Below are 72,089 nucleotides of genomic sequence, written 5' to 3' on the forward strand. Positions count from 1 at the left end.
ATTAGCCCTGAAATTTTCAGATGAATCGAACAACCCATTGTTGGGTTGCTGCCACTAAATTGGTAATTTTAAGGAAATTTTGCAGTTTTTGGTTATAATCTTGAAAATTATTGAAGATAAAGATAAACTGTAAACAGCAAAAATGTTCAGCAAAGTAAGATCTACAAAACAGTTAATATGATCAAAATTGTCAATTGACCCCTAAGGAGTTCTTGTCCTTTAAAGACAATTTTACACAATTTGTTCATCATGTTTGCTAAATCTTCTCTTCTGAAACTACTAGGCCTAATACTTCTAAACTTTAACTCAATGTTCCTTAGGATAACTGGTTTATAACTTATATCCGAAGTTTTGATCCATCAACAAACATGGACGCCATGGCTAAAAATAGAACATAGGGGTCAAATGCCGTTTTTGGCTTTTATCTCATAAACTATAGCAGTTAGAGCAAAAGTTACTGAGTTAAAGTGACGAATAAGTCAAGATCTATCTGCTATGAAATTTTCAGACCAATTGGACTACCCATTGTAGGGTTACTGTCCGAAATATTTTATTTTCATGAAATTTTACTGTTTTTGGTTATTATCTTTAAAATTATATTAGATAGAGAGAAAGTGTAATGGCAAAAATGTTCAGCTAAGTAGGATCTACAAATAAGTCAAATGATTAAAATAGTCAATTGATTCCTTAAGGAGTTATTGCCCTTGAAACGTTTATTTTATTTTACATTTTTTCGTGCAAGTCTATTACTTTTTCAAAAATCTTCTTCTCTGAAAATACTGGGCCAAATACTTCTAAGCTTTAACTGAATGTTTCTTAGGGTATCTAGTTTATAGATATTGTATTCGGGGGTTTGATCCTTTCAAAAACATGGCGGCAGTTTCTAAAAATAGAACAAAGGGGTCAAATGAAGTTTTTTGGCTTTCATTTCAAAAACTAAAGCAGTAAGAGCAAAACTGACATAGGTGAAAGTGGTAAACAATTAAGGTTTAGATCTAATCTTCCGACCAATATTCAGAAATAGTTAATTTTTAGGAAATTTTACAGTTTTGGGTTATGTATTATCTTTAATATTATTACAGAAAGAGACAAAGTGTAAATGACAGAATTGTTCAGCAAAGTAAGATCTACAAATAAGTCAAATGCCTGAAACTAAAATAACAGGTGAGCGATATCAGGCTCTCATGAGACTCTTGTTTTGTGTTGTCTGTATTGTAAATGTTTTATGTGCTAATCATTCTACTGATTTTGTCCATAATGGGTTCTCTATTGGAAATAAAACAAAATCTTATCTTATCTTGTGTATTATAAAGGCAACAGTAGTATACCGCTGTTCAATTGTCATTGTTTATATTTCTTCTTTATTGTAGTCTGGGGACAAGATTTCTTTTAAATGAACTAAGAATCTGGTTCCAGAACAACCGTTGTCCGATTTCATCATCAGTCCACACAGCATAAGTTGTGGACGTCAGAATTAGTTTAAGTACATTGGTAAAGTACCGACTATTTACATCTTCTAAAAGAATTGTTACTATCGTTTCACTGTCATGATTTAAACATCTGTCATTCGCCAATAGAACCTCAAACTGACACCACTTACTTCTGGAGAAAGCATTTGACATTACCAGAATTATTTTCCTACTTTCCTCCATATTTTCTAAAATATTATCCACTATCAATTTACCAACATGGAAATCTCTGTAATGAATACATAATTTGTATCCATGTTCAACTTCGAGAAATGGGACTAACTTTTGATGTACCCATTCTCTATCAGTATCACAGTACACTACAAATCCATCATACATATACTCATTGGAATCCATCCTGCTATAACCTCTACGTTTCGCGCTCAGAAGATATATCCAATACCGAATATGCCATCGTATTTTGAATATAACTATCAGGGCTATTATAAATACCACACCAACAGTAACACACAAAACTACGATAAGTGTAATCTTTACTCTTTTATATGAACAATCTTGGCTAAATGTATTGAGTTGTTTCCCTTTCCAAACTCCGGGTGTAACACAATAATAATTAGATGGATACTCTCGCATTACTATTTTTGTATCGTTTAACCAATGAACAAACCACGTTAAATCACAATTGCAGGTGAACGGATTTCTTGCTAAATTTAAGGTCTTCAAGGTGTTAAAAATATTCTCTGGCAAAGACGACTTATTAAAAGTATTTAGTTTGTTTCCACCAACTCCAAGATGTAGTAAGCTGTTTACTCCCAGGAAAGGATTGTTAAAGGATAATGAAAATAAATCATTGCTCTCTAACTCGAGTACTTTCAAGCTTGTTAGCCGATGGAATAAGTTTTCCGGTATTACTTCCCATCCAACAGATTGTAGTGTTAATTGTCTCAATTGATGAAGAAGGCCAAACATCTTCATTGCCGTTGCTGTATTTGAAGGTATACAATTGTACGATAAAATCAATGCATACAGACGAGGGCAAAAACGAAATATGTTATCGGCATTGAAACTTTTGGACTTAAATTTAAAATGTGCATCGGCTAAATTTATTGAGTTAACATTTGACATGTTAAAGGCATAACTTTGTATACGTTTGAGACTATTTCCAATTGGCAGGATACGTAATCTACGTAATTTTCTTAAGGAAGAAAAGACGTTGTCCTGTATTTCTCGAAATGGATTTTTTAACATATTTAAATTATCTAGCCGCTTCACACAAAGGAAATCCTTAGATTTCAGGACTTTTATTCTATTATTGTTCATACTTAGCTTTCTTAAGTTTGGGACAAGAGACGACCCATTCGATGCACAGAAGCTTGGGACACTGTGCAAATTATTGTTACTAATGAAAAGTCGAGTAAGCTTACGTAAACCAAATAAGTTTTCATATACTATATCATTGTTCGAGACATCTAATGTATTCAAATACTTTAAATTTTTAAAAGATGATCCGTCAATTCGTAATATATTATTATTTTGTAGGACAATTTTGTTTATTTTTCCATGCTCTAAGGTTTTGAAAATATCTGTCCGAAAGCCTTTCCTGGTTATATTGCTTAAATAAAGCGACCCTTGTTGTACAAAGTTCACATTTACAAATGCTTCATACAGAGAATCGAGAATAATTGCTATATTTGAACTTAGATCTAAAACATAAAATGATTTGAAATCAACAAAAGCATCCCTAGAAATTGTTTTGATATGATTTTGTGATAGGTTTAGCTGAGTGATATATTCGGCTGATAAGTTTTCAAATGTAAGTCTTGTTATGTTCGGGAGGTAATTGTTGACGAACGTTAGAATTTTAACATCATTAGGAAGACGTGGAATGTAAGTCAGATTTGTTCCATGGTTCATACAACGTGCTGTATTTCTTGGTTTGCAATAGCAAATGAACAGGGGACAATTCAATCCAATGGTACATCTAGCTATCACCAAAAGAAGGAGACTGCTGCCTAATCGCTGAAATTAAACAAAAGGTCTGTAAATTTTGTTTTGTTTAAGAATTAAGATTTTTCTAAGCATTTACGTGTTATATGTACATCAATTATAGTCAACATAATAAGCCGTAATCGTGGCTACTTATTGTTTAAAAGTTCAAATAATTTACTGTCGAGTTTTGATGATTCCGGATTTGTTTTGAACCTTTCCTTGTTCTATTGAAACTGTTAAATAAGAGCGTATGACTGCATCATTTCATATCGGCTGTTTAGTGTTTTAAGGTTTCTTTCATTAACTCGACTGCAAGTATTCATCACTATACGGTATTATTATGCATCCCCGTTAGGAAAGCGAAAGTCTGCAGTGAGTGTTGCGTCCATTCGGCCTAATGTTCGTACGTTAGTGTGTTCTATCGTCGATCCGCCCGTCGGAGGGGGGATTAAAACATTGACTTGCTCCTACCTTGAAACATGATAAACATATGTAGGCAGTTTATATCGCAACTCCTCTAAACAACCAAATGTATTCTAATGATACATTAAAAGATACTTTATTATATAACACCATTGTGGACAGTATCCTCGACAGTGGATGTCCTAACTCATATTCAACGTTTTTGTCAAAAGGGGGAATCCCTTTCAAGTTTATTTACAACGAACTTTTCTACACTCGTGAGTAATAGTAATAGTTATAATTTACCAATATATAATGACATATTGTGTAGATACTTTACTTGTAGACTGACTCCAAAAGGTTTTCATTTTTGTGTGTCGCTGTATTGCTGTCTCATCTACGTATATCGCACATCAACTTTATTCATACAAGAGAGAAAGTCACACTTTTTGGTTCTTTGAATTCGAAAATTAAAAAAAAAATAGAAATAACCAATTGTTCAGGAAACAAAAAAATTCTGTACACCTCTAATATATATATCGATAAGCAAACGAGGACGGAAGTTGTTTCATTGGCAACCAAAACATGTCCACTCTTTTATTCACTAAAATAAAAACATGAAATGTGACGTGGTTAACCTAATTCTATTTTAAATATTAATCCTACTTTTTTCATCTTGATCAGTAGATTTCAAAAAACGTACAACAAGAAATATACAAGAAAAACTAAAGTACAGGAAAAGCACAAAACTTTAAAACACTGTAGGTAACAAAACACAAAATGAATAAAACATTATGCCGAATAGAGTATAATATACTTAATTCAAAATAATTGGACAAGCAAGGAAAGAAGGTGAAAATATAAAGTTGACTATTAGACAAATACAACAGAACAAAACTGAGGGAAAGAATTACTTAATAGAATATAAATGAGACACATAAAAAATGACTTTAAAAAAACTTCATTAATGTGTATTTCGGTGATTATAAATTCGTATAAAAATGTTCGAAGTTACTGAAAGCAGACTCGGAGTACTTAAACTCCTGATGATAAACCATGCCGTCCTATACTTAATTCTGGTGTTGTACTACATAGAAAAAGTAAAATAACAAAAATACCGAACTCCAAGGGAAATTCAAAACAGAGAGTCCCTTATCAAATAGCAATACCTAAAGCTCAAACTTATCAAACGAATGGAAAACAACTGTCATATTCTTGACTAGAAATTTCATACAGCAAACATTTATAAATTCATGCATCTGTTGGCATGAAACGCCGAAACAACGTCAATGGTGACACCATTCGTCTCAAAACATGTTATAACATGTCATGTGAATAGAAAACTAAAATAACAAAAATACCGAACTCCAAGGAAAATTCATACCGGAAAGTTCCTTATAAAATGACAAAATCAGAAGCTCAAAAACATCTAACGAATGGAACTCTTATATTTCTGACTTGGTAAAGACGTTTCCTTATGTAGAAAATGGTGGATTAAACCTGGTTTTATAGCTAGCTAAACCTCTCACTTGTATGAAAGTCGCATAAAAACCATCATATTGACGACAATGTGTAACAAATAAAGGCAATAGTAGTATACCCTGTTCAATAGTCATAAATCGATATAACTAAAACAAATCCGGGTCAATAAACCAAAAACTGAGGGAAACACATCATCTATTAGATGAAACAAAACGGAACAACAGAAACCCTGAACTGCTACAAAAACGAACGCCAACATACATAGAAACGGACTATGTGATAACAACTGCCATATTCCTGACTTTGTACAGGACATTTTAAGAAAAAAATGGTTGGTTGAACCTGGTTTTATGGCTAACCAAACTTCCCGCTTATATGGAAATGTTAAAAATACCGCTAAAATGACAACATTACGTGACAGGAATATCGCACAAACAAATGCAAGAACATTCAGGACAGAGAAATACATAAATAAATAATATAATAGTACATTTCAACATGTAAACCACAGAATAACAACAAACACCTAAAATTAATTTACGACAGAACACAAATACAGCACAATAGAATAATGAACTGTGCGTCACACGAATGTATCAACGCCACAAAAAGTGACGTCACAAGTAAATTACTAAAAATAGAATATAAAATTGGGATTAAGTTTGTAATGGTGTTATTTGATGTAGATGTATTTTCTAACCATTACAAGCATATTAATATAGAATTGTGTCAGTAATGGTGTAATTATTTTATAACCATGTCGGGTTTTCTTCTAAATTAAACTGTGTAAAAACAAATAAATCCTGTGCATATAGATGCTTTAAACTAAAAATCACATAAATGAACTAGGTGATTAGTATCTTTACTTTTACATACATATAGAAAATAAAAATAGAATTAAAACCACAAACGATAAGATATAAAACAACATCTAACCAGAATTACTAAATACATGAATGTTGGATGTACAAATACCGAGACACGTCTAATAGAAATGCGAATTTACACTCAGCAAAACAGTTATATTCGGGAATAGATCACGTTCGGTACTTAGAAGACCAGACAATGTAGATGGTAAACCACAATCTTAGACGTGGTGAAAATGTCGTTAGTTAGTTTAGACACAGACACATTGTATAGATAAATTCGTGATGGTGTCCATAAAATTTACGGAGTGTCATTTTTAATCTTTCCTCCTAATCTCTGTTGGAGCAGTTTCTGTGTAAGGAGCACACTCCTGTATATGAAGTCCGTATAGTGTGAACATGCACGAGCATAACGTATCAACTGGGATATGTAAACACCATACGATTGGGCAGAGGGTATGTTACAGCTGACAAATGGGAAATTGATAATTGGGAAGTTGAAATCGTCCCGTTTGTCATAGATTTTAGTGTGAAGTCGTCCATCTGTGTCAATATTGAGGAAAAGATCAAGGTATGTAGGTGTCCTTCTAGTATCAGTAGTATCCTTAATTTCAATTTCACTGGGATATATGAGATGTAAGTACTGTCTGAAATATGGGTTATTCAGTGATAGGACATCATCAATACATCTGAAAGTAAAATTAAAGAATTTCCCAAGGTGGATTTTCTTTTTGTATTTTAGAAGGTTTTGAATGAATTCTGCTTCATACGAGTACAAAAACAATCGACCAGTAGAGGTGCACAATCGGTACCCATATTGGAATACCGACTGTCTGTTGAAATATCAATCCTCCAAACTCAACAAATATATTGTTGATCAAAAATTCCAGTATTTTGATAATATCATCTTCAGTATATTTTCTGGTAGAATCTGTGTGGTTCTTCACAAAATAAGAATTATTATAACCCAAAACAAGAAATTTATATCTACGATTCCCATTTTTATAGAAAAAGCTCTGTTTAATGAGATGGTGAAGTCGATCTTTTAACTGAGCATGGGGAATAGTAGTGTAAAGCGTAGAAAAATCAAAAGTTTTAATGTATCGTTCTTTATAAGGAGTTTTGTGAAGTTTTGGTATCCAGTATAATGACGGTAGATTTTCTTCTTGCCGCGCGAACATTTATTTTCACTGTTTTATACATTTGAATCCTGCATTTTGTGTTGCAGAATATTCGTTTACACCCTGTCTTGTGCATTTTTTTTAATTTTCAGTTCTTACCAGGTCAAATTATCTATTTTCAACCCCTCTCCCCTCGCGAAAATCAAATGGACTTTCCCTAAGACGTGACTTTGAAGCTTCGCCACGGTGAAACAGAAACATTGGTTAAATAACACTGGGGGAACGAAAGTTATCGCATTTTCAGAATTAAAACTGTTGCCCAAATTTCAGACAAAACATATCAAATGAACAATTAAAATTCTGAATCTTTAAAACTGTTATAAATGTAAAATTTTCATCAATTTGTAGCTGCATTTACTAAAGATATTTCTCATCATTCTATAAGCTTACTTACTCTCGTCATATTTATCCTAATATCAATGAATTATAGTTTTGTTTAAAGTCAGTTCCAATATCTGTTTTACACTATCACCATGTACAATAAACGTCTATTGTTTATTATTGATCGTGTTTCCAATATCTGATTAACAACATGTGCACATAACAACATGTACAATGAACGTATGGTGTTTCTTTCAGATAGCTGTTCAAATATCTGATTGATAACATGTACAGTGAACGTATAGTGTTTCTTTGATATGGCTGTTCAAATATCTGATTAATAACACGTACAGTGAACGTATAGTGTTTTTTTGAGATGGCTGTTCCACAACTGTTGAACAACATGAACATTGATGTCTATTGCATTTTACATTATCCTAGTAATTTCTGAATTTTCTTTCCTCTCAAGGCGTACATTTTTATTCAACAATCCAGTTAATTACTGAATTTTCTTTCTTTACAAGGCCTTAATTTTATTGAACGAAACTAGTATATCTGCTTAAATGTCATTTTTTTCACCACGTTCTGTGACTCTTTGAGATATGTTTTATTAACAGTTCGAATTATATCTAATAGTGTTCAATTGTTGATTATTGTATTTAATAACTTAATATAGATCACGGAGATGTCGTTACTAAGTTGAAAAACTTGTGTATAATCCGTTTGTGCTTTTTGAACAATAAAATATGTTTAAACTAATAGATGATCAATAAATCACTTCCGACTTTTTAATAAAAAATTTCCGTATTTTAATAGTTTCTCGCTTAAAATTTTAAGGACCAATAACATATTGCATGTATTGTCTAATCATACAATGATAATTATTTCCGGAGTTGAAACCGGAATGTATATAACGTAATAAGACAATAGACATTTATTTTTAACCTACGTTTATAGTCAATACGAAAGCCGTGGAGAGTCGTAAAACAGACAAAACAAAAGCATGCATATCAAAACATACACACGGTGTTAATATTTCACAACTCGTTCGCAATGCCCGTGTCTGCTGTGACGTTTTGGATTTCAATGAACGTAATCTATTTGTTAATTGTGAACTATTAAGTCAGGGATTTCGTTAAATTACTTAAAACCTTTACTTACACATTCCTCCATAGATACAAAGATTTGGTTTGGAAGGTTGGCTGTACCATTTGAAAACTTATTTCAAACGGGATAGCACATTCTAATTTTCACGGAGATGTTGTTTACCGAGCCCTGAAATTTAGATACGATCCGGGTAAACTTATCAATCTATTAAATAAACTTATTATAAAAGGTAAAATAATATTATTTTTATATACATATGTACATTCATGGCACTACAATCTGTCGATACCTGTATCTTGGCATTGTACAAATTTAATGTTAATGACATCTTTACACTAAATACATTGGATGTTGGATGTGTACTGTTTGATATTTTAGCATTAGAAGCATGATTTTTTATTAGTTGTTATTGGCTTTGAACTAGCTGTCAATAACTGCGAGTACACTCAGATCTGTGCTTTTCTGTTGTGGGGATGTATATATATATATATATATATACCCTGTCACGTCCGGTTTGTATTTTTTGTAAGATTGTTTTCTGTTTTGTATCGATGAGTTAAGCCCTTTTCAACTGATTTTTATTGTTTGTTCTTATGTTTATCTGGTTTTCCTTTCCATGAAAAAATGAAAAATAGGTTCTGAATCTCCTTCAGAACTCCTTCTGGGGGGTTAGGAAGAAGAGTCAGAACTTGAACCAATATTGGAAGTGCTGAAGTTTAACTATAACCCTCCCAATATATGTTGGTTCTCTGTAAGCCAAAGAATTTAACAATGACTGTACTGACCGGACCAGTAGGCATAACCAAGTGACTGAATCGCAATCTCGGCGAATATATAAATCAAACAGCTTGTTTTGAAAAATTGTAATTATGATATTCCACCAGAATGGTTACAGTAGTCAGTGTGTTGGTAAAATGAAATAAAAAAAAAGCAATACTTACAATGTGTTTGAATGGAACATATTGAAGTTTAAATGCAAATATCATATAAATCAATCAACCAAAAACGAAAGTAGAATTTACAGTTCAAATCTCAGATATAAATAACTTACAGTTCGTATGCATTTAATAAATCACTCACAGGTAGTTACCTCGTCATATCGAGAAGCGTTTAGTACAGTGATTTTGTCATAGTTTGGTTAAGATGAACATGGTTGTGTTAAGTTACTTCCCCGAACGATTGCCTCAGTTCTATTCAAACGAGCAAATAAAAAGTAAATAAGATGTTTTAATTTGCATTGTTAGTCAAACGATCTACATTGCAATTGTTGTTTTGAAGAAACTAACGCAGAATAAGCAAACTATCGAAATTGCTATGGTTTGGTTAAGTTATGACATGGTTAGGTTAAGTGTCTAGAAATTCGTCATGGTTTTGATAAAGTTTGTCATGGTTTAGATCCAAATTAATAAATATGTGTTTCGGCTCAATATTGATTTTTTGTTTAAAAACGCTTGTAATTAAACGAAGTTACACAATTTTACAACTGACTAAGAAGAAAAAAAGCCTTTTAAACCAAAATTAGATGCTGTAATTGGCAAAGCGTACATTAAACAATTTAACTGTTCGTGACTTGTCTTTGTATGCAAATCGTACTACTACGAGTGTCTTGTAAAAGAATTAGCAATAAATGAGCACTCATGTAACTTATGATCCCACATACAAAAAATTCATTTGACAAGGATGAGATTTTGGTGATTCATAAGTCCTTAATAGCTTCAATGAACATTACTTTGAGCAGCAAATCGGAGGACTTACCTTGTTTGATTTGGATATTCTATACAAACAGCCATACATTGCCAGCTCATCTGCATGTTCGACGACAGAATTGTCCATTAGATTGACAAAGATTCGTTCCGCAATGAAAGAGGGTTTTCAGAAATACCGTGAAACTGTTTACTCGTGTAGTGGTTAAAACTCTTAAAGAACTTCTGAATAAATGTAAATCTCGATGTTTCTCTGAAATTAGTTCTATCAAAACGTTTAATTTTTCAACCCTGTGTACCGCCATTCCCTATGGGTAATTGAAAAATCGTCTAAAACAAATAATTTAAATCTACAATGCTTTTCAACATAAAAATGGTAGCGCACGCTATACATTTATTACTTTTGGATACCATACGGCATATTTTGTTAATAGTGAACAAAAAAAAAACATGCTACACAGAGGAACAAGTGACCAGTATGCTGGAGTTTCTTATTGACAAAATATTTGTTGAATTTGGAGGTAGACTTTGTCACCAAATTGTCGGTATTTCTATGGGAGCGACCTGTGCGGCAGCGACCTCTTTTTATCTACATATTAGTCGGAGTTCCTTCAGAAATTTGTAAAAAACAAGAAGATCAAAGAAGCCAGATCATTTAATTTCACATTCATATATATTGTTCTTTCTTTCCATTAACAATCAAGACTTTTCTGATTGAATTCCATTAATATATCCCCAGAACTAGAAATTAAAGGAACAACAGACACGGCTTCCTCTGCCTCATTTTTAGACTTATAATACCTCGAATTTGACATGGCGGTCATCTTAGTAGCAGAATATATGACAAACGAGACGATTTTAATTTTAAAATTATCAGTTTCTCCAACCTTAGTAGCAATATACCAACTTCTCCTGCATATGGGATATACATTTCCCAACTCATTCGATATTCAAGAGCTTGCAGATGCTACTCAGACTTTGTAAACCGTCACCAGTGTCTGAGCAGAAAATTGATGAACTAGTAGTATGTCAAAGAACGTCTCGTGCTTTTTCCAAAAAAGTTCATCGGAAGACCTTGTTGGTAAATATTCCTTTTCAACTTCACAAATAATAAACGATGGTCTTTAAGTAAAGATTCTAAGTACTGACGTTGTTTGTCACCTTAATGACGTGTTATGGTACTCTTTTATTTGTCTTTGTAAATTATTACTTTAACTGTTTAGTCTATTTTTGTCCCAATCCATTTGACGTGGCTCAGTACTAATACATCCCGTCATTGTGTTATTGTGCTATGGTAAATTTTTGTATTCTTGTCTTTCGTTTTTGCTTATGTGCTTTGTCTATATGCCTTTTTGTTTTTCTTTGTTTAAATATTTGTTTTTATTTTATATTGACTAAGATTATAACACAATGTTGCCTGCTGTTATTGTATAATATGTTCAGATTTTAAATTTTTTTCCCTAGTATGTGCCTTCTTGTAATCTTCAACATATTGAAGTTAAGAAGTATTATGTAGATGTAGATGTAGGGGTGTACCCTTATTTTTTGACATTTTTACCTTTTATGTCTGTTTGTTTTGTTCACACATCGTCGTCATTATAATGGAATTTTATGCGACTGTCATACATGTGAGAGGTTAAGCTGGCTATAAAACCAGGTTTAATCCACCATTTTCTACGAAAACGAATCACAACTTTTAAATTTTGACATACGCAAGCATTATTTTGTGTCAAACTAATAACTATATGATACAAATTTTGATGTACTAACATATTAGCTATAAACGAAGATACTTACCAGCTTGAATTTGTTGTTATTAGTTCCTTTAACAAACTATTCGAATGTTTATATTTTGACACTGTTTGTCATCAAAAACACTTAACACAACCATGTTAATCTTAAACAAATATGACAAAATCACTGTACTAAACGCTTCTCGATATGACGAGGTTACTACCAGTGTCACTTATCCAAATTAACGGATTTAATTATCACAGTTTATAAATGAATCAAATTTACTTGACAGTGATATGTCTCGATTTCCTCAGAAGATTAAATGTCGTCCATGTAACATGTATTGAAATACTGGAGCATATACGGAAGTTAAAGACAGTCAAGAAGTAAAATAAATATGATGATATAAGAAATCGGCCCAGTGCCATTTGTTCTGGAAAGTTTATGAATACATATAATACACATTAAATGTGAAAAGAATACTCCCCGTCTGATGTCTAAAAGATATCACTATTTACACAAAATTCAGTCGTTCTCAATGAGAAGAATCATGTCCCCGATTTGTCGTGTGTAGGTGGTGGCTTCCCTATTTACGATTATTCGAACTTCTGCTTTCCGGACATGTTCGTCGGAACTTTGAAATGAGTTCACTATAATTCCTATTGGCCATTGAATACGGCAAAGGTTTTGGTCATTTTAAAAGAATGACGTCTCATTCGATGAAATAACGGCGATCTTCGGTCCATTTTCGTCGTTGTTGTAGTAACGGCAGGTACTCTTTTCTCCAACGTTACTAGAAAACACTGGTCAGAGCCTGTACACGTCTCCATTTGGCTTAACATGGATCGCGATTGTCGAATTCTCCAAGCTGATCTGAAGTGAAGATGTACTAATAATCGGTCTTCTGTGTCAATAACATAGCTGGACTTAAGATTAACGAATTCTCTGGATCTGTCGATACCGGTACCAGAGGCCAAGAGTTCACTATTGCTGAAACGTCTGCCATTAACTTGTTGAGCACGTCATGCGTTAGGCTCCTTCCGGCGACATTTAAAAGCATTGAACCAAGTATTCTCCTGACGATACCAATCATTCTCTCCCAGGCTCAACCAATGTGGGACGAATGTGACAGATTAAAGATCCATGTTGTACCATAATTGTACAGATTAAAGATCCATGTTGTACCATAATTGTACAAAACTTTCTTGAAGGGTGTGTCCTCAACGTTGATTGAGTTGATTCTTAAGTCATCGATTGCGCCAATAAAGTTCGTTCTATGGTCGGATTTGAAGATCTTAACTTGGCCTCTAACAGCTGTGTAAAGGCTGATAAGCACATTTCCTCGATGAGTTCGATGTTAACAGCTCTTGTCACTAAGCATGTAAATAGAATTGCCCAACCTTTGGGGTTGGCGTATCCACCACGGGTTTACGTGAAACAATTGTCCAGGGTACAAAGGTGTCGATTTCAACTTTAGTCTGATGGTTCAAGACGGTCCTCTGGCAAATCAGACATAATTTGACACTCGGTTTTTCCTCTTAGGTTGCGACATGTTACACATTTATGAATAATAGACGAGATCAAGCCTTTCGCTCCAACGATCCGGAATCCTGCGGATCTAATTGCTCCATCTGTGAAGTGGCGACCTTGATGTTTATCCTTGTCATGGTAGTGTTAGACTAATAGTGTTGTTATGTGATGGCGTCCGGGGCCGATCAATGGTTTCATTTCACGGAGGTTCAAGTCAGATTTGACGATACGGCCTCCTATTCGTAATAGTACTTCTTCGTCTAAAAACGGTTAGAGGTTAGCTATCAGGCTTTGCTTTGGAATTTGTTCCTTACGTCGAATCTTTCTAGAGAAGTCACTAATTCGTCCTTTTTTGACCGGTTTAAACGGGAGAAACATTTCAAAATGGCTATCGCTCGCACAAGTGATGGCCAGTTGGAGAATCGATTGAATCTATCAGTTCCAATACCTTTAGGCTCAGGTTTGGTATGTGTCTTTGCAGCATTCACAGTGGCACGGATTTCTCGATCTTCATCTGGATCAACTAGTTGATATTCGTCCTTAGAATTTCTTACTGTTTTGAGGAAAGAAGTTGTCTAGGTCCTAGTAACCACTCACTACTATGAATTTCGTCGGCTGGTACGGATCTTCTTAATGAATCTGCAGGATTACGATTCGTTGGTACATAGTTCCATTGACTTGAACGCTAAACTTCCTTATTCTTTCCACTCTATTTGCAACATAGATAAAAAAAATCTTCTTGTCTCCTTACTAATGTAACATATGACCACTTTACTGTCAGTGTAGACATTCACAGTTTCTATATGTAAATCTACATTATCTATGATGCATTGTGCGATCTCAACTGCTAATACGGCAGCAGATAGTTCTAGTCGTGGAATGGTATGACCTCTTCAGACTTGTTGGAGCAACTTTTGCTTTACCCAGAATGAACTCAAGATTTGGTTCACCACTACTGTCTGTCGTGCGGAGATATGCGACAGCTGCTATGGCTTTTTCGGACGCATAAGAGAAGACATGTAGCTCCTTGGTAACAGTCTTGCTGAGATACGGCACGTATTCACAGTATAAGTCCAGATCCTTAATCACTGGCGTGAAATACAGACATAACTTCCGCACAGTTAAAGGCGAACTTGTGAAGCCTTAAGTTTCCATATTTTGCTAATGCTTGTTGCGTGTCCTTGATGACGTAAGACCATCGTCGACATAGAAGTTTCTTGTTACAAAGTTTGTCACGTGACTGCCGAACTCCTGTTCTGATGCCTGAGCTGGTTTTCTGAGTCCAAGCGTAGCAACGGCAGGTGACTAACTTTTCCAAAAGCAGGAACCCTCATGCGGTATTCGAAAGGGTTTTCGTTTAGGTCATGGTTTTTATGCCATAGAAATCTTAGGTAATTTCGGTGGTCTTTTCTGACTACAAAACAGTGAAACATGTGTTGAACGTCAGCATTTACTGCAACCATCTCTTTCCTGAAACGCAAAAGTAATCATTGCTCAAGTATGGGCCTGTCAGCAGGACACCGTTAAGTGGGACTCCGTTACATTTGGCGGCAAAATCAAACACACCTCTTATCTGATCGGGTTTCTTGGGGTGAAAAACACCAAATAATTGTGAATACCAGCACTCTTCATGGTCGTCCAATGGTGGGGCAAGCTCTGCGTGATTGTTGTCAAGAATCTTACTCATAAATGTGAGAAAGTATTCTCGTTTTACCGTGTTACTACTAAGACTGGCGTCTAACAGAATTACACGATGAAAAGCTTGTTGTCTGTTGCTTGGCAATGGCTGTCTTGGCACTCGGAACGGTAACGGTGCTACCCAACTTCTGTTTGAGTTTCTCACAAATTCGTTGCTTGAACATGGTTGAAACGTCGATGGTTATCCGGTAAGCAAAATGTTGGTTATTTTCACATTTAACTCGAGAGGAACTGTTTGTTAATGCAAGTATCTCCTATCACTACCCAACACAGTTTCAACTGTTGTGCATATGACGCCCTGGGTGTTCAATGACGTGGTGTGCCTCGATTAGGTCTCTTCCAATTAAAAGTAGAATTTTGCAACGTTTCTCGGTAGAATGCTTCCTCTCAGTTCTTTGAAGTGCGGATAATGCATTGTGACTTCAGGAGAAGGCATTTCGTCCCTATTGTTGGAAATGTTGTCACATTCTATTAATAGAAGCAACTCAAATCTAATATAACCTTGTAATGATTCCATGACGAAACCTCTCCCTCTTTTCCAGGAAGTGACTACTCTGCCGGAGCATGTTGATAAGACATAGTTTTCCGGTTTTTCTTGTTTGTCAAAAACACTGAAGATTTCGGGCGAGGCAAAAGTCCGGTTGCTTTGGTAGTCTATGATTGCATTCATCCGGATAGCTTTGTTCAGGTTGTCCTTTTGATACACATTGACAGGTTGTATTTTAGCACAAGATTTCCCGCTATATTGATCCTTGCAGATTTCTGTACAGGTAGAATTAACTGAGGTTGGCTTGGTTTCAACTGATTCTGTCGGCTCCCCGCCGTCGACTTTTCTGGGCGAGTAAAACTGAGAACCTGCGGGTGGTTCCATCCTATTGATATGAAGTGCGGTGATGTGTTGTTTACTCCTACATTCTTTTCAACTAATGCGTGCATTGTATTCTAGACTTCTTTGCGTGGTGGACTGTTTTGCCTTTGGCACAGCACCTTTTGTAGCTGGTGTGACTTTCGGCTCAAAGCCGAAACATTACTCTGTGTTCATTTATTTACAAAAAAGGTTCCCATCGAGCACGGTTCACGATATCAAATCCGAGATAATCGTATAAACAACATCATTTATTTAGAACGGATCATATGACATGTATGACGTTTACCTTTTCTGAATCTTGCAGGGAAAGCTAGTTGTGCCTTGGTAAATTGACACTTTAAATGGTATGTTGGTGTGAAATTACACGGTGAAGTATCACTTTTAAGTGGTATGTTAGTGTATAATTACACGTGTTATGGTGTAAAGCTATGAAACAATCAATTTTTCTGGAATATTTGTTTGAATATGTGTAAACGTTGATGTAACGTTTCAACCGTTTCTGATTGTATACATTCCATACGGAGGTTACACTAATTCGAATAGTAAGTTGCACATAATCCATACTTTTAAGGGTGAAGTCCCACATCGGTGATACCTAACAAGATTTATGGTGTAAAACAATCAAACACGCCGATTATTGGAATAGATATCAAGTTTGGTGTGACATTACATCTTGGTTTAAAGGTGTACATCTTACACGGAGGTAACACTAGTTAGAGTAGAGTTTCGCACGAAACCAACACTATTAAGTGTTAAGTTAGTGTTAAATCACATCTAAGTGATACATAACACGTTGTTTTGGTGTTAAGGATACTTAAACACACTGATTTTTAGGAATAGTTGTCCTTAATATGGATATGGTGTAGATTTTGGTATAACATTTCATCCTTTTTAACAGTGTGCTGTAGCTATCTTATATAGATATAAGATGTGGTATGAGTGCCAATGAGACAACTCTCCATCCAAGTCACATTTTGTAAAAGTAAACCATTATAGGGAAAAGTACGGCCTTCAACACGGATTCTTGGCTCACATCGACATTGACAACGGCACGTGCGCCCTTGGTTTCTAGCGATATTTTTTCATATCACTCTACTGTGCTGTGAAATATAGAATAACCATACATTGTCTCGAAATAAAAAAAAAATGTTTACAAGGCTTAGAAACAGGTAGAAAGCGAGGCTTCGCCGAGCATTTCTATCTTGTTTTGAGCCGAGTACAAATAAAATTTATATTTAGAGACAATGTTTGGTTATTCTTTATATACTGCAACTCCTATAACTGTTCCAAATGAAATATTTAGGTTAAAAACCATCATTTTTAGCTCACCGGGTGGGCTTATGCCATCACCTGGCGTTCGTCGACGTCCGTAGTCGTCTGTCGTCGTCGTCGTCGTAAACTATTTCAAGAATAATCTCCTCTGAAACTACTGGGCCAAATAACTTCAAACTATAACTGAATGTTTCTTAGTGTATCTAGTTTATATATTGTATCCGAAATTTTGATTCATTAACAAACATGGCCGCCATAGCTAAAAATAGAACATAAGTGACAAATGCAGTTTTTGACTTATATCTCAAAACTATAAACTAAAGCACTGAGAGCAAATCTGACGGGATATAAATGTTCAATAGGTCAAGATCTAACAGCCCTGAAATTTTCAGACGAATCGAACAACCCATTGTTGGGTTACTGACACTAAATTGGTAATTTTAAGGAAATTTTGCAGTTTTTGGTTATTATCTTGAATATTATTGAAGATAAAGATAAACTGTAAACAGCAAAAATGTTCAGCAAAGTAAGATCTACATAAAAGTTTAATAACTGAAATTGTCAATTGACCCCTTGAGGAGTTATTGCCCTTCATAGGACAATTTTGCACAATTTGTTCATCATGTTTGCTAACATTTAAAAATCTTCTCCTCTGAAACTACTGGGCCTAATACTTCTAAACTTTAAATGAATGTTCCTTATGGTATCTAGTTTATAGATTGTATTCGGGGATTTGATCCATCAAAAAACATGGCGGCAGTTTCTAAAAATAGAACATAGGTGTCAAATGAAGTTTTTGGCTTTCATCTCAAAAACTAAAGCAGTAAGAGCAAAACTGACATAGGGGAAAGTGTTTAAACAGGTTTAGATCTACCTATCAAGTAATCTTCAGACCAATAGGATAACTTATTGTTGGGTTACTGTCCAGAAATAGTTAATTTTTAGAAAATTTTACAGTTTTGGGTTAGTGTAAACATATTTTATTATTGGCATTTACATATTAATACAAGTGAATAATTAATAGGATCCAGAAACAAGCTGTTAGCTTATATTCATCCGTTTCCTAATCAGTTTTGGGTTATGTATTATATTTAATATTATTATAGAAAGAGAGAAAGTGTAAATGACAAAATTGTTCAGCAGAGTAAGATCTACAAATCAGTCAAATGCCTGATACTGAAATTACAGCCAGTTGAGTGCTATGTTTTATTTGGAGCGGACGACGTAAAATCCGCGAACCACGTATGTTTTATTGACGTCATAAATAAAACTCTACGGAAACGTATTGTCAACGTCCTACAGTAGGACAACCGGATGTGCCTTTTTGGCCAAAATGTGATTCGGCGGCGCTCAGTAGTCCTACGCCGAAAATTGGACTATTTTGCGTCGGCCGACGTCAACTGAAAAATGGCGCGCTTTTGTTTTTTTTTTTCATTCGCTTACGGCAAAGTACCGACGGTAAATACTGTTGATTGTAAGTATATCTTTAAGAGAAAAATATATGAGTTTACATATTATTTTCATTTTAGAACATTAAAATAAAAGGAAATCTTATTTTTTTATATCTGAACATAGAATTTCGGATTTTGATTTTATGCACTGTAGAATTAAATAGCGATATTAAAAATGGGTACAAAAAAATACATATCCTTCGATTTTCTAAAAATTTTAACATCCTATTCTCGCTAGTTTTTGGCATCGAAATTCGTAAAGAACAGGGGTGTTCAAGCCAGGGCAAAAATTTGTACCCATTTTAAAGTAGGGGTCTCAATTTTTTATAGGTTTTTCCTTGCAAGGTCGATAGATTTAATAATTGGAACAATTTCTGTTTTTAAAGTAAATATTCATTCAACTGTCATGAAAAGGTGAATCCTTAGATATTTAACTCCTTTAAAAATAATAATATGTGTCCATAAATTGTAAAATTATAGATTTTTTTCGAAATTGAAGAAGGCGCCATTTTCGTCTATTTTTCTATTACGTCTATTGGTCTGCTATAATTATTAGATGTTTCTATAAAAATCTCCGCCTCGATTTTTTTTATACTTTCATATAATAATCTTTGGTACATAATGTATATGTTATGAAAAAATTAGGCATTTCTATCGAGTAGAAATGGAGAACGGTCATCTTTATTTTGTATGTCCCCACTATGGGTGCGCGGTCCTCCCTTAACCTTGTTTCTGAAGTACACGATAGCTATTCTTCTCTCAAAAATATTTATCCACTAAAATTTATTGAAACATAACAAATATATTTTAAGACATCAATAAATTCTAACTGCTAAAGATTTTTTGAAGCAGAATTGCCGGAATCGACCTCAACCGATGTTGTGTCAGTATATAGACCAACGTTTTCAATTTCCCGCGCCGTAAATGTCAACGTAAATGTCATTAAAAGTTGGATTCTTTACTTCTTTGTAGCAATTTTGTTTATCTGAATGCAAAGGAAGTCATGCGATATGTTGAATTCATATCAACGTTATACCAAAACAGGCCGAGCTTGGTAAACTAACAGTTTTAGGCCTACATCATCATGGGATTGATTTTTTGATATCGTACGTCGTCTTCGTTGATCCATATTTATTTCGTGATTATTGTTAGTATGTTACCGGCCGATGAGTTTTTAATGAACATCTAACCTGAATAGGCCATAGAAAAGCTATCGTTTTTTTTCATAAGTTTCCTTTCGTTAATACAGTTATCGTTATGTGTTTTGTTTTGTTTCTTTTTTGAAAAAAGGGGGGGTTCATTTTGTCAAAGGCATGTGTCATTTTATTAATTCTTAATATCTGGTTTGCAGTGTTGGTTTAAACTCTTCATGACTTTATTTTTTAAAAATTCAATGTGCAGTTTCTTAGGGCATTGGTATAACATGTATAATGACTATTAGACTAGTATTACTATATCTATGCATATGGGGAGGACCATTTGCTATTCTAGGTAGGTGGTGGGAAGGGAATCCTGGTCTGTTCGCACTAGTACTTGTTCGATCTTGGTCCTTTTGCCCTGTTACCAATTCGCCCTGTTCTTCTCTTTTATTTTGTCTTGTTTAATCACGAACATATATATATTGACAGATATACTGTTCCCAGGTTTAATGTAAATTAGTTGAATGAAGTATGTAAAAGTTGTTGACAATTTAGTGAATAAACTGCATAAGCCATAATGTGCGATGTAGTAGGATTTTTTTCTGGATTGACTTTTTATTTGCATCCATTGCTACACATGCTTTTCTTTCTAAATATATTTTCACTTTTGCATACTCACTGATGCAGAATATTCATTTTCAGCCTCTATTGTGTCATGTTATTTAGGGACCTTTTACTGTATATATGTAGCTTACTATGGGTTATTGGTTCTGTTCATTGATGAAGGCTGTCAGAGACCTATACATATATTTATTAACCTTTTCGTCATAAGGTATCTGGTGGAGAGTTGTCTCATTGGCAATCATACCCCAACTTCTTATTTTTATATTGGAACTGTAATCAAGTCTTAAGCAGGCAAACTGAAAGGGAACTGTAGTACCTTTAATAAATAACTACTGACAAAAAATCAATGAAATATTCAAAGGATACAATGAAGCTAGCCATATGAAATATTTTTTTGTATGTTGTGCACCTCTTTTCTCATTTCAGTGGCAGGGGCTATGTTATATGGTTGGCTGTATCATAACTTGTGATAGGATATAGTTATGCAGTGTTGAATGTCGGTCCCGATGGGACACAGATCCTCACCCCAAATTGATAGGGATAAAATAATTAAATTATTTCACTCAATCTCAACAACAGGGCAAAAGTGAAGGAAATCAATCTAAGCATACTAGATTATTTAAGTATGTGATATGTGATAAATATTCAAAAGTGAGATTATTTGATCAAATCTAGCCTTGTGATACAATTTCTTGAAAAAGTATTAAAGCAAAATTGAGTTCTTCTACAACATATGGGTAAATGTCTAATTTTCCATGAATAAAGTCCAATAATTCTGGAAAGGCAAAACGTGAATTCGCCTTAAGCAAAGTGAGCTTTCTGTAAATTACACTCATACAAAATAAAAGGGAAACACTTGAGGCCAGAGAGAAGATATATTCGGTTGTCAAAAGTATAAAATAGAACATATGGAATCTTATTAATTATATAACAGTGATATTGTTTTGATAAAAAATTTCATGAAAACAACTGAGTCAATAATCTGAATTTTTTACTAAATATTGTAACATTTCACTTATGCACATTTTAATGTTGATGAGTCTCACATATTTAAAAATCCTCTTTATTATACTACACTTTGGAGCCCATAGTCTGCTAAAGCTTCATTTATTTAATCCTGCATTAGTTCAACAAAAATGTCTGCTAATAATCACTTGAACCACCTGGGTTATTTGGTGGGGTTACCATTCTGTACATGAATATATCTCTCTTAATAAATTTCATATACATTTTGTAAATTGCTGATTCCAGGTATTAAATTTTTTATCCTCCAGTAAAATTATTCTTCGGACACCATGTGTTGTGTACTGAAAAAAAGAAAATATTTTGTTATTAAATTAAAGTTTGTTAATTCAATCAAGACGTAATGAAGAATGATAATTATAATATATTGTATTTCATTGTTATGGCCATCTATGACCCCAATACAGTCTGCTTAAGTCATTCTCTTATCTGAAATAAAATGCTCCGCTGGGCGCAGCTTGATACAACCGCAGAGGTCTAACCCTGAAAAGTTGGGGCAAGTATGGACACAACATTCAAGCTTGATACAGCTCTGAATTTGGATTGTGATTAAATATTTGACACAGCAAAGGTTTCTGACACAGAACTTAAAATTTTTTAATTTACCTATTATGGTCCAATATCCAAAATCTAAATACATGGTTAGATTCAGCATATCAAAGAATCCAAAGAATTCAATTTTTGATGAAATCAAACAAAGTTTAATTTTGGACCCTTTTGACCTCAATGTGGACCAATTTGATAACAGGGCCCAAAAATCAAAATACATGGTTAGATTCAGCATATCAAAGAACACCATATATTAAATTTTTGTTGAAATCAAACAAAGTTTTATTTTGGACCCCAACTTGGACCAACTTGAAAACTGGGCCCATAATCAAAAATCTAAACACCCATGTTAAGATTCAGCATATCAAAGAACCCCAAGAATTAAATTTTTTTAAAAATCAAACTAAGTTTAATTTTGGACCCTTTGGACCTTAATGTAGACCAATTTAAAAAACGGGACCCAAAATTAAAAATCGAAATACACGGTTAGATTTGCCATATCAAAGAACCCCAATAATTCAATTTTTGATGAAATCAAACAAAGTTTAATTTTGGACCCTTTTGATCTCTATATGAACCAATTTGATAGCTGGGCCCACAAACAAAAAATCTAAATACATGGTTAGATTCAGCATATCAAAGAACCCCATATATTCAATTTTTGTTGAAATCAAACTACGTTTAATTTGGACCCCAATTTGGACCAACTTGAAAACTGGGCCCAAAATCAAAAATCTAAATACATGTTTAGATTCAGCATATCAAAGAACCCCATATATTCAATTTTTGTTAAAATCAAACTAAGTATAATTTTGGACCCTTTGGACCTTAATGTAGACCAATTTGAAAACTGGACCCAAAATTAAAAATCTGAAACATGATCAGATTCGGCATAACAAATAAATAAATGTGGTCAAAGATTTTACAAATCTAATGCACCATACTGTGCAATTAAAGATTACTTCTTGAAATTTTTCAATATTTGAAATTTGAAAAAAAAATAATATTTGAAGAATAATTCTTTTTAATTTCTGAAATCTGAAATGAGAAAAAATTGACCCCCCCCTTTTCCCCCCAAAAAATTCTTTCCCTCAAGATATGGTCATAATCTCAATTCAAATTTTCAATGGAATTTGCAACCATAATTACCCATTTAAATTTACCATAGTGCTAACTTAATCTATTTTATAATAGAATTTAAAATATGGTGTCAAATCTTTCATATGGATTTTTTGGTAAAAAAAAAAGATGCAACATTTGCAGATATTTTTACTGGTCTTCCTTTAAAAATATGCATTTCTTTAAACATAATTTAAAAGCAGTGTAAGGGAAGTAATCAAAATGTTGTATTTGGATTACCTCCCTTACACTGTTTTAAATTGTCTTCATTGTTCATTAACCATTACTTTATACATAATTTAAAAGCAGTGTAAGGGAGGTAATTCAAATGATGTATTTGATTTATCTCCTTTACACTGCTTTAAATTATGTTTTGTACTAAAGTATTTGTCCATTAACCAGGACAACCTTGTTTTTCCCCCTTTTTTGCCCTTAATTCCTAAACGGTTTGAGCCATAACCCCCCAAGAAAAATCCTAACCATCCCTTTGTGGTAAGGAAACATGTGGTATAATTTCAGATAGATCCATACACCGTTCCACAAGTTATTGTCTGGAAACTAGAAAATGCTTATTTTTGGCCCCTTATTGGCCCCTAATTCCTTAACTGTTGGTACCATCACCCCCAAAATCAATCCCAACCTTCCTTTTATGGTATTTAACCTTATGGTAAAATTTCATAGAGATCCATTCCCTTAAACTAAAGTTATAGTGCGAAAACCAATGTGTCTTCGGACTATGACGTAGACGCCAACATCATACATGTACCAATATACGACTGCAAAAGTATAAAAATGGACAAATTCATTAAAACACTTCATTAGGATACAATGCACATCTTGTAAGAGTTACTTCCCATATATTGTTTTTAATCATTTAGATTAATTTTAAACAAGAAATGATTGTAACAGGATGCTGTTACGAAGTCTCCCAAACGAAGCTCCCATAATTCGTAATTCCCAGTGTCGCCTGACATTGGACAAAGTCCAGTAATAATTGGTTTGGTCCAGTAAAGTTATATGCATTAGTGATGCCTGGGGACTAACCCTGTATATCATTCAAATCATCTTTGCATGACAAACCAGAATATATATGGTTTAGGGGTGGGGATCTCGACCATTTACAAGATACTAGAACATTGGGGGTGGGGGGAACCCCTGGGGACTGACCCTATACATCATTCAAATGTTCGAGACACGACGAACAGGAATATATATGGTTTAGGGGTGGGGATCTGGACCATTTACAAGATATTAGAACATTGGGGGTGGGGGGAACCCCTAAAGACTGACCATATACGTCATTCAAATGTTCGAGACATGATGAACAGGAATATATATGGTTTAGGGGTGGGGATCTCGACCATTTACAAGATATTAGAACTTTCTCAAATGGCAGGGGGTCGGGATGACCCCTTGGGACTAACCCTGTATATCATTCAAACCATCTTGGTATGACAAACCACAATATATATGGTTTATGGGTGGGGATCTTGACCACTTACAGATATTAGAACTTTCTTAAATAGCAGGGGGTGGGGGGTGACCCCTGGGGACTAACCCTGTATATCATTTAAACCATCTTCACATGACAAACCAGAATATATATGGTTTAGGGGTGAGGATCTTGACCACTTACAAGATATTAGAACTTTCTTTAATGGCAGGGGGTGGGGGTGACCCCTGGGGACTAACCCTGTATTTCATTTGATGTGCTTTATCATGACAAACCAGAATATATATGGTTTAGGGGTTGGGATCTCGACCACTTACAAGATATTAGAACTTTCTCAAATGGCAGGGGGTCGGGATGACCCCTGGGGAATAACCCTGTATATCATCCAAACCATCTTAGCATGACAAAACAGAATATATATGGTTTAGGGGTGGGGATCTCGACCACTTACAAGATATTAGAACTTTCTCAAATGGCAGGGGGTCAGGATGAGCCCTGGAGACTAACCCTGTATATCATTCAAACCATCTTAGCATGACAAACCAGAATATATATGGTTTAGGGGTAAGGATCTCGACCACTTACAAGATATTAGAACTTTTTTAAATGGCAGGGGGTGGGGGGTGACCCCTGGGGACTAACCCTGTATTTCATTTAATGTGCTTTATCATTTAGAACATTTTCAATTAAAAAGATTGTGTCTATCACAAACGGTTTTCAATTTATAATCATTTGAAAATTTAAAAAAATAAAATCCCATAGGGTTCTATAGTAAAACCCTCCTTTCTTTTTGCCCCTCAAAGTACCCCTTTATAAACCCCAATGCACAAACAAAACCCTGATTGCACCACTAGACATGTTAGTCTAGCATATTGTGAAACCCTAAGTTAATCTGACAAGCGGTTTTGGAGAACGGGTGCGGACAAGTTCAAATTTAAAAGCGGCGGAAGAGGAAGAAGAAGAATAATAATAACTAGATTTGCCATTGCAAGCAATAGCGGATGTCACCCTTCCCCCATTGCCACTAAGCGGCAGCCATTTCAAATATTTAAAACAGAGAATGCATATATTTGCATGGCTATACATCTTTCAGTAAATTTTCAAAACATTTAGAGCTTTTTTGATCATTTAAAATATTTTGACATTTTTGCAGTTTCCATGGCAACGGTGGCCATTTTGGAAATTCCAAAGTAAAAAGTCTCATCTTACCTTGCCAGGTAACAATCATAATAAGTTTCATTAAGTTTGGAGCATTTTGAAATTTTTGAAATTTTTACCATTTTTGCTGGTTTCTACGGTAACAGAGACCATTCCCAAAATTTAATGACAGATGCCACATTGGTACATTAGAGGGAACATACCATTAAAATTTCAATGGATTTGACATACTATTTTAAGAAAGTAAATGCTTCTTTAAGGTTTTTGGAGCATTTTGACCATTTTCCCATTGTTTCCATGGTAACGGCAGCCATTTTAGAAATTCAAATGCCAAATTCCACATCTACAAATGTTGCTCATCGTTACTGTGAAGTTTCATTAAATTTGGAGCATTTTGATATTTTGGAAATTTTTGGAGTAGTTTCCATGGCAACATAGTAGTTCCAATGATTGTCAAAATCAGCCAAAACCTGTATATAGTGGACAACTACATTGACTTAAAATTTAATGATTTTAAGTTTAAGCATTCTCAAATTATTAACCAAACTCAAATAAATAATTTTTTCACCTTTTTCAGTTTCCATGGTGATGGCAGCCATTTTTTAGTTCCAAAGTTGCACTGCAACTCGAAAGTCAGGGTTCCTTTTTATAGTGAACCATCATTTAGATTGGTTCCTTTGGCTCTGAGAAAACTGGCGGACAAAATTAGGTGGAAGAAAAATAATAGTAATAATAATAATAATAATAAAAGGGAAAAAGAAACAGAGGAAAAGCAATATGTCACCCGACATTGTCGATCAGGTGACATAATAACTGAGCAAAACCAATACGTCTTCCCAAACTTCGTTTGGGAGACTTTTAAATTACTGTACCCTTCATTCTTGAAATTAGGTTTTAAATCCAAATGAAACAATATTGACATTTATACAGCATAGATATTAGAATAAAATCTTTAAACTATTAAAAGTATACCATTTGGCCTTAAAGTCCGAACGATTCCTTGGCCTATATCCTATAAATTTTAAGTTCCAGTCCCAATTTATTCCATTGGCAACTTTCATGTCTGACTGTTAAATGCAGAATATTTTTAGTCTGTTTCCTTATGAAAACAGTTTAATTACCATGTGTATTATGTTTTTGTTTCATATTTGGGGGATTGAAATTATAGCACATTGTCAATAACCCACTTTTGTAACCCTAAACAGACAATTTTGGATTACTTACCCTTAATATATTGCAGTCCTATTGTTTTCTGTTAACAAAAATAATTTTGCTTTCAACAATACTGGACATTCCATTTGATTACTGTTTTCTTGTTGTATGTACAGAATATCATACATATACAAGTATTTTTGTTTTAATAAAAAGGTCCTCTGTTTTGAATTATTGATCCATAGTGAACATCTTTCTCCATCCTGTAAATACATGAAATATAAAGCAAATTTACATACAATTACTATTAATGTATATATACATGTACTAAATTATTCAAAGCAAAATTAAACTTTGCATTGTTATTATCAACACATGAATACAAATTTGCCAAATAAATTAGCAAGAAAATACATGTACATGTATTTATTAAGTATTATAGATAATTATGCCCCAGCATTTTTGCCCAATACAGTACATAAAGGTTTCAGACAAAGAAAACATTTCAAAAGTGTTGAAAAATAATTTTTAGGTTTAACAAGGAGCAAATTTATGTTATACCAACATGACCAAACCTTTTTATAACATTTTTATATTTAATAGTTTGCTTAAACATCATAAGATCATAACATGTCCATTGTACAATGCAAGCTGAAATTTTATACATTTTGGGGGCACTCACAACCCAGTTTTATTTTAATTTAAATCCTGGAACCTCCACTGTCATGACTGTATTGTCACTAAATTGACACCTTGAATTTGACAGTATAAATGAAGTTTGAGAAAGTAATATTTATTACATTAATGGATTATCATTTCTAATTAGATTGTGTATATAATCATTGGAAGAATATAACATGTATTAAGAAATTGTAATTAGTTCCTGGGGATGCATGTATTATGCAAAGCAGCATGTGTACAAGCTTTTCAAATGGGTGGGTGATTGGTTAATTTCAATTTGTAAATTTCTTTTATAATTTCAGAGATATGATTTAGAGGATGGCTATCTTAATTATTTTTTTATGGGAAAGATCTGGTACATGTCCATGTAATCATGGTAATAACTGAACATAAAATAAACATTGCTCAAGAGTGCTGACACAGGATGAACATGAATATTCTGTCCAATAAAAAGGAAAGAACAATTGTGTACAGATTGAAAAAAAAATTAATAAGCCATAATAGATCATAATAGCAAAATAAGAAAATGAATATAATGTCCCCTTAAATTCCTCCTACCCACCCACCCACATAAAAATAAAAATTTTCGTACGAGAATGGATAGTGAACCCCCCATTGTCAGAAACAAGTGCTTGTGATTGATTTCCCTTTGTATTATATGTTAATGTAAAAATGAAAGTTTTTTTAAATATTAAATTTTGGTGTATATGAAATGGGACGAATCTATTAATATTAGACCAGCTATAAAATAGCCAACAGTTGAAGTGAATATGTCTTACATTCTAATGATTTGCAGTGGCGGTTCTAGAAATTTTAATAAGAGGGGCCCACTAACTGCCTAAGAGGGGCCTACTAACTGCCTAAGAGGGGGCCCCACTCCAGTCATGCGTCAGTGATTCCCTATATAATCAACCAAATTTTTCCCACAAAAGGGGAGGCCCGGGCCCCCTGGCCCCCATTAAATCCGCCTCCGATTTGATAATGGAATTTTGAGTTGAATTTGAGACGGTCAGCAAAATTCATGTGTATTTGGGGGAGAAATTACCCCCCTTTTTAGAGAACTTACAGTCGGCATTACACGTGATCATCCGTGCTTTCAAATTTGATTAATTTTGGTCCGTATTTGCTGTTAGAGGTTTACAATTTTCTATTATCTGAGCACGAAGTGATAGCGTGAATATTTTCCAGTGAGATTGTGAAGAACACTTTGAACAGTTTGAAAACGGATGTTGACAACTTGTGTGGGTATAATATTCCCGGAGACAAGGACGGATACCTAAGACCGAAATCCGAATATAATTCACCAGTGGTTGGTGTAAATAGTGTATTCAATATATGAAAAGGAAATGATGAACATTGGGTTTTCAATTTTCATGTTTAATATAATTTTACACTTTATTTTTGCCGTTAAATCATTTTTTGGGATCCCACTTATTTGAAAATAATTAAGTCGGTATATCTGAAATAATCCTTTACCTTTTATGTTGTGTTGCATTAAGTTTTAACATCCAAGAATGTCATAAATGCATCTTTACAGCGTGGAATGTCAAATCCAACGTCAAACAATGGCCGCCATTACGTGTTGACAACGTTGTCTAGTGAACCGTATCACTGAGCACCGAAATCAATACTCAGGCGCTTCCGGTTGTCCTACTGCTAAACAAGGCGATATACGGCCAGTGACTATATATCAAACATTAATATACGGTCAATGCAATTTGACTGCGCAAAAAGCACAGTTGCAGGTATGTAGAAAATTATCAGTCAGTAAGATCAAAGGAAAATTTCGTAAAATAGCGATAACATAACTTTGTCAGCACTAAAATAACACATTAATAATACACCTTATCGCTATTCCCGCTTGACCCGAGAATCTGTCCCGCTCGAACTTTTGACGTCATACAACAATCACTTTTCTATTGTGGCGTCAGACATTTTCTATTATGACGTCAAAATTTTACGGGAACTTGTGTGATGTCCAGTTATGGCGGACAAATAGCGATAAGGTGTATAAATGGTTACTGGTCGACGACCAGTTACCGTCAGTTCCCAGTTACCGTCAATTGTATTTTTTTCGAGAAACGTCGTGGTCTATCGTATGACGTCATCGTGAGTTTTTAACGGACAAGCATCAAGAAGTTGTTGACTAAATTTAGTTCAGTAAGTATCAGGTCTTGGTAATGTATTTGTTAAAAATCACTTGTTTTACAATCCTCGCATCTCATATTCAGGCGGGGGAATCCTATGTAGCAAAAATAAATAAAAACTGGCCTAAAAAACGTTTGTTTACATATTCTCTAAAACCCTGTCCATCGTTTGAAATCATTTTAGCCAGTCATTTCACGATATGGAATACAAATATATTTATAAGAACTGATGTCATGTTCTAATCCCATTGGGCGCCATTTTGGCTAATAATGACCTGCAATGCAAAAATGGTTGCGGATTAACGTTGTATATTGCTTTTTGTGGCCGTATTTACGGGTTGTCTCTACTTAATAATGATCTCGGGAGTATCATGTTGTATGTTTGTACCCATAATATCATAACATTCGGATTGATGACATTTAAGGAATGACTGTAATATTTTTTCTGTCTATGAAAAAAAACATCAAAAATGGGGTGCACACTGGATAACCCGCGTAGCAGGTTATTTAAAAGTGTGCACCACATTTTTTAGGTTATTTCGAATAGACAGAAAAAAATATTACAGTCATTCCTTATAATTTAATTCTAAATTCAATTTTTAAGGAGTAAATTTTGAAAAAAAACGTTGGTGACGTCACGGTCACATTACAAAATTATGTCTATGAGCTGATAGACAAAACACTTTCAGCCAATCAGAAGACGTGTTACATCCAAAATTAAATTATTAAAATATACCCTTCTAAAACCAACTACATCCTAGATTCTACACATTTCATTTTATTGTACAACATTTTAAGACACCAATAAGCTTTTTCCTTCCAGATTTGAGGTTTTATTAATAAAATATTTTGACTTACATTTTGGTATTGAAAAGTTTCAATCTTATATCCATAAGCCAGACTGCCTTTCAGGTCGTACAATATATGCACATTTGAGAATTGCAACGTACGCATTGTTTACAAACTGCAACGCTAAAAGTCAAGGCCAATTTCATAATTACGCCATAAATATGTATTGACAAGCACTTGTCGTTACTTTAAGGGGTATTTAAGGGATATTTATTACCAATACACTCCTACAAGTCTGGTATTAAATTTCGTTCACCTGTACATGGAAGGACTTACTTGACGAACGAACGAAGTTCCTGGCCTGTATGGCATTGCTTTTTATTCATTAAGAGTTTTGAGTCATGATACCCTATTCATAAGTCCGAGATTACTCTGACGCCCAACGGCTGTTTTGCCAGACAAGCTGGCCTTGGGGCCGTGGGACGTCAGAGCTCGTCCCATATCAAAAAGTTGGTATTTGCCTGTCCAAAATGGATGCGCCGCTTCGTTGCTTCTGGAACCGACTGACGGCCTTAGATCCATATAAATCGGGCCTCAGTTTGTTCATTTTTCATTCATCTCTTCATTTATGCAAGTTTCACCTACCTGCCACCCTTTATTTTCTCATATTTGGACAGTTTTCACAGTGACTCATCGATTCCTGTATTTTAACTTTCATTTTGAAAAATTGTCACGTGACAACGAGAACAAGTTAGCCTCAATGCATTATGGGAGCTGATTTATGCAATTGACCCTGGGTCAATATGAATACATAATCTAACACCTCGTTCATTTGCGATGCAAATAAACTGAATGGACGAGGGTATTCCGATTGTTATCATGGGTGCTACTAAAAGTTTATTGCCGAAATTAGCATAAAAATTTGCATACTTCAGTCTCGAGGCAGCGAAGTCTCTCGTAACTTGACGTCCACTTGAAAATAAAAGTAAAAATGCAGGAATTTATGGGTCAATGTGAAAACTGTCCAAATATAAGAAAATAAAGGGTGGCATGTAGGTGAAACTTGCATAAATGAAGAGATAATTGAAAAATGAACAAACTGAGGCCCGATTTATATGGATCCAAGGCCGTCAGTTGGCTACAGAAGCAACGAAGCGGCGCATCTATTTTGGACGGGCAAATATCCACTTTTTGATATGGAACGAGCTCTGACGTCCCACGGCCCCAGCTTGTCTGGCAAAACAGCTGTTGGACGTCAGAGTAATCTCGGACTACCTATTCATAGGTGATTATAGGTATAAATTCTAACTTAAATTTCCATGTTTTCGACTACAAACATTGGATTCGTCATAAAAAATAAATCGAAAAGATCTTGAATCACTCAACTTTAAAATTTTATTATATGAAACATACAAAACTTGGACAATACAGCATGTCACAACAGCCCAACACACACCCTACATAAAAAAAATTGGACGTACAAAGAAAAGCAATATCACCGAACAAATGGTTCAGATACAAAGACTTAAATTAATCAAGGGGAAAACCATTAGCGATTAATAGGCCGCGCGGGGTGATGGCATGATTTGTTAAATAAATGACACAACACTGCAAACTGGCAGAAAAATCTGTTCAAATGTCAATTGGCAATTAATAATATGAGCTCACTTGCTTAACGTCCAGTGGCAATCATCTCGTGCTAATTTAGAACGAGAGGAAACGAAAAATTACCACAAAAGAAAGATTATGCAAGGTAAAAATTATCATGATGAAGGGCAAATTCCGGTATGCTGAACGAGGGCAGAAATGATGTCTTGCAACAGACCACCACCGGAAAACTCGGAGTTATTGCAATAAACGGGCATTAACTACGATTAAGACAAACAAATAAAATACAATTATTTTTGTTTCATGTATATAATTAAAGAAGACTTCTGACAAAATTCAAGAGTGCACACATTAGAATGTATCGCCTGCATTGCTGGTGGAAGGTTTATTGAAGGTCTAAAAGATAAAGGCTTTCAATTTCAAGTATCATATAAACTGAAAACAGTATCAACGACTAAAGTAACGGTCTAGGTTAGATGAACGCTAATAGATGAACTTGTACACCACCATAAAGTTCACATACTGCTTATAGCATCCGAGAAACAGACCAATCCACAAAACCATACCAGATAAACACATACACCAAATAAAACTAACATCGATCAATAACTCCTGAATAAACTATCAACACCGAGACAGGTATCGGCTGTCGGCATAAAAAAGACATTCAGCAAAAGAAACATTTATAATTAATTCAAAGTCGCTGGACCATGAACTGGAGGGCAGGGCCTCGAAATGGTTAACAAACTGAGATGTATATACAGTAATGTAACTTTATAGGAAACATCGGGTTATCAAACCAACTTAAGCCGAAAACTTGCATTGAAAATTGGTAAATAATTGAGTCACTGGACCATAACCTACGGGGGCAGTGCCTCGAAATAGTCGTCAAACTGATAGAAATTTTCATTTGATCTATCACGTCGTTCCTATCAAAATAGCTTAAGCGGAAACCTTAACAATCTTTGACGTGGATGTCGCCGGAAACGCAACATCCGTCTGTCTCGCCTTCCGTCGCAGGCGAGACAAAAATAAGTCGATGTCAAATGTTTGTCAGGAAGACACCAACTCCTTCCAATACCCAATAATATAGACCCAACTATTAACACATTAACTTAGAAATTGAGGTAAACACATCCATGGATCTTTGAGTCAGACAAAACGGGTAAAAATCGTCACCGATGGGCATCTAAAAGGTGTTAGTTGACAATTTTCGAACATGTTTATGAAAATAAGATGTGGTATGATTGCCAATGAGACATCTCTCCACAAGTGACCAAATGATATAGAAATTAACAATTATAGGTCATCGTACGGCCTCATTTGTAGATATTATTGGGTTTCAAATCTTTGCTATTTACAATTTCTTTCCATCTTTAATGGTTTCTGCAGAACACACATACGTCTCGCCTGTATGTAATTTTAATAGTAAAATACCAAAAAATTAAATAGGACAAATTTCACATGTAAACTAATCAGTCACTAAACCACGACTTTAGATACAGAGCCAAATAATTTCCGCGTAAACAAGCTCTGCCAATGCGAATATAGCTACAATAGACCGTGAATTGGGACAGAGCCATCTCTTCTCTATGGAAAATGAGACGAGTCCATGCATAAACAATATTACTGACCTGCCATCACAGGTTCCAGTTGAACTTAAAATATAAATTATGCAAAGTTTTTCAATAGACCATGACCGAGGGGCCAGGCGGACTAATCTCCATGGAAATGAGATGTGCAATTTTTTATTCAACTGCACACCAAATATCATTTATTTACCACTAGTGGCTTCCTATAAACTGACCCAAAAAATGCTTGTTTTGGGTCCATTTTTGGCCTCTAATTCCTAAACGGTTAGGACCATCACCCCCAAAACAATCTCAACCTTCCATTTGTGGTATTGCACCTTTAGCTTAAATGTAATAGAGATCCATACAATTAAACTAAAGTCATTGTTCGGAAACCAAATGTATGGCAACAAAATACAGACAAACTACAATAACATATGTACAATGAAGTAGTGACGATGGATAAGTATGAGAAAAATATTAAAAAATATCAAGTATGAAGTTCTCAATTTGATATCACACAACTGGCACTTTAACAAGCACTCACACGCAGTTATGCAAATTCAAAGCAAAATGTGTGAAGGCCTCGATCAAGGATCATCATATTTGTTTACCGAAACTTGAATAGTTCACCATTGTCTTTAAATAATTGTTTCTTAGTACATTCAACTAAACATTTATCATAGCAGAGGAAAAGTCTACATTTTCACTTTGACCAGTTTGTCATGAATCTAGGTCACACATATGTTTTGTTTCCGTATAAATTTATCAACATGAGGACACAATTAACCATTTGATTCTGATAAAGATAGTTTGATTTTTTTATTTTCAATTTTTGAGTTAATCTACTTTTATTTATCATGGGGAATAAGTTGCAACACTATTAAAGTGACATTTCAGAATTTTAGATCTACAACAAATCATCTTTGTCCTCCCGCATATTGAATACGCATGACACTCGTTCCTGTTACAAAACTTTGAATTTTTCGAAAAACTAAGGATTTTCTTATCCTAGGAATAGAATACCTTAGCCGTATTTGGCACAACTTTTTGGAATTTTGGGTCCTCAATGCTCTTCAACTTTGTACTTGTTTAGCTTTATAACTTTTTTGATCTGAGCGTCACTGATGAGTCTTATGTAGACGAAACGCGCGTCTGGCGTATTAAATTATAATCCTGGTACCTTTAATAACTATTTACACCACTGGGTCGATGCCACTGCTGGTGGGCGTTTCGTCCCCGAGGGTATCAACAGCCCAGTAGTCAGCACTTCGGTGTTGACATGAATATCAATTATATGGTCATTTTTATAAATTTCCTGTTACAAAACTTTGAATTTTTCGAAAAACTAAGGATTTTCTTATCCCAGGAATAGATTACCTTAGCCGTATTTGGCACAACTTTTTGGAATTTTGGGTCCTCAATGCTCTTCAACTTTGTACTTGTTTGGCTTTGTAACTTTTTTTATCTGAGCGTCACTGATGAGTCTCATGTAGACGAAACGCGCGTCTGGCGTATTAAATTATAATCCTGGTACCTTTGATAACTAATTAGGCATATTCCACAGACAGAAAATGTTCTGAACAGGACAATTGGACAGTTCCCGTGTATATATATATACTGAATAAAAGCTAGGAAGTTTTATAAAAAAAATTGTCGACAAAATCGATCAAACAATTGTTCATCCAAGTTATTAAGGCAAATTCAAAGGGACCGTATTCAGACATGTACATTTAACAGTATAAATCGTGAAATTGTGGCCTATACAAGCAGACTTGCCCCCAAAATGAACTATTATGTATAATGGTTTACTTTAATAAATTGTAACTTGGATGGAGAGTTATCTCATTGGCACTCATACCACATCTTCCTATATCTATTAAACTTGAACGTTGTTGTCAATTTCATTCAAGTTGAATTTTAATTATCAGCCATAATGGTATGCAATATTGTCTTATAGACACTGATCATTTATCTTTCGAAATTTCAGCTTCCCAATTGTGAACTTTCCATTTCTATGTAGCAACATTCCAGCAGCGCCTTCATACGGTATCTCCCAGTTGATACGATATTCCAGGGCCTGTATGTCCCATCATGATTTCCTTAATAGAGGGTTGCTGCTCACAAGGAAGCTATTAACCTTTTCTCTGCCATACGGCCTATCCGGCCTATTCAAAAATTCTACCTTTGAATGTCGGTGAGGCCAAAAGGCAAACGGAATTGTGATGTTACCTAATAATGAACAAAACGTCATAATCCTACAGTGCGGTATTTAGGAGATGACCGGCGTCAACTCTATTCAAACTCCGTAATTTGGGGTTTTGCCACCAGAAGATGAAGAAGAACCACGATTCAATATCATCCAGAGGGACCAATAAGAATGTTAGATATAAACTCGTCGCCAATAGTTTATTTTTATTCACTGTTCTCTTTAGAGTTGACGAAAGTATGTATTCGAACGACACACAAACATGTTGGGAGAATTTCTTTGATTTTTAAGTTAACTTTTGGCAAGCATGAGCACCTGTAAGCTTGGTACATGTCTATGACAACTTGAATTCGATAAATTTCTGTTTTCACTGCAACTTTACTGATTGCATATGAAGTTACACTCTCATCAGCTAAACAAAAGAAACTTACTTACAGACAAAGTAGCACAAAGATAAATTGAAGCGAAATCATGCTCCGATAACGTTTACAGTTTTATGCAATGAATATTCGTCACCTACAATTTTTGTCATATATTTCCAATGAAACTACGTATTTTCAAACAAAATAAGGGAGGCAAATTCTGGCTGAAATTTAATCAACTTCGTACCAATTTGCTTATTTGGTTATATTTTTAGAAGCGTTTTTCCTCTTCTGATAATATAAACACAAATATTATTTTTGTCAGGAAATTTGCTATATAGTTCAAACAAATTGAATTGTAAAAAAACTATATAATTTTACAGGATAAAATCAGGATAAAACAAAACAAAACAAAAACAAAGGAAGACAAAGTTATGACCAAACAGCAAATACACTTCAAACACAATTCTTTTTTTTCAACTTATAGGTTGCTAGGTTGTTAAAATATAAGCATACATTGTACCAGCGTTTAAAATATTTTTCTTTTAATGTGTTATCATTTGAAAGATTTCGCAAAAGATTGCAGATGACGAATACTTATTGCAAAACACTGAAAAAAACAACGTGTGACAACCGTGAGGGAAACACAAATATAATGACGACTGTGACTGCAATGGATTTCGCTCAAACCTGAAAAAAGTATTATCATAACATTGAAACGGCCAATCTAATTCTTATCTTGGCATGAAACGTTTCAAAAAAAAAAAGAAAGAAAAAAAGACGAACAAAAACCGGCAAAATTTAATATTAAATGAAAGTGATTAAAAGTCTATTCAAAGTACACACGTTTGTGAAATTGAGGGTTAACTACTGGATTATTGGCTACTAAATGTCGAGCGGCAATTATTTTATTCATCAAGATAACATGAAGCCCCGTAAATTCTATATCAATATAACAGAAGTTTTAGTGACAATAACATATAATTTAAAAAAGTTCACGTTTTTTTACAAAAGTCAATTTAAAAACAAATTATTCAATAGTGTTTGCCGTATTTACGTGCATTATAATATAAATATTCGTACTTTTTTTTCGACGAATATTCAGATTCCGTTTTCTCTGAAAGTTTAAAATTTACTTGCATACTTTTTGAATGATAATTTGCGGTTCTATTAGGTGAGGATCTGGATGGGGGTTTACAGAATAGAGACTAATGGGCTAAAAAATATAAAGAATAGACCCTCTTAGATCAATTTGCCTGCAAAATTTCATAAAAACCGTTAGATTGTCCCATTTACGTACCTATTACCTAAAGAAATCTAACTGTCGCGAAACAGAAGTGTTTCCAGACGGAAACAATTGCATGACGTTGTGCATTGTTACGCTTCTTTTATTACGTTTTCCGTCCAGATTTCAAATCTAGGGCCTATCCCATGGCACTCAACGGTATTTTAACAAAAAAGCCATGGAACTCTAAGGGTTAAACCAAGAGTTCCAAGTGGTGAAGTTGAAATCATCCCTTCGTAAATTTTACGGACGCCATCACGAGTTGGTTGACCGTTATGTACAGCAGCCGTTTTACTATTTATGCTAACTTCAAGATATCTAATAAACTTTGTAAGATAACTCATAAATATCTAGTCTATATAAGATATCTTATATAGTTTTTAAGATATCTTATAAACTATATAAGATATCTCATATAATTTATAAGTCTTAGATATCCCATATAATTTTCTTTATAAGATAACTTATAAATCATATGAAATATCTTATAAAATATATGAGATATCTTATAAAGTATATAAGATATCTTATATAAAAATATTCATAAGATATCTTATTCACTTTATAAGATATTTCATAAAGAATACAAGGCTATTCTGAATGAATTAAAATACAAAGAGAAAACATTTTCTACTTTCATCAGCTATGTGACGGCTAGCTTTTTACAAAAGCTGTTACTTGTATGTCAAAACGGAGAGTCCCTTAACAATTGGCTAAAAAAGCTCAAACACATCAAATGAAAGGAAAACAACTGTCATATTCCTGACTTGGAACAGGCATTTCCTTATGTAGAAAATGGTCGATAAAACCTGTTTTTAAAGCTAGCTAAACCTCTCACTTCTGTGACAGTCGCATAAAATTCCATTTTATTGACAACAATGTGTGAACAAAACAACCAGACATAATAGGTTAAAATGTCAAAAATACAGCAGTCAACATTGTGTTATAATTTAATTTTGGATGTAACGCGTCTTCTGATTGGCTGACGTTGTTTTGTCTATCAGCTCATAGACATAACATAATTTTGTCATGTGACCGTGACGTCATCAACGTTTTTTCATGGTTTACTCCGGTTTAAAATTGAATTTAGAATTAAATTATAAGAAATGACTGTAATATTTTTTCTGTCTATTCGAAATAACATAAAAAATGTGGTGCACACTTTAAAATAAACCGCTGTCGAGCAGCGAGCCAGGATCCCAGGCTACTATCGGCACCGCTTCGTCAGAAATATCGACACATCGAAGTGGCACATTTGCCGGCGTATTACAGCGTATTAAGTGGCACAAATTTGACACGGGCCAGTTTTTAAAAAGCCTCATCACATATTTTAAATTCAGCATAGGTTCCCCAGAAGTTAAGAAAGAAATTTCAACTGATGTGTGGAAAAAACTTGACGCGACGAGTGACGACCTTTGGTTTGAAGGCTTTGTTTTTTTAATTCAGTACGTTTAATCAAAACAATTTTTATGTGAGAACTTCTAAAAGGTATACACAATTGGCATTTGTAACGTACAGCATGCTTTGATTTTATTTGATATGACTTTTTGGAGGAAACAGCTCTAGTCGTTTCAGTTGAGGAAAAAATGACCCAAAAAAATGCCCAAATATGGTAGTCACATGACTTCCATTGTTGCATTAAGAAATGGGGTCAAACCGGGGTCAGCTTTCCGACTGTTGGTATCTTCCGATGAACTTTTTTAGAAAAAGGTCGAGACGTCCTTTGACATAACCCTGGTTCATCAACTTTCTGATCAGACACTGGTGACGTTTTACAAAGTCTGAGTAGCGGTTGCAAGCTCTTGAATACCGAATGAGTTGGGCAATGTATATCCCATATGCAGGTGAAGTTGGTATATTGCTACTAAGGTGGGGGAAATTGATAATTTCAAAATTAAAGTCGTCTCGTTTGTCATAGATGCTGGTACTGAGATGATCGCTTATGTCAAATTCGAGGTATAAGTCTAAAAATGATGCGGAGGAAGCCGTGTCTGTTGTTTCTTTAATTTCTAGTTCTGGAGGATATATTAATGGTACCCAATCAGTAAAGGAAGACTGACAATCCTAATCAATTAAGATTCTATTAGAGTCAAAAATTGTAATTATAAGCTTTAAAAAATTGTTAATGTCATTGTCTATGCCCAAAACAACATATATATTTGTACCTTAATTTAGCTTTGGCGACTTTTTTGCAGCAAGGCAAAACAAAATGGAAAAGGGTTACTCACCGGCAATTACAGCTGTGAGTGTTAATGTGTAATGGTAACTGCCAAATAATAAGTCCATTTATAAGTAAAAGGGGGTAACGTTTGCTTACAAATCCATTTTTTGTTAAATTATTGATCCTTATAATTATGTGCAGTTTCATTTAAGGCCAATAAATTTTGTGACCATTGATTTCTCATATATTTAACACTTTCAGACTTGTCCATTTCACCCAAACGTGTCCTTAAAAACACAAATCTCCCAAACATGTCCAATTTCACATCCCAAAATGGTCCAGTTATTTACTTCGACAAAATGCGTCCGAACTTTTACTCTGCAAAACATGTCCTACAATTATTATTCGCCGAAAACTTGTGCACTTTATAAAAAATTTTGGCTCTAATATGTCCTCAGTATTAATGCAAAAATGTTTACGGCATTCAATGATAGGAGGGGGGACACGACTGAAGAAGTCATGTTTTGGTGATTTCTAAAAAAGATTATTAAAGCCGCTATCCAAGGACATCTAGAGAAAAAGTGTAGTGAGCCATATAGTCCAAGATGTGGTACATTGTGCATAGTGAAAGATGAAATCACTGACTTAAATTAATTTTCTGCTCATAAATTAATAGACACCAGATAAGAAAAAGAATATCACAATAAAATTTATCTTCAACTGCGAACTTTTATTAATTTTTTATCAATATGATATTATTGTTATAATCTTAGATAAAGGTATTTCACACTTAAAAAATCTTATACATTTTATCCTGCAAGTTTTCACTAGACTAGTTTTCTCAGTGCTTCAACTATTGATTAAGTGATCATTTAGTAGCATTAGTTTGTTCAAAGTCTAATCTCATTAAAATCAGCTGTTAGTTTAGAGGGAGTGTAGCATATCACAACATCGGATTTTAATCTGATTGTTCAATGTCGGTTGTTTTCATTTAGCATAATTGCAAATTCAATCTGCAACACATACATATACATTAACTCCTTGGTGTCCAGTGGCGAATATTTCATGCATATTTAGAGCCAACATAAAGATTGCAATCAGTTAGTTTTGTACAGTTTAATCCATTGTTTACAAAGTAAATTCTTTTATACTAATATACTGGAGTGATGCCTAAATATCTTAATGCATCAGGGTATTGCACGGACAGCTTCTTGCAGGAGTTGTTTCTGGGCTTTAAGATAGTTAGCTGTTCCATTTTTACAACAAAACAAAAGGAAGGTTCCTGTAATAATATGATTGAGCGTTCATAAAAGGGAGACGTTTTGGCTTCATATGGGCTATTTGTCAGTCTGTTGAATGATACTATATACATGTATGTGATGTTTTTATGTCAGATAATGTATTATGATAATTTGGTTCTTACATGTACTACCAAAGATGGTATCAGTACGTGCTCTGTATAAAAAATACTATCCAAAAATGTACCCAAAAATGTCAGGAGTGTAACGCTTTTAGTGTGACATTCACAAGAAAGCATGTGCTTTCATTGATGATATAAAATAAATAAGTGCAGATACAATACCAAACAATATCTCTCATCAAACTATTATATCTTGACTATGATTTCTTGTTCAATTCTTCCATCTATTTACATTTCTATGAACAGCATAAGGTAAGTCAAATAAATTTGTGTAGATAATAAAATGTCAGTAAAAGTCAATCTATTGCCAGAAAATGTCTTTGTAGGTGAAATAACATGTTTATCCACAGCTTGCATGTTTTATATTTTTTGTTAAGTATCATAGCTTGGCACAGGTGCTCCAGATGACCCTGAAGTTCTACTACTGGAATACTATGGTTACAATAAGAGGACTACCCAAGTTTGTCAGGAGTGTAACAATTGAGCTTAGATGTTATTTGTTTAAGAAACTATGTTGTTATTGTTGTTTTTTTTCTTGAATTTCAGTGAACACCACCTGTTGCAGATCATCAGTTACAAGCATGCTATGATCATACAAGACACTGACCAAGGTTTAAAGGAAAGTCATCTTTTTTTAGATAGTCCATTAGCCAAATTTGTAAATATGTAAGAAATCTTAAACCAGTTCTTAATGTGCACCAAAACTATGTGTTTAATATAAAGGCTCTACATGATTTCAGGTCAGTCTTAGGTTGAAATATGGAAGCAATAAATTATGGTTAGGAGTGTAAAAACATTTGTTACACTCCTGACCAGTTTCTGATGTAGCTTATCTAAAACAAAATTCAACACGACTCCTTTATTACAATAATTGTAACATCTTACAATGTAATAAGAAAGTCAGAGAATAGTCAATCTGTCTTGCAAAGTGACTGTTCTTGACATTTTTTTACCTAAGATTCTTACAAAATAAGAGTAATTCACATTAAACATGTTAAAAGTTAGCTTTTCATTCAGAAAGTTAAAAAAAAGTATAATCAAGTGTCTAATACAAAATGTAGGTTTATCTTTTTGTCAAATTGTAAATCTAAAATAGATATCACTACTGATTTTCTATACATTCCATTAAAAACAGTCTTACATTCTCAATTTTATTATAAGTTATTTAAAAAATATGTCAGGAGTGTAACAAAAGGATCAAAAACATATGTATTTTTTAACTGAAGAAAGCTTAAAATTGACTGAAGCAATTGATGTGAAATTTTCAGAGGATGTAATGAGATCATATATGTTTGATTTCTTATCAGCTTTAAATAAAGTTTAACCTTTTGCAATGAGATAAAAAAAAATTGTTATTAGAAATTAAAGAATAACTTTCAAAATTGGTGAAATTTACAAATTAAAAAAAATGCCTCAATATAAGAGTAAAAAATGGTAAAAAAATCAACTAACATCTTTAATTCAACAAATAATAAAAAGTTACATTATATTCATACTTATTTGTGTTTGTAAGTTGATTATTGTATGTTGTTGTTTCTTTGAATTAACTGTTAACACAGAGATATGTCTCGCCTTTTTGCAATTTTGATAATGTAAATGTTGAAATTAAAATAGCAATACTTTAACATGTAAGTTATGCAAATATTCGAAGTCAAAGAACCATGACTCTAGGTACATGGCTAAACAATCTCCATGGAAATGAGAATGTGCCAATGCTAATACAACTGCATACCAAATACCATTGACTTATCATAAGTCGTTCCCTTTTAACAAACCTAAACACAAACATGTAAACTTGTAAACTGTGTAAAAGTTTCAAAGTCAATGAATCATGATGAGGGGTGGGGCTATTTAATCTCCATGGAAACAAGACTTACAAATGCCAATAAATTTGCATACCAAATATCATTGACTTTACATTAGCTGTTCATATTTAACTGATCAAATCACAAACTAATACATGTCCACATTTCCATTCTCAATTTTAAGCAAAAGATTCAAAGTCAACAGACCATGACTGAGGAGGCTGCGCCAAATATTCTCCATGGAAATTTATTGTGCTAATACTTATACAACTGCATACCAATAAACTTTGGCCTACCACTAAGGGTTCTCCTTGAACTGACCTAATCACAAACTAATACATGTAAACTAGGCAAAAGTTTCAGTCAATAGACCATGAATGAGGGGGCGGAGCCAAATAATCTCCATGGAAATGAGATATGCCAATGCTATACAACAGCATACCAAATATCATTGACCTACCACTAGTGGTTCCCCATAAACTGACCTAATCATAAACTAATACATGTAAACTAAGCAAAAGTTTCAAACTCAATAGACCATGACTGAGGGGGCAGGGACAAATAATCTCCATGGAAATGAGATGTGCCAATGTTAATACAACTGCATACCAAATATTCACCATAAACTAGACCTAATCACAAACTAATACATTGTTGACGCCGCCGCCGACGCCGGAAACAGCATACCTATGTCTCGCTTTTTGACTCCGTCAAGGCGAGCATAAATCGATGAATTCTTATAAGTAAAATGTTTTAAAAATATTTGTTTTCACTTTTTTTCCTTACCCCCTGGTAGTTTTGTAAACTTGAATGTCTCTGGATTATAGTAGAATGGTAGAAAATAGATTTGCAATGACTTAATTTTTTACCATTTTTGTCACACTTTGTCATCATTTTTGTCGAGCCTTCGACTTTAGTCGAAAAAGCGAGACATAGCGATCCTACATTCCGTCGTCGTCGTCGTCGTCGTCGTCGTCGTCGGCGGCGTCAACAAATATTCACTCTGTGGTTAAAGTTTTTGAAATTTTAATAACTTTCTTAAACTATCCTAGATTTCTACCAAACTTGAACAGAAGCTTGTTTATGATCATAAGATAGTATCAAGAAGTAAATTTTGTAAAAATAAAATTCCATTTTTTTCCGTATTTTGCTTATAAATGGACTTAGTTTTCTGCCGGGAAATATTACTTTCACTCTGTGGTTAAAAGTTTTTAAAATTTAAATAACTTTCTTAAACTATCCTGAGTTTGTACCAAACTTGGACAGAAGCTTGTTTATGATCATAAGATAGTATCCAGAAGTAAATTTTGTAAAAAAATAAATCCATTTTTTCCTTATTTTACTTTTAAATGGACTTAGATTTTCTGCCAGGAAACAACACATTCACTCTGTGGTTAAAGTTTTTAAAATTTTAATAACTTTCTTATACTATTTTGGATTTGTACCAAACTTCGACAGAAGCTTGTTTATGGTCAAAAGCTAGTATCTAGAAGGAAATTTTGTAAAAAAATAAATCCATTTTTTCCGTATTTTACTTTTAAATGGACTTAGATTTTCTGCCAGGAAACAACACATTCACTCTGTGGTTAAAGTTTTTAAAATTTTAATAAAGTTCTTATACTATTTTGGATTTGTACCAAACTTGGACAGAAGCTTGTTTATGTTCAAATGCTAGTATCTAGAAGGAAATTTTGTTTTCTTCCAGTTAACGTTACATTGAGTCTGCAGTTAAAGTTTTTAAACATTTATTAGATTCATAAACTATCCTGGATTTTTACCAAACATGGACAGAAGCTTCTTACAATCAAAAGATAGTACCAAGAGGAATATTTTTTTGATTTACTTCCTCATTTTTGTTGAGCCTGTGATTAACAGAAAAAGTAGGCGAGACACTGGGTTCCGCGGAACCCTTACGATTTTTTTTTTAAATAGCCCATATGGATCGTTTCGGAGATCGGCCTCGTTTTGGCATTCAAAAAAAGGACACTTTTTTGGTGTTGACGTCTGACATATATAAATATGTTTACGGGGATGGACATGTTTCTGAGTGTTACATACATATTACTCCTTATAATACTTGGGAGAACTCAATTTGCACTTTAAAAATGCATGTAGTTTATACATAATAATGAAGGGAATCAAAAAGCAATACAAAAATTATATGCAACCATATATATATATGTATTTTTGCTTTATTTTACTTCATTAATTATTTTTTGTAAATATGCAATGCATGCAGCAGTAATTAATTATTATCAGCCTGCTTGATGGTACATGTATGTATGTTGTATAAATGAATGTCAAGTATTAAATGGAATTAAGAATGGAAATGGGGAATGTGTCAAAGAGACAACAACCCGACCAAAATTGTCAGTTATTTATGAGTTTTGTTTTAATTACCTTCCAGTGTCATGTATTGTCATGTCGGCCAATTATTTATTAATTTTATATCATTCATTAAAAACAGAAGTCCATTACTAGACTCTAGTAATGGACTTCTGTTAAAAAGTATTATTTACTGTTATTTTGTTACTTTCGACCATATGTTAAGTACATGTTATACGATTAGTCTTTACACAATGTATTTGTGTTTGCATGCTTTAAAAAAATATTTATCAAACCACTTTAAATGACTTTACACTCATCAATGTGAAATGCCGGTCCAAAATCGGATAAGACGGAATAGGGAAGTCATTGTTTTTCATTAAAATAAATTGGCGCAATCGTATACTTTATTTTTGGCGCAAATGATACTATAGGCATGTTGAAAACTAGCAGCATTCGCGGCATCGCGCAACTGTTTTGTGACGCAAAAGGGCGCATTTTAGGCGCAAACGGATTTCTCTCGTAATTTCCATGCTCCAATTAAGATCTCACTGAAATCAAACAGCTACATGCATAATGTCTACACGTGTGTATTTATCATAATTTATGTGGTCAAGTGTATCACCTGTATTTATTCTCATTCAAGATACGGTTTATCTCATGTATGATGACTATCCATTGTGTGAATTCTCATGTGTGGACATGTTATCTAACTGTATGTATTCTCAACTATGATGTGTATATCACGTACTTGTGTGATCATGTTTCTCCAAGTAAGACATCCAATTTGTGGATATGGTTATCAACTGTATATATTCTCAAATGTGATCAGGGTGATGTCCAACATCTGCATGTATTGTTATGACTTTTATCGTGTACTTTTAATTTGCTATTATGCCGGATGGTAAGCTTGTTCACTCACATCACATAACTAAGCAGTGTTTACATATGTGTTCTCAAGTGTTGTTGAAACTTTCTATTTTCGATAAACTCTTTCCCACATACCTCACATACAAAATGGGTTTCCTTGTTGTGATTTCTCAAGTGTTGTTGAAACTTTCTATTTCCGATACACTCTTGCCCACATACTTCACATACAAAATGGGTTTCCTCAGTATGGTTTCTCAAGTGATTCAACAAGTTTCCATTTTTAGTGAATATTTTACTACACAGGTGACATGCGTAAGATTTAAGGTCAGTGTGGGTTTGCATGTGTTTTCTTAAGTAACCATTTCGAGCAAAAACTTTACTACATATGTTACATTTATGTGGTTTATCATCGGTATGGGTACTCATGTGTTTTTTGACTTGGTAATTGTGACTAAAATCTTTACCACAAATTTCACATTTATAAGGCTTTTCTCCTGTGTGCAGTTTGGTATGGCTCATTAAGTTTGACTTCTCCGTGAATTGTTTATCACAGACATCACATTTGTACGGTTTTTCACCTGTATGAGTTCGCACGTGTTTCGTTAAGTCACCACTTCGACTAAAGCCTTTGTCACATACATGACATGTGTATGGTTTTTCACCAGTGTGTATTCTCATGTGTTTTTTAAGATCACTGCTATAATAGAATTGTCTACTACACATGTTGCACTTAAACTGTTTATTGACAGCTGTATGTATTCTGGAGTGTTTTTTCAAGTCGCTGTGTACACCAAATGTTTTACCACAGACGTCACAAGTATGTGGTTTATCTCCAGTATGTTTTCGCTGATGTCTAAGAAGGCCTTCACCACAATGATTACATTTATAAGGTTTATCATCGGTATGCTGACTCATATGTACTTGTTGGTGTCCAAATTGATTAAAACGTTTACCACACACATCACATTTGTATGGCTTGTCACCGGTGTGTATTCTAATATGTACGTGTAAACCTCTCTGTCGACTAAATAGTTTACCACATACATCACATCTATAAGGCTTGTCACCTGTATGTATTTTATTATGTTCCCGTAAACTCCCACTATGTTTAAACCTTTTACCACACACATCACATTTATATGGTTTATCACCTGTGTGTACTCTCATGTGTATCTTTAAGGAAGAACTTTCTGTAAACTCTTTAAAACATAAATCACATTTATAAGGTTTTTCGTTAGTGTGTAATCTCTTGTGTATTTTTATATAGTCCAATCGACTGAAACTTTTCCAACATATATCACATTTATAAGGTTTTTCGCCAGTATGTGTTTTCTTGTGTCTTTGTAATCCATTATCGGTTGTAAAATATTTACCACACAGAGTACATTTGAACGGTTTATTTCCAGTATGTGATCTCAAGTGTGATTTTAAACCCCAAGACTGGCTAAACGATGTATGACATACATTACACGTATACGGTTTCTCACCAGTATGTGTTCTTTTGTGTTTTTGTAGGCCACTACTCTCACTGAACTCTTTATCACAACTGTTACATTTATAAGGCTTCACACCCGTATGTGTTCTCATATGCACTTTAAACCGTTTAGATCGAACCCCTTTACCACATATATCACATGTCGTATGGAGGTGATCACTAGTGTGTGAATTCCTGTGGTAGTTAAGGCTGTTTTTAGTAGTAAACACTTTAAAACATATACTACATTTATAAGGCTTCTCACCTGTATGCATTCTCATATGACTTTTAATGTGGTTTTTCTGACTAAATCTTTTCAAACATATACTACATTGATGAGGTTTATCACCGACATGCGTTATCTTGTGTATCCTTACATAACTGCTAGTAGTAAAACATTTACCGCATACATTACACTTGTACGGTTTCTCACCAGTATGTATTCTCATGTGTGTCTGGAGTGTACCAGATTGTCCAAACCTGCCACCACACATGTCACATTTGTAAGGTTTATCGACTTTGTGTATTCTCATATGTATTTGAAGGCTATTTTTTTTAGTGAATTCTTTGCCACATTCATTGACATTTTGCACATTTGCATACTTTCTCGTCCATTATTTCAATGATGATAATAATAACCCGACTTATTCCTTTTTCTGTGTCTCTAAGACAAAAGCAACTTGTAACCTGGTCTTTGCATACAAATGGGGTTTTACTGAAGTTTGATCTTACCTACAAATAAACGTAGACTATTAGATTAATTCTTTACTCTATGGATATCAGTATTTATGACCTCATATGTCAGAATATGTTTCATTGATCAAATATAATTGTGACACTTTCATGACTTTATCCTTAAGAAGGGATCGTGGTGGAGCAGTACAACATAAGACCAAACTGTAGAACTCATTTGGAAAGGGCTGATCAGATCGATATTCTACCCTGACTATTTATTATGGTTATTAGCCGGCTAGTCTTTGCTCTAACACATAAATGTACTAAGCTTGTTTGGTGGATAAGCAGCATATACCAATTTTCAAGTCTTTGGGTTGACCCGGCTGGTGATCGAATCCACGACCTCACTTACTAGAGGCGAGTACGCCTCCACAATACTAGCGAGCCTGTACACGTGACACTACTAATAAGATCTCCTACAGTTGTAAGTTATAATGGCTACATTATACTAGTCAACAAACAATTCAAAAACACGATACACGATTACTTTTTTTTAATTTTTCGTTTTTGTTTAATTAGAAATGGTTCTTTGTATATATATGGAAAAACTAATAAGTGCACCCTTACACAAACCCCATTAAAGGCATTGTCAGTAAGTGTACTCTTAAACAAACCACGTTAAAGGCATTGTCAATAAGTGTACTCGTACGCACAAAAACACTTTAAAGGTATTGTCAGAAGTTTACCCTTACACAAACCACGTGCACGTTAAAGGCATTGCCAGTAAGTATACCCTAACACAAACTTCTCTAAAGGCATTGTCAGTAAGTGTACCCGTACCCAAACCACGTTAAAAACATTGTTAGCAAGTGTACCCTTACACAAACCACATTAATGGCATAGTCAGTAAGTATACTCTGACACAAACCACGTTGAAGGCATTGTCAGTAAGTGCACTGTTACACACAAACCACGTTAAAGGCAGTCAGAAGTGTACCCTTACATAAACCAAGTTAAAGGCATTGTCAGTAAGTGCACCCTTTCACAAACCACATTGAAGGCATAGTCAGTAAATATACAGTTACACATAAACCATGTTAAAGGCATAGTCAGAAGTGTACCTTTACATAAACCACGTTAAAGCATTGTCAATAAGTGTACCCTTACATAAACCACGATAAAGGCATTGTCAATAAGTGTACTCTTACATAAACCACAGTAAAGGCATTGTCAATAAGTATACCCTTTCCAGAACCACGATAAAGGCATTGTCAATAAGTGTACCCTTACACAAACCACGTTAAAGGCATTGTCAATAAGTGTACCTTTACACAAACCACGTTAAAGGCATTGTCAATAAGTGTACCTTTACACAAACCCCGTTAAAGGCATTGTCAATAAGTGTACCTTTACACAAACCCCGTTAAAGGCATTGTCAATAAGTGTACCTTTTTTACAAACCACGTTAAAGGCATTGTCAATAAGTGTACCTTTACACAAACCACGTTATAGGCATTGTCAATAAGTGTACCTTTACACAAATCACGGTAAAAGGCATTGTTATTACTATGCAACTATGCAATGTTGGGATCAATATAACGTTTCTGCATGAAAACATCAACTTATGAGTGGTGTCACCTTACGGTATATCTAGGTTTTAACCAGGGTGAAGGGGTCAAAATAGAAAAGTGCGGTAGAATTTTTTAAGTGGAGGAATATTTAAATCATTTCATTTGCTTAATTCGCCTGTGTGAAAAACAAGGTGGATGCATAGAAAAATATGTCACATGTCACAACTTTTTTAATCTCTACATTGAAACAACAATAATCTCGGAGCTCTCTCATTGTTGATGATCCTTTCTTTTATGGTTATCTATTTATTATGATTTATTTTTATCCTGCAATCGACCTCTCTACTATACAAATACAGGTTAGCAGATAAAACGAAGCGATAAACGTATAATGTACGTTTATAGCCTCCTGGTATCTTGTTTCTGTTGCAAGCTAACGGTTATGTTAAAACTATTGTTTACAAAACAGTTCAGTTGGGAATCATCATCGCGGTCGGCGTTTAATATGGCATGGTATTGGTTGCAAAATTTGATATTTTTCATTTAAATGCAATATTTCTTATTTAATTGGTATATTTCTTCATTTAAATGCAATATTTTTTTATTTGAATGGTATATTTTTTCATTTAAATGCAATATTTTTTATTCAAATGGTATAATTTTTCATTCAAATGGTATAATTTTTCATTCAAATGGTATAATTTTCATTCAAATGCAATAGTTTTTATTCAATTGGTATAAAATGTCATTTGAATGCAATATTTTTTATTCAATTGGTATAGTAGGTTTTTATTTATATGCAATAATTGCATTATGGGAAATTCTTTGACGTCATAAGGTCAAATTCGCAACAACGTTTGTGATTGGTCGGAATTTGTTTGGATTTCTCCCCTTTCTTTCTAAACATGGATGACCAAGAATTAAAAAACGCGTCAGAATATCGCCCCTCTAACTAAATCTAACGTTTGTGCGAGTCCTGCACTGGCTGTTAAAATCTTGTGGTCATAACTATAGTATTTCTATTGCAAAATTTCGATGGTCAAAACGTTCGGTCCATTTTTCAAAAAACGTTTCATTGTATATGGATTTATATGCAAGTATATCGGTTTTTTCTAAATAGATTAGACACCGTTGGTTTTCCCCTTTGAATGGTTTTACACTACTAATTTTTGGGGCCCTTTATAGCTTGCTGTTCGGTTTGAGCCAAGGCTCCGTGTTGAAGACCGTACGTTGACCTTTAATGGTTTACATTTACAAATTATGACTTGGATGGAGAGTTGTCTCATCGGCACTCATACCACATCTTCTTATATCTATATACAACGTAAACCAGACGTTTCTCAGACTGTTTTATTTTTTTAGTAAATCCTTTGCCGCGCGTTGTGTACTGATTGATAACTCAGTCTGGGAGAACACGATTTATTTCAGTACCAGTTGTAATTAGGTTTGAGCAAACTTCCAGTAATTGCAAATACTCTTATGTCGGTGCTTTGTGTCTATTGTCTTAATGTTAGTTTTTTTTTGTGTGTCTCGTACCGATCTTTTAAGTTAATTTGCTGATTTGTGCAGATTGTTATTTTATTGTACTGTTACACCACTGTCCCAGCTTCGGGATGGGTTGCTCACAAACATGTTGTTGTACTGTTACACCGCTGTCCCAGATTAGGGGGAGGATTGGGATCCCGCTAACATCTTTAACCCCGCTACATTCTGTATGTATGTGCTTGTCCTAAGTCAGGAGCCTGTAATTCAGTGGTTGCCGTTTGTTGCTTTGTTATACATATTTGTGTTTCGTTCATTTTTTTGTACATTAATTCGGCCGTTAGTTTTCTCGATTGAATTGTTTTACATTTTTGATTTCGGGGCCTTTTATAGCTGACTATGCGGTGTAGGCTTTGCTTATTGTCGAAGGCCGTACGGTGACTTATAGCTGTTGATTTCTGTGTCATTTGATCTCTTGTGGAGAGTTGTCTCATTTGCAATCATACCACATCTTCGTTTTTATATCCACCCTGCCATATTCTTTATTTGCCTGTCCCAGGGATGGAGCCTGTAGTTTAGTGGTTGTCGTTGGTTCCTGTCTCGGCTCATATTTGATATTTTGTAAATAAATTGTTTTGTTATGTATAATTAGGCTGTTAGTTTTTTCGTTTGAATTGTTCACACTTTTCATGTCGGGCCATTTATAGACGACTTTACAGTATCAGGTTTTTGTCATTGTTGAAGGCCTTACGATTGTCTACAAAAAGCATTTGTCTACATGACGGCAAAAAGCTCTACAGAGCTTATGTTTGTAGTCTTTCATGTAACCCGACTTAAAATATTTTTTTCTTATTTTATCTTATCTTATCTATAATTGCTTACATCCACTTCATATTTGAACTCCGGTGGATAGTTGCCTTATTAGCAATCAAATTCCATCTCTTCATTTTTATATTATATACGTGACTTCTAAACTCGTGTTTTCCTGAACAAGCATGAAATAATTTTAAGTGGGCGTTAAAATTAGCAACAAACAATCAATCAATTTAAACTTGTGTTAAATAAGAGGAAAACCATTTGATAATTATTTATTTGTTGGGGTGGGGGACAGAAGGATTTCATATATGAATATGGTTGCCTGGTAAGAGCTGAAAAATAGGCATAATTAGCGACAGATTGAAATGAATAATAATGTCTTCTCTTCCCTTCCCCATCCTTCATCTATAAATTTAAACTGACCACCATGGAATAGCCCAATAGTGTTGAAAGTAGCGTTAAACACCAATCAATCAAAATCCCTTCCCTAGAATATCAAATAATCGTCCCTTAACTGCTATTGTCCGTGTAGTTCTTTTATTTATCCAGCTTATCGTCCTACAGGGATGTCCTACTAAGGCTGTCGTACCATAAAAACGTTTATAAAACAGCTCACATTCTAATATATCTGCATTCATAAATTTATTATATCATTTAGACTAAACGACGCCATGTTTGTTATGTGCCTCTGCCGTCAACCTATCAAAAAAGAAGAGGTGGAAGAGAGCCAGAAGATCTTTCCAATGCAAAAAAAAAACAGAAATGGACTTCTTCTGGCTCACTTCCGAAGAACAAAAAAAAAAAACGCGCCCCATTGATATGTTTTAAAAACGCCTTGCCCCTACCCTTTTTTCCAAAAAAAAAAATGGCATTATTAAATATATAAACATATATATATAATTATCAAAATTAAAATGCTATTGTATTCTTATAAGACCTACTTTATTACATGACCTGGGACTAATGACATCTATCTATAAGTCCTAGTATACATTAATTATTATAATATGAATATGTTTCTTGTTTTAATAACCACATATGATGCTATGGATGAGTCACTATTTATCAGGACATGAATTGGGTTTACATAGAGAGGATAAGGGACGACATCAGAAAATCAATAAAGGATAAAAAACTTAATTCAAATAGTTTTTTTTTTTTTTTTTTTTTGGGGGGGGGGGTCAAAATTGCTGCAAGTTTTTTTTAATTAACATCGATTTTATATATATCCTTATTGGTCAATCAATTTTTCCCAAATTAAGTTAAGAGAGGGGGGGAGGTAGGGGGTCAGTGAAAAAAACTAATTGAATTAAGTTTTTTTTATCCTACATTGAACTTTTGATGTCGTCCCTAACGTGCAAAAAAATAGATAAGGGGCGGAACCAAACCTATAGATAACATAATAAAGAATGATGAAATATACAAAATACGTTGATTGACTTTTGGTTGCCTTATGTCCAATGGCAAATATGTCACGCATGTTTAGGACAAATATAATAGAGATCAAAGGATAAAGAATAGAGTGAAATGGTAAAAACTAAAAGATATAGAATTATAGAAACGATCTTTGAACTGAAACCCCTACCCTCACACACACACAATAACCATTACTGCCAATACTCGCATATATACATCTCTATACAAATATCTAAATTTGAACCTACTCCCCCCCCTCTAGACACTGAGGTTTTGGATCCGCCCCTGTTAAATGTGTCTAATCATATACATTTTGTACGGGTCTAGATAATAGCTAAACGTACAATCATATAATTTGTTGGATACCTAATTATATTATATAATGTGTCACAAAATAAACTTGTATACCCCCCTTCCCAATGCAGTATTGAAAAGTAAATCATTTAAAAGTCCTGAAGATAAAATATGTTTTGAAATATGCCCAGCAAACTTATTTATGCAAAGACATATAGTAATTATTGAACTACTGTGGGGCTTGAAAAAAAAATCTATTTAAGGGATTCGGAGACGAGAACAGTAAAAAAAAGCTCAGCAACGAATCCTAAATGTATAATGAGTTGCAGCATAAGACATGAGAGCACATATTATAGATAGTATTAAATATAAAGTTCACGCCTCATATAGTGAAGTCCTATGTCATAGGACTATTGTTGTAACATGGGTTAGTAACTGGTTCCAATTTATCCTGAATTGTCTTTATTCAGTGATCGGGAAGGACGTGCGCCTTGCGCCAATCGCGCTTATCGACCAGAAATGGCGCATAAAGTGACAAATGTAAGCGCCCGCGTGGCGCATGATATTTTTCACTTCGTTTTGAAACGTTGAGATATCGTCTAATGGCTTTCCGATCGTATTTCGTGCCGTCATGTGTGAGTTCACAACTGTGTAGTGTTTACTCCAATGATAGGAGCACCTATATATTTTTGGGACGTCTCGGGTGTTTTCCTATGGTAATAATATCAACATGTGGTATGACTGATTACCCAAAAAACGTAATTAACCATCATTCATGATATAATTTTTTATAAACAACTTTAAATTTGTGAAAATTGGCTAGTATAGGCGAGAATTCTTCTTTAATTATAATCTTTTAAGTAAGCTTGCTATTATTTCGATTGAAAAACCCAAAAAGCCTTTTTATGAATAGTATAGTATTTGTCTCCATAAAAGGGGCTTAACTGTCCTTGTCATTTTTTTTGGTCTTTGGCTCGTTTTGACTTTTGTAAACATGCCTTCAGCGAATTGTTGTTGTGTCTTATCAATTAACTTTGCTCTTTACTGTTATTCTTGTCATCGTGATGAAGTAATAATAATACAAGTGCAGAGGAAATGCCAGAAACGTCCTCTAATACGGAACGTCTGGAATAAGTATGGTATCGACGAAGACCCAAATTTAATGTAAAACAAAAACATGAACATGAACAAGGGAACAGTACCAGTTTTAACATTGTAAATAAAGGTTATCGTAAATATTGCCCGGTTTGGAAGAAGTTATTGTATATTCATTGAAATTGAAATTACAAAATCACAGGAACAATATCCATGATATTAATTAGAATCATACTTGTAAGTACAGTGAAATGTTCACTTTTTTTAATTTTTTTTATTGAAAACGAATGGCCCACTCATTTGACAACATGGCCCATTAATTCTAAAAATGGCCCATTGAATTTATTTTTGGGGGGCCCTGGGCCCATAGAGAAAAAAACCTTCCAGATCACTGTTTATTCAAGAATTAGTTCCGAAGTATAACAGCTTATGTCTCTACTTGTGGGTTTCTGGTTCTCCTGTCGTAATTAGGTGATTTTTTTTCTACATGTAGTAAAAAAGAGGGGACTTAGTCCAAATAATTGTAACGTCCTGGATGCTTTTTATTCTTTTTTCATGTGTGCCTTCCTGCAACGTCTCTGAGGATCAAGAAAAGTAAAAAATGATATAGCACTAAAGAACGTCATGATTACATGTATCTGGACTTAGAAGGGGGAGGGGGGCTAGCTATGTATTTTTTTTTATTTCAATGTGTAGAATGTAGGAGAGTTTCCTCAGAAAAGGTTTTCATTGGAGGTGTTTTTGCCATGCACGCAGGCATCTGTTTCTATCCATGAACAAGTTGTGTGTCAAATTAATTATCATTACTTGTCACTCGCATTTTTTGCTCGTCCTGGCCATTATTGGCATTAACAGCCAGTGCACCAACTCGCACGAACGCCAAATTTAGTTAGAGGGGCGATATTCTGACGCGTTTTTTAATTCTTGGTCAATCAAGTTTAGAAAGAAAGGGGAGAAATCCAAACAATTACCGACCAATCACAAACGTTGTTGCAAATTTGACCTTATGACGTCAAAGAATTTCCCATAATGCAATTATTGCATATAAATAAAAAAACTACAATACCAATTGAATAAAAAATATTGCATTCAAATGACATTGTATAGCAATTGAATAAAAAATATTGCATTTGAACGAAAATTATACCATTTGAATAAAATATTGCATTTAAATGAGGAAATATACCAATTAAATAAGAAATATTGCATTTAAATGAAAAATATCAAATTTTTGCAACCAATACCATACCATAGTTTTAGGCATGTCGATTTCTTTCAAAAACAATTCAACGATTTGGATGGGGAAAAAATATACTTTAAGTTCAATGTTGAAAGAGAGGCGAAAGATACCAAAGGGACATTTAAACTCATAAGTCGAAAATAAACTGACATCTTCATGGATAAAAAAGAAAAAGACAAACAACAGCACACAAAACACAACTAAGAAAACTAAAGACTGGGCGACACGAACCCCACCAAAAACTGGGGGTGATCTCAGGTGCTCTCGACGGGAAAGCAGATCGTGGTCCACCCGTGGCACCCGTCGTGTTGCTCATGTAAGTACAAACCCGGTAGGAAGTCTAATTCGGTAGGTCACATTCGAGAAAAAGGGGACGGGATTGACGTTACGACAATTGAAATATGTCCGTCGTCATTTGCGAAACAGATATTCCATAATGGTTAAACAACTCGTGATGGCGTCCGTAAAATTTACGAAGGATGATTTCAACTTCACCATTTGGAACTTTTGGTTTAATAGCTTCCTTGTGAGCAGCAACCTTCTTTCACGGAAATAATGATATGAAACACAAGTCTTGGAATATCGTATCAACTAGGAGATATATACTCCGTTTGCAGGCCCTGTATTACACATGTTACAGGATAAAAACAATATTCGTACATTGAAGGATTATATAAAATGTATTTGTACTCGCTACGAAACAGGAAAAAATCACGGCGAGCCTCTCTTTTCTCTCTATTTCTAAAGCTCGTCAAACAAATTTTATAAGTTTCTACACTGTACGAATATTGTGTTATATGTATTATTATAAAGAAAATTGTTGGTTTCTAATTAAGTCGTTTGTTGACTAGTATATATTCAGTATTTGTGATATCCTGACTTTGATAGACACAGACATTTCTGTAATATTCAATGGTATACTCATTCACACGATATTTTATGAAATCAATCAATTCTGCATTTCAATTTCTTAATCATTTGTTGTCTTTTAGCATTGAATATTAAAAGATCAAAGTTGTAAAATGTTGTCAGTCTCTGTAAAGTTTATCCATATAACTTGTCAGGTCCTAAAGACAGGTTAGACGTGGATATACTATTGATGACCGTATATTGTCTTGACCTCTGGTTGCCTATTAACCGATATCCTCATTTAAGCATACAATTTGACAGTTTGCATTACAAATTACAAATTACAGAAACTTTAAACTTTAAACAGTCCACATAAAGATAGGTAAACAGTGATTTATTAAAAAAATTGAAATAATTGTCGTTAACTTTGCTAAATCACACATATACGATCATATTTCATATCACCATGATCTCTCTCTCTCTCTCTATCTCTAAAAAACACGACAAAAGAAAACAATACCTACAAAAAAACAAGAAAATTAAAATGAAACACGCCCCTCGTTTAAGGTTCATCATAACAAATGGACAAAAATGACTGTATTTCCACCTCAAAAACTACTCTGAGTACATACTACCCTGTGCAGTTTGAAAAGTTTTAATGCCTGGCATCCACTAGATATATAAAAGTTAAATGCATTTTGAGTTTCAGAAAGATAAAATCTTTTTTGGATTTTGATGGGCACTTTTTGTCATTCCTGCGGAATGTGTAAAATAAACTAAGTTTGGATACAACTTTGAGATGCTCCCTCTCAGGTAAAAAGTATTGATTGTCCTTGATTAACATAGACAATAGACAGACAATAGATATCTACACAACTATAGGTGAGTTAAAGGGTTTAACTGAGTGGAAAGTATCAAAGCAATTCAGGTGTTTGTTTATTTTTACACCTTCTGCAGAAAGAAAAAAAAATGCCCATCAAAATCCAAAAAAGATTATATCTTTCTGAAACTAAAATGCATTTAACTTTTATATATCTAGTGGATGCACGGGTAGTAACCTCGTCATATCGAAAAGCGTTTAGTACAGTGATTTTGTCATAGTTTGGTTAAGATGAACATGGTTGTGTTAAGTGTTTTTGTTGACAAACAGTTTCAAAATATAAACATTCGAATAGTTTGTTAAAGGAACTAATGACAACAAATTCAAGCTGGTAAGTATCTTTGTTTATAGCTAATATGTTATCACATCAAAATTTGTATCATATAGTTATCAATTTGACACAGAATATGCTTGCGTATGTCAAAATTTAAAAGTTGTGATTCGTTTCTAATGCACAAAGAAAAGTGGTTTGCTTACTGTCTGCTACATCACATATTTTGTTATGATATAAAACTGCCGTCAATTTTCCCGAAAAACAGCCCCTAGTGCACACAATTTGAGATTACAGAATATTCGGTGTCATGGTTTGGTTCATTCGTGTCATGGTTTATTTCATGTTGAACATGGTTCAGTTATGTGATTCTATTCGTGAATGAAGGAAGAGTAACGATCAAAATAAACAGACATTATATATATTGAAATACTCTTTTTTAAATCGTTTAATTTGGAATACAAAAGACATATATACGCACATTAAATGTAGTATTAAATATATTATTAAGTACATGCGGTCTGATTGCCAATGAGATAACTATCCACCCGAGACCAAAATGACGTAGATGTAAGCAACTATATGTCGTCGTACGGCCTTCAACAATGAACAAAATCCATACCTTTTAGCCAGCTATAAAAGGCTCCGACAAAATTATATGTATAAACAATTTAAATGAGAAAACCAATGTATTATACAATATTACAAAAACATAATCATTTATATTCGTTCGTAATAATAATTGATAAAAGTGGACATTAAATCGGCTTCATTCTAATTCGGAATTGTGATTTTTCATATATTTGAATTCTGAACTTGTGTGTATTTTTTTTTTTTTTTTTTTATGTTTACTAATAGTTTGTAAAACAAATAAGTTTTAACTGTTGTCCACGTCACGCGTTAACTATTTGTTTCGTGGATGTTTGAAGACTTATTGTGTCTTCTTGATATCGTTTGGTTAGTTTTGTAGTTGGGATACTATAGCATGGGCGTATAACCCCACATCTCCTTTTATTCATCATAGACTGGTTCAAAATAAAACAACAGATATATAGTTTGGTAGAAAAAAAAAGAAGAACAAAAATTACTTTTTGACAAGCTGATACGTTTTGCAACTTTACAAATTGAACAAGTGATGCCGCTCACGATATCATCGACAGAGTCAATCATGGACAAATAATCTATGTGAAACAGAAGCAGCGCTTTCTGTTTTTTGTAATTATTATCTCAACAGATAGTTTAAAAGAGCAGAGACTATTTAAATTATAAAAGCAAAATAACAAAAATACGGGACTTCGAGGTAAATTCTAAACGGAAATTCCCTAATCAAATGGCAAAATCAAAAACTGAAACACATCAAACGAACGGATAACAATTGTCATATTCCTGACTTGGTACAGACATTTTTTTCTGTAGAAAATGGTGGATTAAACCTGGTTTTATAGCCAGCTTCACCTCTCATATGTATGACAGTCGCATAAAATTCCATTATATTGACGACGATGTGTGAACAAAACAAACAGACATAATAGTTAAAAATGTAAAAAAATAAAGGTACAGCAGGCAACATTGTGTTATAATCTTAGTCACTATAAAAACAAAACAAATATTTCAACAAAGAAAAACAAAAAGGCATATAGACAAAGCACATAAGCAAAAACGAAAGACAAGAATACTAAAATTTACCATAGCACAATAACACAATGACGGGATGTATAAGTACCGAGCCACGTCAAATGGATTGGGCCAAAAATAGACTAACCAGTTAAAGTAATAATTTACAAAGACAAAAAAAATAGAGTACCATAACACGTCATTAAGATGACAAACAACGTCAGTACTTAGAATCTATACTTAAAGACCATCGTTTATTATTTGTGAAGTTGAAAAGGAATATTTACCCACAAGGTCTTCCGATGAACTTTTTTGGAAAAAGGACGAGACGTTCTTTGACATACCACTGGCTCATCAACTTTCTGCTCAGACACTGGTGACGGTTTACAAAGTCTGAGTAGCATCTGCAAGCTCTTGAATATCGAATGAGTTGGGAAATGTATATCCCATATGCAGGAGAAGTTGGTATATTGCTACTAAGGTTGGAGAAACTGATAATTTCAAAATTAAAATCGTCTTGTTTGTCATAAATTCTGGTACTAAGATGACCGCTCATGCCAAATTCGAGGTATAAGTCTAAAAATGAGGCAGAGGAAGCCTTGTCTGTTGTTTCTTTAATTTCTAGTTCTGAGGGATATATTAATGGAATTCAATCAGAAAAGTTTGTATTGTTAATGGAAAGAACAATATATATGAATGTGAAATTAAATGATATGGCTTCTTTGATTTTCTTGTTTTTTTACAAATGTCTGAAGGAACTCCGACTAATATGAAGATAAGAAGACGTCGCTGCCGCACAGTTCGCTCTCATAGAAATACCGATAATTTGGTGACAAAGTCTACCTCCAAATTCAACAAATATGTTGTCAATAAGAAACTCCAGCATACTGGTCACTTGTTCCTCTGTGTAGCATGTTTTATTTTTTTGTTCACTATTAACAAAATATGCCGTATGGTATCCAAAAGTAATAAACGTATAGCGCTACCATTTTTATGTTGAAAAGCATTGTAGATTTAAATTATTTCTTTTAGACGATTTTTCAATTACACATAGGGAATGGTGGTACACAGGGTTGAAAAATTAAACGTTTTGATAGAACTAATTTCAGAGAAAGATCGAGATTTACATTTATTCAGAAGTTCTTTAAGAGTTCTTTTTAAATCCATATAAGGTTAATACCACTACGCGAGTAAACAGTTACACGGTATTTCTGAAAACCCTCTTTCATTGCAAAAAGAATCTTTGTCAATCTAATGGACAATTCTTTCGTCGAACATGCAGATGAGCTGACAATGTACGGCTGTTTGTATGGAATTTTGTGAAGCTTAGGTATCCAATACAAACAAGGTAAGTCCTCCGATTTGCTGCTCAAAGTAATGTTCATTGAAGCTATTAAGGACTTATGAATCACCAAAATCTCATCCTTGTCAAATGATGTTTTTGTATGTGGGATTACATGAGTGCTTATTTATTCCTAATTCTTTTACAAGACACTCGTAGTAGTACGATTTGCATACAAAGACAAGTCACGAGTAGTTAAATTGTTTAATGTACGTTTTGCCAATTACAGCATCTAATTTTGGTTTAAAAGGCTTTTTTTCTTTTTAGTCAGTTGGTAAATTGTGTAACCTCGTTTAATTACAAGCAATTTTAAACAAACTATCAATATTGAGCTGAAACAAATATATATTAATTTGGATCTAAACCATGACAAACTTGATCAAAACCATGACGAATTTCTAGTCACTTAACCGAACCATGTCATAACTTAACCAAACCATAGCAATTTCGATAGTTTGCTTATTCTGCGTTAGTTTCTTGAAAACAACAATTCCAATGTAGATCGTTTGACTAACAATGCAAATTCAAACATCTTATTTGCTTTTTATTTGCTCGTTTGAATAGAACTGAGGCAATTGTTCGGGGAAGTAACTTAACACAACCATGTTCATCTTAACCAAACTATGACAAAATCACTGTACTAAACGCTTCTCGATATGACGAGGTTACTACCCGTGGGATGCCAGGCCTTAAAACTTTTCCAACTGAACAGGTAAGTCTGTACACAGAGTAGGTTGTTTTTGAGGTGTAAATACAGCCTTTTTTTGTCCATTTGTTATGACGAACCTTTAGTAATATTATAGCAAGCATATTACATTTAAATAACAAACGAAAATATAAGATGAATGAAGTGAATTACATACAGTACTATACTGATAACTTTAGACGAGTACTTACAACACTAATGCTACTTGTTTCTCAGTTAACCTAATGTTTACAGTCTTCCAGATAAAAATGACATGTGCTTCCGACAACTCGCCAGGTTAACGACCCCAAGAAACCAGTTTACAAAGGCGGTATTTTCAAACCTTACTGTTAACCAACTATTTTTATTGTTAACAGGTAAACAAGTTTCTTTTTTACAACAAAAAAAAAGTCAATACGTGAACCTTAGAACTTTTTGTATGCTAATTATTATTTCAACTGAGTTGTAAATTATATCTCAGTATTTTCATTACCATGTGTGTGGAGGATAATATTTTCTTTTTATTGTAAATCAGGACAATTATGGCATGTTGAGAGTGGTGTTAAATATAAAGTAGGGAGATAAGGAATGTTTTTATTCAATAGTTCATTTCTGGATGGTGTTAGCTTTCATTTTTACCAGTGTGAAAGGTCAAACTACTACCAATGGATGACACTTCTAGGGTGTTTATTGGTAGAGGTAATATTTCACCTAGAATCCCTCAGTAATTAGGTCTTTCCACCTTTCCGTGGAAAGACCTATTGGTTTTCTTCTGATTATTTTTTTTTTCTTCCGCCTAATTTTTTTCTTGCTGTGTATTTTTGTTTCAAAAGATGTCGCTTAGTTTTTTGGTATATGATATCATACAGTCTATACGCTTTTGAAACTGACCCTGTTTAACCGAACACTTTTCTTTGTAAGAGTTATCTCTCCAAACACTGTTTTTCTTGTTATGAGATCTCCTCCGCAACCGTAAAAGAAAGCGACAAATTAATTTTTCCAAATTGCTCTTTATATCGTCAGGATGTTAGGTTTTATTTAGACCAAAGCTTTACGAAGACTCCATAAGAGAGTTATTTCCCCTTTTGTATTTGATATATGTGAAATGTATTTGTAACTGGAAAACCATAAGTGATAGAGGCCTAGGGTCTTTTGATTTGAGGTCCTTGGTCCATAAAAATGAAAATGAGGTCAAGGTTAAAGGTCAAGGTCATGTTAAAAATTTATTTTGGCTTGTTATCACTAATTTTCAGAAATCTTATAAGATATCGACAAACTTTTTTACAGAATTGTTAGTTGCGACATGTTGTAACACGTAAGTTTGTGTTGAAAGGGTACGGAGACATTTAATGGGAATTTTCTCCCCTTTTATATTCAAAATTACATGTATGGTGATATAACTTATTCATCTTATATAATTGAGACCTAGGGTCTTTTGATTTGAGGCCCTTGTTAAATGACCTTTAAATTGGGGTCAAGGTCAAAGTTTAATTTGACGTTCTATTTTTTTTTTCTTCCGCCTAATTTTTTTCTTGCGGTGTATTTTTGTTTCAAAAGTTGTCGCTTAGTTTTTTGGTATATGATATCATACAGTCTATACGCTTTTGAAACTGACCCTGTTTAACCGAACATTTTTCTTCGTAAGAGTTATCTCTCCAAACACTGTTTTTCTTGTTATGAGATCTCCTCCGCAAACGTAAAAGAAAGCGACAAATTTATTTTTCCAAGTTGCTCGTTATATCCTCAGGATGTTAGGTTTTATTTAGACCAAAGCTTTACGAAGACTCCATATGAGAGTTATTTCCCCTTTTGTATTTGATATATGTGAAATGTATTTGTAACTGGAAAACTATTAGTGATAGAGGCCTAGGGTCTTTTGATTTGAGGTCCTTGGTCCATATAAAATGAAAATGAGGTCAAGGTCAAAGGTCAAGGTCATGTTAAAAATTTAGATTTTGGCTTGTTATCACTAATTTTCAGAAATCTTATAAGATATCGACAATTTTTTTTACAGAATTGTTAGTTGCGACATGTCGTAACACGTAAATTTGAGTTGAAAGGGTACGGAGACATTTAATGGGAGTTTTCTCCCCTTTTATATTCAAAATTACATGTAAGGTGATATAACTCATTCATCTTATATAATTGAGACCTAGGGTCTGTTGATTTGAGGCCCTTGTTTCATGACCTTTAAATTGGGGTCAAGGTCAAAGTTCAATTTGACGTTCTATTTTTTTTTTTTTTCTTCTGCCTAATTTTTTTCTTGCGGTGTATTTTTGTTTCAAAAGTTGTCGCTTAGTTTTTTGGTATATGATATCATACAGTCTATACGCTTTTGAAACTGACCCTGTTTAACCGAACACTTTTCTTTGTAAGAGTTATCTCCCCAAACACTGTTTTTCTTGTTATGAGATCTCCTCCGCAACCGTAAAAGAAAGCGACAAATTTCTTTTTCCAAATTGCTCGTTATATCGTCAGGATGTTAGGTTTTATTTAGACCGAAGCTTTACGAAGACTCCATATGAGAGTTATTTCCCCTTTTGTATTTGATATAAGTGAAATGTATTTTTAACTGGTAAACCATAAGTGATAGAGGCCTAGGGCCTATTGATTTGAGGTCCTTGGTCCATAAAAATGAAAATGAGGTCAAGGTCATGTTCAAAATTTTGATTTTGGCTTGTTATCACTAATTTTCAGAAATCTTATAACATATCGACAAAATATTTTACAGAATTGTTAGTTGCGACATGTCGTAACAGGTAAATTTGAGTTGAAGGCGTACTGAGACATTTAATGGGAGTTTTCTCCCCTATTATATTTAAAATTACACGTATGGTGATATAACTCATTTATCATATATAATTAAGACCTAGGGTCTTTTGATTTAAGGTCCTTGGTTTATGACCTTGAAATTGACTTCAAGGTCATAGGTAAATTTAACGTTCTAGATTTTGACCTTTGCTTTTACCTCATAAGTATACATGATAAAGCCATGGGACTTTTTGCATTAGGTTGCAAGACATTTGAACTTTAAAAAGCCAACCGGAAGTGACCTTTTGTAAACCGGAAGTAGCTATTTTTTTATATTTAATTAATGTAAAAGTATATAGACCAATATATTTTTGGAATCAGTGTCAAGTAAACTATCAAACAATACCAGAAGTGACATTTTTCAAACCGGAAGTAAAAAATTATCTCCCTTATTTATATCTTTTTGTATAGAAACCATATATTTTTGGAATCAGCGTACAATAAGCTGTCATTTGACTCTGGAATTGACATTTAAAACCAAATTTTAATATTTCATATCAAAATAGATCATTACTGGTGGAAAGACCTTCAATTGTTCTCTGAACAATTGGTTTTTAATTTTATATATTTTTCTTTTTAAAATACATATTTCAGAGCAAGTAGATATTTTGTTTCATAAAATGTGGAAGTTTTATTCCTACCAAATAAAATAAAATCTAATTGCTTACCATTTTAGAGGGGGCGGACAGGGTAAAGGGAGACAGGGAGAGAGGGGGTGGGAGAAAGGAGAGCACGGGCGGAAGAAAGGAGAGAGGGGGAAGGAGAAAGGAGAAAAGGAATTGAAAAGGGAGACAAAAATGTACAAAATGTATATAAAAATTAGTAAAAGTGAGCTGGAAAACAATTATTTTATTAAGTTAGTGAATAAAAAGCTTCATGAAAGTGCTAATAAATGTCGTAGTAACGAAAACGACCTCATAAATACTCTGATCGGCGTCACTCATTCATTACGATCTCTCATATTCGGAGAAAGACTAAAAACTAACAATGTCCAGGATATTATACTGAGTCTACATGGATCTACAATCAGTCGATACCTCAAAATTATCATTCAGTACACATTCAACATCCAATGGATTTAGTTTAAAGATGTCATAAACAGCAGAGAAAATCACGACCTTGTGCAATGCAACGATACAGGTCGTGTAAAGATGTCATAAACAGCAGAGGAAAACATGATCATGTGCAATACAAAGATACAGGTTCTATATCGTGGCATTACACAAGGACATGTTTTTCTCTGCTGTTTGTGACATCTTTACACTAATTCCATTGGATGTTGAATGTGTACTGACTGATAATTTAGTCTTAGATGCATGATTTTGTTTTATTAGTTGTAAGTGGCTTTGGACTAGCTGTTAGTAACTGCGAGTACTCTCAGATCTGTACTTGGTGTCTTTGTGTTGTTGGGATGTACAAGTACCTGGCCACGTCCATTCTATGTTTTTATACAACCGCAAAAAAATTTGCGGTCGTATATTGGTATCACGTCATCGTCGTCGTCGTTGTCCGAAGACATGGTTTCCGGACAATAACTTTAGTATGAGTAAATAGAAATCTATGAAATTAAAACACAAGGTTTATAACCGCAAAAGGAAGGTTTGGATTGATTTTGGGGGTTATGGTCTTAACAGTACTGACTTGTACTGACTGATAATTTAGTCTTAGATGCATGATTTTGTTTTATTAGTTGTAAGTGGCTTTGAACTAGCTGTCAGTAACTGCGAGTACTCTCAGATATGAACTTGGTGTCTTTGTGTTGTTGGGATGTACAAGTACCTGGCCACGTCCATTCTATGTTTTTATACGACCGCGGTATCACGTCATCGTCGTCGTCGTTGTCCGAAGACATTTGGTTTCCGGACAATAACTTTAGTATGAGTAAATAGAAATCTATGAAATTAAAACACAAGGTTTATAACCACAAAAGGAAGATTTTGGGGGTTATGGTCTTAACAGTTTAGGAATTAGGGGCCAAAAAAAGGGCCCAAATAAGCATTTTTCTAGTTTCCAGACAATAACTTGTGGAACGGTGTATGAATCTCTCTGAAATTATACCAAAAGTTTCCATACTATAAAGGGATGGTTAGGATTGACTTTGGGGGTTATGGCTCAAACTGTTTAGGAATTAGGGGCAAAACAAGGGTTTCCTGGTTAATGGACAATTTAAAAGCAGTGTAAGGGAAATAATCCAAACCCATTTAAAGTACAATGTTGTGTATGTTTGGATTACCTCCCTTACACAGCTTTTAAATTTTGTATAAAGAAGTGTTGTATTGTCTTCATGTGATTAGCTGTCGATTTATATTTAGAAGTTTCTATTAATTCGTTTTAGCCATGATTATGTATGTCATTTTCTATTTTTAGACTTTTATGATGTATTTAAATGGGTAAGTATGGATTCAAATTCCATTGGAAATTTGAATTCAGATTAAGACCATATCTTTAGGGAAAAAAAATTTTTTTGGAAAAAGGGGGGGGGGGGGTCAATTCGCAACATCATAGTGTATTTCACAATAGCAAAAAATTTGAAATTATATTCAAATCATATAACCAATTCTAAGTTCTTTGACTACAGTTATTCTGTGTCAGAAACCTATTATGTGTCAAATATTAAATTACAATCCAAATTCAGACCTGTATCAAGCGCGAATATTGTTTCCATTTTTGCCCCAACTGTTCAGGGTTGGACCTCTGCGGTCGTATCCAGCTGCTCTTGGCGAAGCAATTTATTGTTATATGTATTTCTATTTGTATTCATCTGATGAGTTAAGCCTTTTGAACTGATTCTTATAGTTCGTTCTTATGTTGTACTGTTACACCACTGTCCCAGGTTAGGGGGAGGTTGGGGATCCCGCTAATATGTTTAACCCACCACATTCTGTATGCATGTGTCTGTTCCTAGTCAGGAGCCTTTCATTCAGTTGTTGTTGTTTGTTACATTTTTGTTTTTGGTTCATTTTTTGTACAGTAATAAGGCCGTTAGTTTTCCCGTTGGCTGACTATGCGGAAAGGGCTTTGCTCATTGTTGAAGGCCATACGATTATCCATAGTTGTTAATTTCTATGTCATGAAGAGTTGTCTCATTGGCAATCACATCACATCTTCTTTTTTATATGTATAGAGACACATATCAAAAAGGGGACTCTGTGGCCAAGTGGTCTAAGTAGTTACTACTGTAATCACTAGCCAGTCAACACTGAGGTTGTGAGTTTAGAATCCCGCTCATGCGGGTGCACTCGACTCCAATCTTAATTGACTAGGAGTGTCCGTTTTCCTATCGAAGGTCTGTGGTTTTCTCCGGGCACTCCGGCTTCCTCCACCAATCAAAACTGGCCGCCACTAAAATTATAGCTCAAAAGCAGTACTTAAAAATGGCGTTAACAACACATATCAAAACCTTTTTTTTTTTAGACAAATTGCTTCAAAATTGACTGATATGCAAAGATTTTTGACAGAAAAGGGATGACGTTACTGAATGTAGAGTAACGTTATTTTTACTCCGAGGTATTGAAAAAATATGTAATGGGATCTGAATGGTGTTTGTTATTTTGTTGTCATTTCCCCTGTCCGGTTTCTTAAATTTCTTATCAATTTTACTGATTTAATTTTATTTCGACCTACATGTAACTGGGTGCACATTCAGCTTAGAAAAAAAACATATCTTCAACTTAACCCTATCAAACTAGACAAAGGAAATGCCACCCTACTTTCATGCAAGGATAAAGTGCATTAAAAATTTGATTAAGTACACTGTGATTTTCAAGTAGTTTGAATTGACTGATTCGAGGTCGCAAATTGTCCGGTGGCAAATATTTCAGGCATTATCAGGACGATACAATACAATTTGAATTAGTTGTGTCTAAAAGACACATTTAATTTAATGCAGCCACCAAAAAAGGTTATTTATAAAAACATTCCATCAGTTGTAAAAGTGATAAATAAAATAATAAATATTTTTGATATAGAATTTACTCTGTATGATGTAAACGTGTGAGCTGTGTGCGTAGTTGCGGACTATATGCATGTAAACAAAAGTATCTCTTTAATATATTTTTTGCGTTCGGAGCGCTTTTTTGGATTAAACTTCATCAAAGCACCGATTATTCATTTATTGTTGGCCACTGTTTTTTTAATGAATCGTGTGATTGTAAATTTCGAGAAATAATTTGTTTTGAAATACCGAATTGAAAGAAAAATATGTAACGGGATCTGAATGATCTAATTTTATTTCGGCCCATCGGGTGCACATTAAGTATTGACATCCCAAAATGTCAAGCCTTTGTTAACTTTTGCCTCATTCTGATGTTGCTGTCCTGTGTAAACTACGCTTAACGCTTATACGATTACAGTGTTGGCAATTTATTTTATACAAGCTTCCGGAACCATATTTTCTGTACAGTCCAATAATGTTCAGAAACTGGTTACACTTGGAACATAGAAAAAGTTGTGCGGCAAAATAACCAAGTTCAGAGACAATTATTCTTCTTTGTTATTTTGTGCCGTAATATCCTGTTCCACCTTAGAAATGGGTTTGGATCCAGCTTATACATTCAATTTGCTGCTTATACATGTATACTTAATATAACTGTCCAAATCCGGAGCCTGTTTCTTTTGTTTGTTTATTATCGTGTCTGTTTTTCGGTTTTTTTTTTTGTATAAAAATATTGCCATTGATTTATATCTTGTACAACACTGGTCAATTTGATGTCATTTTGCTAAGACTCACCATTCAACACCATGTTTATTGAAAAGTTCTCTCATTGGCAAGCATAGTTTACCAAATATTATATATATATATATATAATCATATCAGTCGCAGGATAATTCGATTATTATGTCAATCAACATACGTAATAAATCTCAAAACTTAACACTGATTTTTGCTAACTTAATATGTTTGTTGCTTATAATTCAGAAATTTAACAGTGTTTCGGGATTTTTTTTTTGCTTAAAGTTAACTTTTTAAGCATGGATCCCTTTTCAAAAGTCTCCCAACTACTACCTCATATATGAACTTAAGTATAAGGGAAATTGTGTTCGCTATGTTAAAGAAATCTTCAACTTGCTCTATTTTGCCTGTGAAGACCGTAAAACCGTCATCTCTATATTGACAGTGTAATATGATGTTTTCTTTCCATTTGAACTTATCTAAGATATTTATTAATAGGACAGGCAGATGCAGATATGTGCATGATGGTGAAAATATACCACCTATGGAGGGGGCGCTCCTATAACTTGTTTGTATAACTTTCCATTAAACTAAAATTTATTGTTTCTTAGAATTAATTAAACAAATGCAGTTTAATCTTTTTTGTTGAGAATCTATAAAGGATATTCTTTTGTGTCAATTAATTCTTCTGCATTGATAACTGTTTCTTTTAAATTATCAATGATCATATTTGTGTACATTTACGTTTCATCATAGGCAATAAGAATGCATTCCCTTTTTACCTCGTGTGTTTTATTAATGAAATCTTTTGTATCTTGAACTTTAAAGTTATGCCTCTTCAAAAATGGTTTTATATTAGATCATTTAATCTTGGAATAACAATAAATTATTCAGGCAATTAAAGTCATTCAAAAAAAATTCTTATGGAAAAAGGAAGAAAGGCTTGGTTTAAAATTAAAAAAAAACAGTTTCTTTAGATAATTCTTGCAATATGCTTGAAAAATTATTTGATACTTTAGTTGTAGATCCAATCACTCTTTATGGAAGTGAAGTATGGGGTGTAAGCGAAGTGTTCAAAGATTCAGATCCATTTGAACATTTACATATAAAATTTATTAAAGAAATTTTAGGGGTACAGTGCAAAACAACAAATGTAGCTTGTCTAGCTGAGACAAACAGAACCCCTTTGTACTTAAAAATTCAGCTTTCAGCTATAAAATTTCTAAACCACATTGTGAATTCACCTAATTCTTTAGTCTATAAAATATATAATAACGTAGAGAAAACAAGTAAATGGGTTAACATTGTAAAAGATTGGTTAAATAAATTAGGTTTTGGCCATCTTACTTTTGATACTATTAATTTAAAATATTACATAAATACTATCCAACAAAGAATCTTTGACCAGGCATATCAAATTATGAATTGTTCTATTCATAAATGTGAAAAATTAAATTTCTTTTGTAAGACTAAAAAAATTGGAAAAAGACCCCCGTATATTGATATATGTAAATTCAAAACTGACAGATCAGTTTTCAGTAAACTTAAACTCAGTGCCCATTCCCTAGCAATTGAAAGGGGGCGTTATACCAACACCGAAAGAAGTAAACGCATTTGCTTATCCTGTAATAGACAAGAAATTGAGGATGAAAACCATTTCTTCTCAGTCTGTCCATGCTATATATCATTGAGGGACACCTATATACAAAATATTAATAAAAATCTTAATTTCAATTTTATTAAATTGCAGTCGACTATAACACTGAGGCATATGACCGCACTTTGAAATAGCAGTCTGCCAGTCATTATAAAACTCACCATAAAGTATATTAATGAATGTTTTTATTGAGAACATCTGTATAACTTATATTTCTTTTAATATATATGTATCCTAATTTTTGTTTTTGTTTTTTGTACATGAACATTAATGATGTGTTAACTGTCGATACACACATATTTATGGCCTTTTCCCCCCCTTGTGAATACCACTGTCACTCTAATATAATTATAGTCAATTTAACTATTGTCAATTTATTGTCTCAATACTGTATGCCATAACCATTTAATGTAAATGTGTTTGTGCTAATAAATATTAATATTTTCTCTCGGTTCGAGGTAAAGCGGGAAAATATTGTATTGACGTTATGGGTAATATGCGTATGGTCCAATCAGAGGGGTTGATTTAGATCCGGGTATGTAGGTATGTTTGATTTGTTTGTCACTTTCTAGCCGCCATTCGTACGTGCATGACTTAAAACGGACGCCGATATCAGAGAAATAATCCAAGCCGAAGTACAAAGTGCCATACTAGGAACTCAAGATAAACTATTGAACAGCTTTACTTCACTGCTCGACACACGATTAAATGGTTTCCAGCAAAACATCCAGGATAGCCAGAAGGCTTGTCCGAGTCACAGT

The 72,089-nt window shown here is 33.9% G+C and overlaps 2 protein-coding genes and 1 long non-coding RNA gene across 3 annotated transcripts; all 3 read right to left on the reverse strand.

Moving 5' to 3' along the window:
* Positions 1-1,288: 1,288 nt before the first annotated feature.
* LOC127729481 (toll-like receptor 7) lies at positions 1,289-8,290 on the reverse strand. The gene is made up of 2 exons (XM_052237315.1): positions 7,745-8,290; positions 1,289-3,449 (listed from the first exon to the last, which is right to left on the reverse strand). The coding sequence occupies exons 1-2, from the start codon at positions 7,751-7,753 to the stop codon at positions 1,362-1,364; spliced, it is 2,097 nt and encodes a 698-aa protein (XP_052093275.1). The 5' UTR covers positions 7,754-8,290; the 3' UTR covers positions 1,289-1,361.
* A 12,811-nt stretch (positions 8,291-21,101) lies between these two features.
* On the reverse strand, positions 21,102-29,188 carry LOC127729502 (uncharacterized). The gene is made up of 3 exons (XR_007994653.1): positions 28,999-29,188; positions 27,324-27,514; positions 21,102-22,104 (listed from the first exon to the last, which is right to left on the reverse strand). It is a non-coding gene; the product is annotated as an uncharacterized LOC127729502 (long non-coding RNA).
* A 15,263-nt stretch (positions 29,189-44,451) lies between these two features.
* LOC127728921 (zinc finger protein 271-like) lies at positions 44,452-47,399 on the reverse strand. Its single transcript, XM_052236501.1, has one exon. It carries the CDS (start codon positions 47,397-47,399, stop codon positions 46,557-46,559), a length of 843 nt encoding a protein of 280 aa, XP_052092461.1. The 3' UTR covers positions 44,452-46,556.
* Positions 47,400-72,089: the final 24,690 nt, after the last annotated feature.

The sequence above is a fragment of the Mytilus californianus genome, unplaced genomic scaffold (genome assembly GCF_021869535.1).
Source record: "Mytilus californianus isolate M0D057914Y unplaced genomic scaffold, xbMytCali1.0.p SCAF_2, whole genome shotgun sequence".
In the NCBI taxonomy this organism is placed as follows: Eukaryota; Metazoa; Mollusca; class Bivalvia; order Mytilida; family Mytilidae; genus Mytilus; species Mytilus californianus.

Coding starts and splice junctions, on each gene's coding strand:
- LOC127728921 (XM_052236501.1), bottom strand. CDS start 47,399: ATGAGTCAGCATACCGATGATAAACCTTATAAATGTAATCATTGTGGT.